The sequence below is a fragment of the Lepisma saccharinum genome, chromosome 11, assembly GCF_977018435.1.
Source record: "Lepisma saccharinum chromosome 11, izLepSacc3.1, whole genome shotgun sequence".
Lineage (NCBI taxonomy): Eukaryota > Metazoa > Arthropoda > Insecta > Zygentoma > Lepismatidae > Lepisma > Lepisma saccharinum.
The window spans coordinates 71,695,731-71,767,819 of NC_139239.1; the positions used below are offsets into that span (position 1 = coordinate 71,695,731).

General features: G+C 37.9%; 1 protein-coding gene across 1 annotated transcript; it reads left to right on the plus strand.

The window, feature by feature from the left end:
* Nucleotides 1-414: 414 nt before the first annotated feature.
* Nucleotides 415-49,670, plus strand: LOC145994915 (hypoxia-inducible factor 1-alpha inhibitor-like). Its single transcript, XM_083131396.1, has 6 exons — nucleotides 415-571; nucleotides 8,378-8,628; nucleotides 29,816-29,964; nucleotides 38,765-38,910; nucleotides 40,968-41,138; nucleotides 43,568-49,670. Exons 1-6 carry the CDS (start codon nucleotides 452-454, stop codon nucleotides 43,721-43,723), a joined length of 993 nt encoding a protein of 330 aa, XP_082987522.1. The 5' UTR covers nucleotides 415-451; the 3' UTR covers nucleotides 43,724-49,670.
* Nucleotides 49,671-72,089: the final 22,419 nt, after the last annotated feature.

Below are 72,089 nucleotides of genomic sequence, written 5' to 3' on the forward strand. Positions count from 1 at the left end.
TTGTCATAATTTGAGTTGTTTTAAATGTTTATTTTTTTTAGTTACAAATTTTAAATACAGCTGAGTTCACCCAAGTGAACAAAGGGCACCCCCACCTAAATGGCGCTGTCACTGAATGAATACTGTCTGAGAAAATTTAAAAAAAAAAAACTGAATGATGCACTGACTTTTGAAACACACTGTATTTGTGGGTGAGTGCATCTGGAGCCAGGTAACTTGAACCCCCTCCCCTCACTTAAAATTCTTCCAAGGCACCTTGCCTTTATGGTTTCGTTTATTACTCAAAGGTGCCACGTCACTTTCGTTCCTCCCACTTTATTGCACACTTCCAGGTGTTCTTGTCCTGCGCCTGAAGTAAACACACAGCTGTGCATGGTTGTCTACGTGACTTTTTTGAGTTATTAGTTGCCCAAATTTCCGCATGTGGCAGTAGTGTCTCAAAACAACAAACATGGCGGAGAAGAAGAAAGGATGGGATCCTGGCCAGCTACGCAAATATGATATAAAACTTGACCAGATCCCAAGACTGAGCTGTGGAGACCCAAAAATTGATGAATTAATTGCAGCAAACGTAAGTAAGCTATAGCTATAAGTGGACATCAGAAATTATGATATTGTAGTCAATAAAGCATGATGTGCTAAAGATGTAGCACTCTTTTTATGAAATGTTTTGTCTGCAGAATATTCACTATTTTACCATGAGCTACGTAGGGAAAAAATTCGGTATGTCAGAATATGCACATGTCAAATTTGGCTTACAAAATTCATACGATATATTGAAATTCAGTAATCGTGTTGTATTTTTTTCTTCTCGTTTTCGACATTGCTAAAATGAATGGAAAGGAAAAAAATCAGAAAATATAGTAGGATATGGTCTATTTACATCTACTAATTTGTAGAACCTATTATTTGGAAAGTAGTTTTTTAAAACGAAATTACACAATTTCTTCATTGTTATGCTTGAACTAATCGCACTTCATTGAAATATTTCATTATGATTTCGAAAATCAGTCCAATGTTGTCAAGAATTTCGAAAATAAACAAATTTTGTCGTGAAAGTGTACCAGTGTTTCTTATGAGCAAAATGAAACCTAGATTTACGCGAGTACAAGGCAGAAAGTCAAGCCAACGTCATATATGTCACTGACACTAATTGTGACTTGAAAGTGGCTCACTTTATATTGCACATACTGTTGCAAACAGTGCTCAGACTGGAGTGGGATGCAGGGTGATAGTATCTCCCAGCTAGGAAAAAATTATACCAGGCATCTCCTCTGTTAGTCCAAGGCTCAAGCGAATATCCTCCCACCTAAAATTTCCATTTCAAGCACTGGCTACAGAGGTTTATTACAGAAATTTACAAAAATGTTCTCTCTCAGATTTCCTTTGAGATGAAGTGACCTGTATATGATGATGTGCCTGTGTTTGTTTAATACAGTATGTAACATTCTTATTCGTACACACGGATTTTCAAAGAAAATGCTTTAATATCTGAAAGGAAACACACACTATTGAAATTGTTTCTTTACAATTCAATAACTAGGTAAATGTTTACTATCCTTCGGACACCTGTGGGGCTATGCGAGAATGGTGTGTGGGGCTATGTACGAAATCTGTCCGAAGGATAGTAAACAAGTACCCCAATTTTTAACTATTGTAACCTATTGTGACCCTACCTAACCTAACCTTACCGGAAATGGTTCGTGGGGCTATGTATGAATGGTTCGTGGGGCTATGTATGAATGGTTCGTGGGGCTATGCGTCAATTGTTGAATTTACGCTACAAAACATTCCCACATCACACAAAACACCTTCCAGATGTTAGACAATACTACAGGAGCTTATTACGGTAAGTAGTTTCTTCTGTAGAAATGAAGAAATCTGTCCAAAGGATAGTAAACTAGTACCGAAACTGAAAGAGAAACATGCCATTTTTTGTACAACTTTTCTATTCGTACACTTAATAATATAAAAGAAAAAAACATATTCAGAGCAAATTGACTGACAGTTCTAATACTTAGCTGCGTATCCTTTGGCTTTAATTACTGCTTGACACCTGTTCTTCATAGAATTAACCAGTTCGCGACATGTTTCAGAGCTTATTTTATTCCACTCGGCTTGCACAACACTTTTGAACTCTTGTTTGGATTTGATGCCTACTTTATGGAATCGCCTCTTCAAAATTGCCCATAAATGCTCAATGGGATTTAAGTGTGAACTTTGAGCTGGTGTTTGTAGTACTTTGGGCATATTAGATATAAGCCAATTCATGTTAACTCGCGCCTTATGCTTACTGTCATTGTCTTGTTGGAATATGTAGATAGGCGACATGTCCATATTTTGGGCACATTCCATATAAGCCAATTCATGTTAACTCTCGCCTTATGCTTACTGTCATTGTCTTGTTGGAATCTGTAGATAGGCGACATGTCCATTTCTTGGGTACTCTGCTTTATATTGTTGTTCAATATGTCCAAATAGACATATGCATCCATGATACCATCAATAAACTGGATGGTACCAACACCTTTGGACGACATACAGCCCCAAATCATTAATGACCCACCACCGTGTTTAACTGTTGGAACTGTGTTAATGTGATCATTGTCTTTATTTGATTTTCTCCAGACCCTATTTATCCCATCTGGCCCGTAGGCTATATATTAATCTTGGACTCATCTGACCATATGACACTATCCCAAAATTCCTGGTCCTTGTGGATGTGCTCTTTCGCGAATGAAAGTCTATTCCTGCGATTCATCTTATTTACATACGGCCTCTTTCGTGGTATTCTGCCATGATATCCAGTGGCGGCTCGTGGTGATCCAAAGTGGAGGGGCGATAGCTCACAAATTTGCTCTATTGATTTGCTTTATTTTACTTCGCCTTTTGTGCCACATTTGGCTAATTTGCGAAGATGGGGATGAGTGATATGATGAAATTGATGAATGGACACTCACAAAATCCATGCCCAGGCCGGGATTCGAACACGGGATCCCTGGCGTCGTAGCGTGATGTGCTAACCACTCCGCCACGGGGGCCGGCTAAAATTTGCTCTACTAGTAATGCGAGTTTAAATGATGAATTTCGTATAACAGCCAACGTGATAAGAAATTGATACGTTTGTGTTTACCGAATATCATGTTTTACACGTTTTAAATTAATAATTATTTAACATTAATGCGAAGAAGATGGAAGAAGAAATAGAATTCTAACAGATTTAGTCGTTTAACAGAGGGAAAAATTCAGAAGAAGGGATATTAATTTTTACACAACTTGGTAAGCACAATGACGAATATTTACGTGCATTGATCGTGAAAATTTCTAGTAAAATGTTACACAGAAAATGTCTCCTGTCCAACATGACTAATTGATATGTGAAATAGGGCACCAAAATAAATATCTCACTGGAAAGGTGATATCTGCTTTACCAGAAGCTCTAAAGTAAAAACTTCAAACTTACCAGAAATCTTCAGACGTGCTTGTAACTGAAATTTATCCTTCTGTCCTTCAACACAAAATTTGCGAGTGAACTCACGACCACCCTTCTTTGACACTTGTTCTAGATTCAAATTCGGACTAGATTTTTTGTTTATTTTTTCATCCAGACTTTCTGGTAGAAAAACTTCGCACCAACAATTTCTCCACACTGTTCATCACGACAAATGCACAACTACCGAAAAAGCTTCACTTCACTTTTCCATGGAAAACGAAGACTCGTTTTATTGCTTCGGGGTTGCCAGACAATTTTGCCAAATTTTAAGAAATTTGTAGTTTACAGGTTCTTGTAGCGACTCTTGGTGAGTTTAGATGACAAGTTTTTAATTTATTTAACATCCGCCTTGAAAAGAAATTCGAGAACTTTGTCACATTATCAGGATTTTTTCAAATTTGCTAATCAAAACTTGTATTTAAATCTACATGATGTACTCCACATCATTGTAATCCAAATGTACTTTTCACTAAATTCAGAAAAAATACAACGCATATAGATACACGATAATTTTGCGTGTAACAAGAATCTATAGCCAACTTCCGTGGCTAGCATACCGCATTACAAAGCCAGGGCTCCTGGGTTTGAATCCTGGCATGGGTATGTGTGTTCTTTGTGAGTGCCCCTCCATCAATTTCATTATCCTCATCCTCATCGTCGTGATTACCGAAAAGTAGCAAAAAGCGACGATAAATAACAAAAATCATGCAAGAGTCTGTACTTTTTCAGTTAGCGACATTTTCTTTCCTCGTTGGAAATTGCGTTATTTATTGCTCTACTCTTGTCATAAATGAATAAGATTATGGAATACAGAATAATTTTTTTCAACGGTTGGTAATTTTCTTTCTTACGTTAACTTTATTGCTTCTGGCAACTCTTCATTGTTTACCGTTCTCCGGAGAGAGGGCCAGTTTTGCCTAGGGGGTGGGTTTCGGACGACAAACCCTCCATCCTCCCAGCCAGAGATCCCGCGCGTGTTATTCCCTCAGTTCCCTTGCCTTTTACCCCTCGCGACCGCGCCTGAGAATGCTCTTCGTCTCGTAAAGTGGGAGGACGGCACCACGGCAGATTTCTCTCCAAGTTCCGTATTCCCCCGCACAATGGCGTGCAAACTTTGCAATTGTCGCGGAAGAATTAATACAGAAACGACTAACCAACGATCTATAAGCAACGGAATATTTGCAAGTCAGACAATGTAAAAGCTAATATATAAATGTTAATGTAATGTTTGTTCACTTGCGGTTGCACACGGCAGTGCGGCGTCCGTATCGTCCTTATGACCGGCCGCCCCTGATGATATCCATGCTTCTACAAGGCACGCCGGACAGTTTGATCGAACATCATCTTGCCAGCAACATTTTCTACTAACGGTCGTAACTGAGGAACACTTAGTCGGGGGTTTTCTCGCACTCTTTTTAAAATAAAGCGTTCATCACGTTTATTCAACCGTGTCTCTTTTGTTTTTTTCGGCACATTCTGTGTTGAACCTTCCTCTCTAAATTTGTTTACTATGTATTGAACTGTGGAGTGTGATTTATTGACTGTTCGTCCAATTTTTCTTAACGAATAACCTCTAAGGGCCAAATTTATAATATCATCCTTCAGATCGGAACTAAGTTCCTTCACCTTGCCCATTTCGAACACGCTGATAGATAGACGATAGGCCTACAACAATACCTACATCAGCATTCCCCTTGACAGGGAGCGTGCCTACATGTTCAAACTTGTTATGAAGTTGCAAACTGCACGAAATCGCCCAAATAGAGGTGGCGCTGTATGCGAGGAAGATTGAAACTCTTGCCTGTACGAATAACAATGTTGCATGAAACAGCGTATTTTTCTTTTTTCATACAAATTATATGCTCTGTTTATGCACTTTGAACATTCATTTTTATTGACATTTGTTGGTGAAACCTTCATTAACATTAATTTCCAGGTACATATGAAAATGATTATATTTACTAGTAGATATGACATTTTTTCCTCGGAAATTCTATGTGTACGAATAACAATGTTACATACTGTATGTAAACATAATCTGCATTTTTGTTTCACCTTTTACCAGGGTTGGCCTGGGTGGGCCCAGCCCAGTTTTCCCCACATGGGTTTTCAAAAAATGTTGTAAATTATTGCTTTAAATAATTGTAAGGTTCTAGAATTGTCAACATTTTCAGAAAACTTGTAAAAATAAAAGCTTAGCCAAGCTTATAATACTCAAAATAATTAATGTGGTACAAGTCACAGTGGGGGTTTTCAGGATATTTTTCTCAAATCATGCTAGAAATAGACTTTTAACAGAAATAATACGAACATATATCCAAGAAACAAAGATCAAGGGGGTCTGAAATATTTAGATAAAACATTTGAACGAACAAAGCTTATAATTTTGAAATGTGGTAGCACTTTAGATATCAGTCACTTCCGTATATACGCAAGCCACATAATTTCACCTGTGACGATCAACTTTTACAATTCCGACCTTAGATCACCCACCCCAAGATTCGAACCTGGGTCTTCTGCATGGCAGTCAGCCAGTTTGTCTACTTTTTTTTACGTAATAAAAGTAATACCGCTAAGCAGTAGTATCCCCCCCCCCCCTTTTTCTCTCTCTTTTCTCAATTTTCTGTATTTTCTCTGTATTATCATTGGGACAAACATCCACGTCTGAACCAGGATTCAAACCCGGGACCCCTGGCATTGCAGCATGCTGTGCTAACCCCTCTGCCACAGAGGTTGACTAAGCCACCACAGCTATCAAGCATTAGTATAGTATTGCAATGCGCAACCTTGGGAACATCTATTAACTGTTATGCCATCCAGCAAGAAGAATCAAACTTTTTATTAAATTTTTCAGAACATAGTATTTTAGATAATTTAATAATTTGTCCCACGCTGTGGTTGTGCGGTCATGCTTTGGGCTCTGGCTATGGGACGCGTGCAGGTTTGAGCTCCTTGGGGAAACGTAACAGCTTCTCTCCTAAGATTTCAACCTGCGTATGAGACTGGTGAACACTCACCATGATTATTAAATTGGGGAGCTATGAATGAGTAGCATAACCCGGTCATGAAAACCTACAACAATGACTGGGGGTTTGTCGTGCTGACCACATGCCACCCCGTAACTGGTTGCAAAATCTTCCACCTCAGAGTAGGATCAGGTGGGAGTGCGGCCCTCAATGGTCTGCGGCACGGGTTATGTATGCTTTTAGTTTAATCATTTCAAGGTGTGAGACCTTGATTGTCAATTCCTAACTATGTTAACAGAAAATATTAAATAGTTTTTGATTCAGTGAACTAGAACAATACAAATTGAATGTTCCAATATATTACTATCAGGGAAAAATGTATGTCACTTTTAAAATATATATATTTATAAACATAACATGAGAAAACCCAGTTTTGCCCGGGTTTAATCTGGTTTTATCTGGGAAAAAAAAAACAAAAAAACCTGGGCAAAATGCCAACCCTGCCTTTTACACAAATTTACTTCACAATTCATTGTAATTTCTTGCTTTAGTTTACAAGATACTTACATAAATATCACTGTTATTGCATGGCTGGCTACTCTGTATGCACAGTTTTCCGAGTTCAATACACACTGGAAGCACACAGTGGTTCAGAAACTACTTTAAACTGTAGTTCCAGTCACGATTAGCCTTTCTGTGCATAAAGTAGATTTTTGGAAATTTTAGCAAACGTTTATTTATAACTGTATATTGAGCAACAAATAAGCTTTATATATAAGCTCAAAACCGAATAGCTCCTGGGTTATATGAGTTGCTAGGGAGTAAAACTTGATAGCATACACTCCATTCAAAATTGAGTGGGGCTGTTGACCCACTGCACCCCCTTGAGAGTTATGTGGAATTTTTTTTAAATTGACAGATTTCAATGTTTTTACTAATAGAAAAGTGGTTCCAGAATTAGGAAGCACAAATAACGGAGATATTTGATCCCAAAATGTGGTTTTCGAAATTAAAAACATGCAATTTCGGAATACTTTTGCCCCTTTTTGTTAGTAATAACTGTTTGTATGCACATTAAAATAGCGAAAGAACACGTCGAAAATAAATATCAGTACCAAACCTAGCAATCCTAACCTAACTACGTAAAATTATAGCTGCTTTTGTGGAATGTCATTTTGGGTGCTATATTCACTTGTGTGAAGCTTTCGGGTTGTTATGCTTCACGGTAAAGTAAAACAATAGATGTTCTTTACTTCACAATAACACATTTCCGTGAGCTAAAAATAACTGAAAACGTTCATAAATAACATAATCTTCATAAACCATACAAATATTTCACTTTCTCAAGGGGGTACAGAGGGTCAAGGGTACCAATTGAGTTACCATTAGATGCAGTTGCTGTACAGTAGCCAGTGATGGTCAGAAACACAGAGGAACATCTGGGTAAGTCACAATGTAATGGGCAAACTTTCACCTGCAGTTTTCTCAGTTTAATGCTTAGTGGCTTATCAAGTTTTACTCCTGAACTGCTCATATAATCACAGTTTCAGACCTTTGCTGCTAATTAAGAAATTTGAAAAATCTGCAAAGTATTTTGTTGTTCGACTTCAACCCCAATATATACAACTTATCCAATTTTTGAGCCCTACATTAATTAGTTAAGAATTTAAAGCTAACAACACAAATAATTTTGGAAGGTTAAGATGAAAAGTTCAATAAGTTGTGACATGAAATCTAATTGTTAATGTGTCATGTAATTTTTTATTTATAACAGTTTTTAATTGATAAAAATTTAGGCGTATTTCAATTATTTTTGAACCTTCATGTGTTAATACATACATAATGTGTGTGGGTGTTCATGTATGGATGGATTCAAGTGTACCATGTACTTACTTGTTTACTCTTCTTTCCTTTCCAGAAACCTGTTATCATCACAGATTCTAACCTGGTTGCTCCAGCAACAACAAAATGGGACCTTGAATATTTAGAGCAAAACATTGGTCAAGGTGATTTCACAGTGTTTTTGTCAAGAAACCACAAATTTAAGTACTTTGATGACAAAAAACTTCAAGATCAAAGTGTTAATTTTACACCTCCGACTAGAAGAGTAGATATGAAATTCCCAGAATTCAGTAGGAAATTGAAGCAGTGGAAACGAGGTGAAGAACGGTGGGTTGCATTTTCAATTTTTTTTCCATATTCTTAAGGCGATCTCATACTCCGGCGAAAAGTGTGAGCATTTTACATGAAAGCTTATTGGGGTAACTTTGGTCACGATTATCTCTAGAACCAGTTGACAGTAAATTTTCAAATTTTAACTGAACACCGAGAAAGGATGTTTTTAGAGAACCACTAATTAATATTTTCATTTTCTGCATCAACGTCCTGAAAATTAATCAATGTATTTTTATTTCCATTTTTTTTTTTTTTTTTTTTTTTTACTTGACAGTGCAACACTGCTGCTGGCCGGCGAGGTCACTGCAGGTGCTTGCGGTCACCTAACAACCTTGTAGAAAGAGGGTTGGAACATGGTGGGTGGTTTAGAACAGCACACAACAGGTTTAGAAGTTGAACAGAAAACAACATGTCTTTTGAACTTCTAACTGGGTAGCTTTTAAATTGTACAATAGAAATGGTGGAATGAAATTGGCGGTGTTCCGAACCCACGAAAATATGAAGTTGGGATGTTATGCGAGAATATGCGTCAACTTACTGAGGATCAATTATGTTTCTAAAGCAGTGGCGTTCCCGTAACAGGGCTGATTGTGGCATTATTATTGTTAATGTAAAATACACTATTGCATGTTGTTCCATTATTAATGTAGATACGGAACATACTTTATAGGTATAAATAACTTCTTTTCTTTTTTTTTTTAAACGCACGGAAAGAATAGCCAGCCTACAGTTTAAAATGGGGTCCGAACCACAATGTGCCTCCACCGGGTATCGACCTCTGGACTCCTTGATTACAGGGCAATGACATTATACCACTATGCCAACTGGAAGGTTTGCATATAAATACATATATACTAGGGATGGCCAACAATGTAAAGTTCAGGGTAACTAGAACCGGGTACCTGGATCTGGGTCCTAGAACGGAGTGCCCATTGATTGACTGATTAATTTGGTTATTTTTCGTCGCTTTCTGCTATGTTTGGATAATAATTGCGACAATGATAGATGAAATTGTTGAACTGACACTCACAAAGAAGAACTATACTCTAGCCTGGTTTCGAACTCATGGCACCTGGAGTTTTAACACACTATGCTAACCACTTTGCTCACAGTTCGACCCAAGTGTCCGGATTTCGAGTTGTGGATGTATGAATTTTACATAATAGTCCAGGGCATATGTCAATATTTCTATAGTCCGTGGGTTTTTGAATGAAGGGAATATATGACTACCAGTAATACGTTGCTAGTGTGGTACACAATAACGTACTACCAGGTGTTTTTCCCGCAATTGTGGCAGAAGGCCTGAGTGACATCATATATCCAAAATAGCTACTGCTTCTTGCACTAACTAAGAAAATCCATCATAACTCCTTTAATAGTAGTTTTGGAAAAAAAATATAGATACATGTTTCGTTCAGAATTGAAAAAGGAACAAAATTGATTCTTAGATTTTTTTCATATCTCGCACTGTTATGGAGATGTATCTAGTGAAACCATTTTGTGCCCTTTTCTGCAAGAATTCTATGCATATTTTACACTTTACTTGACATTTTGGCATATAAAGGGGGAAAATTACTGCCTGTGATAATTTGTTGATGCCTACTATTGTGGCGTATTACCTGTGTGACATCATACGTCCAAGATGGCTGCGTCTGTAGGCATTAACAAACAAAAACGACCATATCTCCTTAACTCCTTTAGGAGTAAGTTTGACCATTTGTAAGTTTGTTGGGTTTTTACACGAAGGCAAGACATGTGTTTGGAGGATGCTTTCATTTGGAGGCATGCAATCATGTATTACAGTGTGTCAGAAAACATACATGACGTCCAAAATCGAAAATGGCCACCTTGGAGGTTCTGCACATGATATACTGTCCATATCCTGATTTAGAGTTCGATTATCAGAATTTTCCAGAGGCATTTTCTGTTAATAATTAAAATGTGAAAAGTATTGTTATAATTTTTATAACTACAGTAGTGTCCAAAAGTTAAGCATGAGTAAGATATGAGAAAAAGTTTTATTAATAAAGTGACAGAACTGCATGAAACATAGTGAAAATTAATCAAAACGTTATATGGTTTACAATAGAGTAGAATGCATGAAATTAACAATTGTTTTTTTAGTGCAAAGAATAAGAAAATAGAAGATACTTCCTTGACGAAAAAAGAGACTTGTATGGGGTGAAGTTACCCCTAACAGCTACACAACCTTGCAACGACGTAGCATGCTATTTACAAGGTGGTTCAAGAGTTCTACAGGCAGCTGGTTCCATTTTTATGGTTCCTTGTAGTTACTAGACAACATAAAACACATTATTTTTTTTTTATGGAAGACATCATGAACAAATATGCCGGTGGACCCCTTTCGGCGCCATTAGCACACAGCATCAAATTTCCTTGCTCTGTGCTGAAGACGCCGAAAGGCGCCCACTGATACTTTTGTTTTTAGCTACATTCACAACATACAATTCTGAGGGAGTTGTTAAAAATTATGATTTATTATGTTATATAATGTTATACAAATAATTGCTTTAGTTTTTAGAGATAAAAAAATTACATACTTATTACTTGTACATACAGCAAACAAAATATTGGTACATCAAAACTTCTACATATTCTTTACATGACATACAGACATTATTTTCAAATCATTACTTTACTTGTTTGTGATAATTATAAAACCATGGATGCAAACACAGTCCAGGAGTACCAGGACAGATTACACAGTTGTAAATAGTGTTGGTTCTCTTTCCATTTTTCTTGCATTCCCGACATTTCTTCCACATTGTTCTTCCCTTTGGTCCTTGCGGACACTTTGTTGGTAGATGATCTGATTTTCTTGAAGGAGTTCTAAGAACTTCCGGTCTGGCTGATTTGAAGGACAGCAAGTGTCTAATTATAACCAATCTGAAATCATATAGGTTCATTGTTTTGTTTACAGTGTATTTGTTGTGGAGGTGGAAAGCATTTAGAACCATAAGCTATACGTAGTGGACAAACAGTTTTTTATACCACCTTATTGGCTTGCGATCACTTGGGTAGTAAGCCATCATTTGGTCCTGTCTGTCTACTCCCGACATGTAGCAATTGTACTGTACAATCGGAAGTGGTTTCATGTGTTTTTTTCATATCTTTTATTTATGATCTCAACTAACTCATTTGGAAATTCTATAGATACATAAAGCACATCCCTTTTATCGTGCAACTTGCCGATCATGATGCCTCCATCAGAGTATTTCCCTGTGTTTCCCCCTTTTTGAGTTTCGCTCCTGTGACTGTGTGTGGGTTGTTTTTTCTGTTAGCCCTAAGGGTACCTGTGACAGATATATTATCCAGTTCACTAATAGTCATGCTCTCGATATCAATATGTTTAGCCCTTGATGAAGTAAGAGGCCGATTCATTTCCTCGCATCTTTCACGATTCATTTTCTGCAGTACTTCGCAACGAATGCAACAATGAACTAAATCTAAACTTCATCTACCGCCACATTCAGTACGACAATGGCTGCAGTAAAACTGGCAGGCTGATCTCCCGCCAAAATCAACTCTGCACGAAGTGAACGTGAAGCGCCAATCGGCGTCCAACGCATATCGGGAGAAATCACCCAGACGCCGATCGGCGCTTTCAGCAGTGAACGTGTTAAGACACTACAGGATTTATGTCTGGGGACCTTGGTGGCCAGTCCATGTGGTCACTTCACCTTCAAGAAAGTCATCCACCAATTGGTTTGTTGTATTATCATCTTTCCATCCTTGAAGTTGAAGTCTGAACCGACTGCGCCTCTGAAAAGTCGCACATGTTGTTGGAGTACCTCATTGCTGTGCCTCTGGACATAAGAGTACCTCCAGCAGAGACGTGTAGCTCTGTACGTCCATTGAGCATGATGTCTTCCCATACCAGTATTCCATCTCGACCAAACTGATCCCTTTCCACAATATTCCTTGGATAAAATTGTGATCGAAATTCTCTCCAGATGAATGTGTGACGGGAATCATTTTGCAAACTGAATCTGAACTGATCTGTGAAAGAGCACGTTCCTCCGTTCGTTTAGGGTTCAATTTCGATGATGCTGACTCCACAGTAAGCGGGCCCTTCTGTGCACTGGATCAAGCGCGACACACATATAAACCAGCTGTCCTGAGTCTCCGGTACACAGTTTGGCAAGAGAAACTCTAACCCCTGAGGTGGCTGCAAGCTTTTAGGACTGTTGTGGTGTTGCTACTCGTTGACAACCTTGTTCTGGCCTACCATAAACATCTACTGTGTCTTGGAACCGCCAAAACCTGGAAATGACTGTGGCACAGTCAACGCTGCCGTGACTTCAGTCTGTGTTTGACCTGCTTCCAGACGTCCGATTATTCTTTGCTGATGTCTTTGTGCCATGTTCTTACTGTACATTGAACACTTTACCAAGAGATTGTCCTCCAATGACAATGAGCTTTCGATACAGAATGAGGCACTCTTGTTCTGATATGCTGTGTTTTGTTTACCTTTCAATCACGGGTCTATTTGACACTAGCAGCACTGTTGCCTATGCGCGTAAGGTGAGTTACTTACACTCCTTGATGATTATTTATGGTGATTGTGCAGATCTCCTCCTTCCATTTTTCTACATTTTGGACACTACCGTATTATGGTAAAGGAGTATTGAAGTCGCCTGTGACTTCCTCATTCAACATTCTCTGGATCTCTAGACACTGCTAATATGACAGCAATGATCTTCTTGTCATCCTCATTTTCTCTTTTCCCCATCAACAGCCTATTGGGATGGGTAGATTTGGATGATCCTTTTCTGCTTTTATTTGACTCCAATACTTGGAAATAACTCCATCTGATAAAAGGTGTGAGGGGAACTTTGGTTGGAGCAAGACGTGAGCCTTGAACATCCCTTTTCTCGAACAGATACCATAGTAATTTGCTGAAATATTTGATTTTGGTGTCATGCAAAATCCTGTCATCATATTGTAAGACACACCCAAATATCAACCTCACTTCCATGAAGTACACCCTGGACTGCATTTTGCAGACTAACATTGCTCTGACGTCTAAGGCCTCCCCGATGGCGCAGTGGTATCGTCGTCGCCTTGTAATCAAGGGATCCCGAGTTCGTTAACTGGTGGAGGCACATATAGTGGTTCAGATCCCACTTTAAATTGTAGGTCCAGTCCCAATTAGCTTTACTGTGCATAAAGTGGACTTAAATAAAACATCAACTCAATCAATCAATGCTCTGGCGTGTGGACCCATGGGACTTGAGTTGTGTGCTGCCCATATGTGTTTGTGATTGTCCATTCATCTATTTCATCTTTGAAATTAGCCAAAAGTAGCAGAAATGAGAAGTAAAATAAAATAATTCATTCATTCATTCAGTCATCTTGTTCATCGAATCCAGAAGAACCAAGATTTGCAAGAGATTCAAGCACATCATCTTCTGCGCCATCAAATGCGTTCAACAACCACTTTTTTGCCTTCTTTGCAAGTACGAACACAAACTGGAATACCATTAACAGATAGTGTGAACGCTGCCACCAAAGTGACCCTCACACCTTTCACCAGGAGAAGTTACTTCCAAGTATTGGAGTGAAATAAAAGCAGAAAAGAAACGTCTAAATCTACCCAGCCCAATAGGCTGTTGAATGGAGAAAGAAGAAAATGAGGATGACAAAAAGATCATTCTTGTCATATTCACACTACCTAGAACTTCAGAGAAGATTGCAGTTGAAATGTGGTTGCAGAAAGAGGAAATGTTCATGCATATGCTGAGATCAGTGCCTGCAACGTACTGAATTGTGTCTTTGTAGTGCAAATGAAGAAAAGTGTGAAAACAATGACTTACAGGACAGAGACTCGGATCAGAGTGACGAGGAATTTGAATAGAGTGACTATATTGATGACATCATATTTCCCAAATTATTACAACCACTCTCAATCTTGATGACAGGTGAGTTGCTTAAATTTCAAAAGACAATGCGGAATTCACAGGCAATGTTATTACTCCTCGACTGTAATATTTATAATAATAGTAATGATATTGATAATAATATTTATTTACATAAAATGCCACTGGAAAAATCTGATAAATGAACTCTAAATCAGGTTATGGACAGTATTTCATGGGCACAACCTCCAAGGGAATTGGATTTGGGAAGGCATGTATGGTCTCTGACACATAATGTAGCAAAACACCTGTAGTAATACATGATTGTATGCTTCCAAATGATAGCATCCTCCATACACATGTCTTCCCTTCGTGTAAAAACCCAACGAACTTACAAATGGTGAAAATTACTCCTAAAGGAGTTAAGGAGATTTGGTCGTTTTTGTTTGTTAATGTATGTATGTATGTATGATGTCACACAGGCAATACAAAGGGCACAAAATGGTTTCACTAGATATATCTCCATAACAGTGAGAGATATGAAAAAAAAACTAAGAATAAATTTTGTTCCTCTTTTAATTCTGAACAAAACATGTATCTATATTTTTTTTTTCCAAAACCACTATTAAAGGAGTTATGATGGATTTTCTTAGTTAGTGCATGAAGCAGTAGCCATTTTGGATTTATGATGTCACACAAGCCTTCTGCCACAATTGTGGGCAAAACACCTGGTAGTACGTTATTGTGTACCACACCAGCAACGTATTACCGGTAGTCATATATTCCCTTCATTCAAAAACCCACGGACTATAGAAATATTGACATATGCCCTGGACTATTATGTAAAATTCATACATCCACAACCCGAAATCCGGACACTTGGGCTGAACTGTGAACAAAGTGGTTAGCATAGTGTGTTAAAATGCCAGGTCCCATGGGTTCGAAACCAGGCTAGAGTATAGGAGTTCTTTGTGAGTGTCCGTTCAACAATTTCATCTAATCCCCATTCTTTATCATTGTCGCAATTATCCAAACATAGCAGAAAGCGACGAAAAATAACTAAATTAATCAGTCAATCAATGGACACTCAGTTCTAGGACCCAGATCCAGGTACCCGGTTCTAGTTACCCTGAACTTTACATTGTTGGCCATCCCTAGTATATATGTATTTATATGCAAACCTTCCAGTTGGCGTAGTGGTATAACGTCATTGCCCTGTAATCAAGGAGTCCAGAGGTCGATACCCGGTGGAGGCACATTGTGGTTCGGACTCCACTTAAACTGTAGGCTGGCATTTCTTTCTGTGCATAAACCGAATTAAAAAAACAACAAAAAAACATATTATTTATACCTATAAAGTATGTTCCGTATGTACATTAATTACCGGTAGTCATATATTCCCTTCATTCAAAAACCCACGGGATTACAAATGCCCCTGGTGGCCGCGGGGGCTCAGTCGGTAATGCGTCTGACTACCATGCTAAAGGTCCCAGGTTCGATAACCAGCTGTTTCAGATCCGGGAACTTTTCTAACGGAAGTGGCGCCGGTGCCCACCCAGCGTCGAAAAACATGGGTACCTGGGGGAAACCCTGGGGGGTAAAGTCGGTCAAGGGCGTAATGCTGATCACATCATGCCCACTCTCGACCGGATCAAGAAAGTGTGGGGCGTTAACCCCACACCCCCTATATGACTTAATGGCATGGTGTTAAGCACAGGGGAGCACTTTACCTTTTTTATCTGGACTATAATGGGTACATTAAGAGACCAATTAACTATTAAATCAATCATTTCAATTTGAGGGTAGGGTCCCACACATTTGATCTCGGTCCTTTTGTAGGTGACGTGATCAGTACCATGCTCCGGCCACCTTTAGCCCCCCCTTCCCCCAGGTGCTAATTGATTTGTGCAATTTGATTGAGCCACAGATCCACTTTATGCGGAGACAGGCTGGGGAAATTCCAACCTTAAATCACCCACCATGAGAATCGACCCCGGATCTCTCGTGTGGCAGTCACATGCATACCACCTTTTTTTTCAAATTGAAGCCCCTAAGTGGAAGCTTTCCCACACAAACGTCATCTCAATTAATCTTAACTTGTTCATTGAGGACAGGCAATCACAATCTCCCTTTTTTTTCTTCTTCAAAATGAGATATCCCGAAAAGTGCCAAAAAGCAGAAGTTGGGTTTGCAACACACGCTAGGTGTGTTTTCAAGTAGTTAACAACATTACTAACCGCATGAAGCATGCCACACACAAGGAGGGATCTCTAAGAGCTGTCTCACAGGTGGTAGGGCCCAAGAGAGGCTGCCATCATACTACAGGTTTACTTTGTAAACCAAGTCCATTTTCGAAAGTTTAACAGTAATAAAGGTAAATGATTTAGAAATATCATACATACTACAGTTATTTTTTCTATATCTTCTAAAACATCTCTTGTAAGTGTTAATTGACTGCTACTGACATCGTCCTTTACTACACATTCCATACTGCTTTTGATGATACAGATATTAATATCATACAAGCAAAATACATAATATTCATGTTCTATGAATTCATCCTTCATTAAGTTGTGAATATCAAGATGGCTGACGACAGTGCCAAGGGGAGCTCAGCCCCCTGACCCCTGCCTGGCTGTGGACTTAGTTCAAAGTAAAGTATACCAAAATGCAAATATTCAAATAACGTTCATCATTATTGTTATTATTACGTGCAAACGTGTAAAATGCATTATTTTTAGCTTCAAGTAAAACATTGAATCATATTTGTACACACTCAGAACAGTTGATAGAGATTTCTATGAGGAACACGAACTTGACAGCAAAATCCTTTGTATTACATTGAAAACGTACAATAATTTAGGGGGCACGTATACTAACTATCAAGTAAAAACTTGACGTAAATTGTACAGTAACGTTAGATTTGCAAGCAAGAAAATTTTTCAAAATTTCCTTGCAAACTACCAATTTAATTGAAATTTTATTGAAAAACCCGACAATTAACACTAACTTACTAGTGTGAAATTAACTATTAATTGATTAAATTGGTGTTTTAACTCCACTTTATGCACAGTAAGGCTAATAGGGAATGGACCTACAGTTTAAAGTGGGATCCGAACCACTATGGGCCTCCACCGGGAATCAAACCCAGGACCCCTTGATTACAAGACGACAACGCTACCACTGTGCCATTGGAGAGGCCATGAAATTAACTATGGACATTCATTAATAAGGACAAAAAATACAGGACAAATGGAAGGGGGAAATTCCTTCCCTGGTTGGAAAGTAAATAAGATGTAGAGGTGAGGGAAGAAAATGTAGAGAGGGGGAGATTTCGTAAGTCCCCCTTCAAATCTGTTACTGCTGCCAGCCACAATATCAGTCCCGTAGCTAGAGGGAGGCAGGGGGGGGCAACTGCCCCCCCCCCCCCGAGAGCCTGCCTTGCCCCCCCTGTGAAAAATGCAGAACACATTCCTACCTAGAATTTGCACTAATCCTTACAATTATATCATGTGTTACTCTAGCAACATAACAAAGACACTTATTGATTTTGTGATTTATTAGGTTGTATATAGGCTTCCCCAATGGCACAGTGGTAGCGTCGTCACCTTGTAATCAAGGGGTCCCGGGTTCAATACCCGGGGGAGGCACATAGTGGTTCGGATCTCACTTTAAACTGTAGGTCCAGTCCCGATTAGCCTTACTGTGCATAAAGTGGACTTAAAACACCAAATCAATCACTCATTATTAGGGTGTATGGGATTCCGTATAATGTCGTATCAGGATTGGGGGGAAAATTCACTTCCAGATTCAAACTTCGGGAAATGATTTCGCAATTTTCAGTATGTAGAACAGTTGTGACATTTTGATTAGTCTTATATTAAAGGTGCCTAATGTGTTCGGAAGTTTTTCTTAGATGCGTTGCTATGAACTTGGAACTGCTTAAATTTTTGTTTCCCAAGTCTACCTTTTGGTAATAGTGATTCATATGGTAGAGAGAGGAGGGAGTGGATATTTGATTTTTGTTACTTTTCTTTGCTTTTCTGCCACGTAGCTAATCGCAACAATGAGTGATGACGTGAAATTGATGAAGATACACTTATAAACAGTGCCGCAACCACAGGGGCATTGCCCCCCCCCCCCCCCCCGACTTTGGACGGAGATCCATTCTAGGGGAAGCAAACATTGAAGTAAAACAACAAGACTAGGAGAATCTAAGAATAGCAGGACAATTGGATACTCATGATGGAATTAGTTTTTACGTGTTTCTTGCATTTTTCTTCCAGACGGCAAAGGGCACTTGCAAGGGGTACAGAGGGACAATTGCACCCCCCCCCCTCGATTTCAAATTTTATACAAATAAAAAAATACATTTCGTAAAATTTTCTTGATTGCTTCGCTCGCATTTCCTTCTATTCTTATAGTCCAAGTCCAGAGCCATAGCTATGGGGCGGCAGGAGTCGGCCCTGGGAGCCAAACGATCTATATGAAAATTAATATGAAATATTAATGATGACATTGTAATCCAAGAACTCATTGATCAATCAAGGTATTCTTATTTGTTTGTCAGGTGTCAAAACATGTATTTCAACTATAATGTAATACAATTCACACAATATTTTGCAAAATGGTTAACGTAACTAGTAGACAAAAATTGTCTGTAGTGATGCAAGAGACTCCCCTTTGAAGGAAATAGATTCCGTGGTGGACTAAGTGACTCATGTTTTAGCAAGTACAAAAAAATGTATTACAAATTTTTACACAATTCATCAAGTGTAGATAATATGCAACCATTATTATTTAATTAATTCGATTTTCCTTGCATAACACAACACAATGGTGTTGTATTCTCGTTAGATTCCTTTGTACGTAAAAATCTTGCCTACTGGAAACTAGAGGGAATCATTATGAAGGATGATTTATAAAGGGCTCCCTTAATCAGTTCTGCAGAGAGGACCAAAGCTGTTGGTACATATTAATCGTCTTTTAACATTATCGACCTGTAAATATCAAGTAGATACAGTCCCTATTAGCCTATTTATGTTAAACTTTATATTCTTTAGCAATCTGGAAAGGTCATCATCGAAATATTGCTATTTGATGGTGCTCGGAAGTTTTTTTGTTCGTTGCAGTTTCAAGATATCATCCAGTTTCTGTTACTTATCTCTTTTGGGGACGGGGCAAATGTCTCTGTGTACCCTGCTATTTCTGCCAATGTGACACAATATATTTAAAATTTGCCCCCTCTAGGATTGACTTTGCCCCTCCTGCAAAGAATTCCTGGCTACGGGCCTGCACAATATGAAATGAAAGTAAAAAATATTACTTGACATGTCCAGCAGAAGAGTAGGGAACAAGACCCTATGATATAGCTACACAAAATGCACACACCGGGCACATGCCACGGACATAAAATGGCTGTTCATTTCACTTCACACCGTAAGCTGCTTCAACCAGAGAACCAGGATGTACGGATTTTTACATTTTATGGAGCATCAATTTGGGCCAGGAATGCCAACAGGAAGGAGGAGGAAATAATGACTCAGACCGCGCAATCAAAATTCTTGGTAAGGGATATTTTTCCTTTCAGTATCATAAAATTCAATATATTTTTTCTAAAATATATGTATAAAAAGGACATCGTGCTGCAATGTGTGTGATGAGGCAGAGAGGAACATATTTGATTAGTAATTGATTCACTATAATTGGTTCCAAGTCCCTTTTGCTACTAGGTGCACCATATTTAATCCGCTAGATGAAGAAAAGTAATACTTTGGAGAAATGGAAAAAAGCTAAAAAAAATTACTTTCAGTAATAGGACAGTGTCGTAATAAAATACTTTATGGGAATTATGACATGATCTGGGGGGATGAACTATTGGCCATGGGGGGGGGGGGGAGGCTGATCTGGACAATTGTTAGAAATTCATTATCCAGATGTTCATGAACTATTTAACCTGTGGTTTATTTGATTTTCTTAAAATTTCGGGAGGGGCTCTAGCCCTTCAGCTCCCCCTCTGCTTACGGCAGTGATAAGACAGATATTTTACTTTTTTGTCATCACAGAATATCAATATTTTATTCCATTGCCAAAATATTTTTTGAAATGGACATTATGTAATTCATTTCTCTTCTTGACATCTGAGATACTGGGGAATATGCCACCCTCAACCCCACCTTGAGAACAACAATGCTTTACAGCATACTTTCACCATTTCGGTTCTTCCAGAAATTTCATACCCCAGACAAAGTGAATATACGAGTATATCTGTGCTGATACTATTCGCATTTCTGAACACTTCTTTCTTCTGTCCATTTTCAATCTAGTTCTATAATTTCAAAAATAACCAGTTCGATCTTCCCAGAGCTTTTCTTTCCGGATATTATACCCGAAGCCGGTTTCTGCAGCTCTAAAACTTCTGGTGAGCTCGCCTCGGGTCTCCCTCCTCCCAGCTCATTAGTCATGAACACGGTTCTGTTGCTCTGTCAAGAAAACTAAAAAAAAAAAGAGTCAAATTAATTAATTAATTTTTGGGACGTTGATGCAGAAAATGAAAATGTTTATCAGTGGTTCTCTAGAAACATCTGTTCTCAGTGTTCAGTTAAAATTTGAAATTTTTTTTGTCTGCTGGTTCTCGAGATAATCGTGACCGAAAATCCCATTAGCTTACATGGAAAATGCTCAGACCTTCGCCGGGGCAGGAGATCACCTTAATCATCTTTGCAATCTTGGTGAACTGATGATTGGTAAAGAATTGTATATTGCATATTGCTCTGATTATTCATTGGTGTAGAAACTATGAAACATGTACTAAATAATTTCAAATCAACAAAGTGATCATTTTGGGTTGAAATAAAAGAATATGTATGTTTTAAGAGCTTAAGCATAAAACTACAAGGGAAGACCCTTTTTAAAATGTAAAATGTCACAAATCTATGAGTGTAAAATTGGCACAGTGGTATTCATTATTTTTCATTTGTGTACACTTACCACAGTTTTACTACTGTGGACGTTTAAAAAAATGAAATAGCTAGGCTAAATATTCTGTGGAGAAAAGTTCAGAAGCAATGCAGCATAGCGACAGCTGATGACCTATAAATGCAGCACAGTGGAGAACCAAAGGAGATATAGCTAGTGGGAAGACAAGGGGGAGTTAGCGGCCTCCTGTTGACGGACTGTCAACAACAGAAGAGTGCACTCTTTTTGTTTTTGAGGTCACAAACTGAAAGAGAAGAGTGTTTGTTGGTGCACAGTTTCTTCTTCAGGATGTAGAAAACTGGAGATTTGATTTTTGTATGAGCATAGAACGTTTGTAACATTTGCTGTTTTTGTGCTGCATACCATAGGCTCCCATCAAGACAAGTATGGTAGTACAAGATGGTCAGGATACCCGGTTTGTCACAAAGGAATATGGATGTGAAAGTGCATACTAGAGAGCTGCAGTGAGAAGATTTTGTTTGAGTGTCAAATAGTTCATACAGACGATGCTAGATAGCGTACGGAGCTGCTTCACTCAAGTGAATAATGCTTGTACGGGAAAAACAAGCAGTATATGCTTGAAGCCCAGTAGTACACATTTAACCGTCATTTGTCTGTGATAGTAAACTTGAGTGAACATAGTCATTATCTCCATGTTAAAATGTAGTTTGTTTAGTCTATCTTACTAGTGCATTGGTGTATGAAAATGAAATAGATGATTGTTGGCTGAAACTGTCAGGACGGATATTTTACGTAGGATTTGTGTCACATTAAAATTATATTCCATTGTAAACACTCGAACATGGGAGACTTGGACGACTTCGAGTGAGCGAAAGTGGCCTCATGCAGTACTCTACTGCGTACATTGGAGATGGATTCAGACAGGAGTGACCAGGGACGTAGATTAGGTTGATCAGTTCGGGGGGGCCTAAAACTTAAGATTTTTTTTTCTATCAAACCACATTAAAAACTAACAAACTATTAATAATAATAATAAAATTGCCTTTATTGGAGCGGGCATGTTTCGGCCTCTAGGGCCGTTCTTACAACAGACCATATAAGCAATATACCATATAGGCCTACATAAGTATATGTACAGTATTTGTGTGTGTATATATAAATATATATAAAATTTTGTTCGAAGAGAACATTATTTTCTCCTGTAGCCCCCAAAAATTTCTAGACAGTCTTTAAAAATCCATGTATTTTCTCTTATGTCAAATTTTTTAGACACCAAGAACAATTTCATTAGTCCTTACTCCTTAGATTTGTAAATTTGCTCGAAGAAAATTGAGAAGTACAGAAAACCCTCTTCCATCAGTTTAGATATAAAAAGGTACTGGAATCAAGTGCTCAAGTATGACAACGGTGCGAAAATGAAATGTTTGTGTAATGAGTTCAAGATAGGCATCCCATGTATATTGTTTATACCAGAATAGAATCCGGCAGCCTTTAGTGCAAGCTGACACCCTTAACCACTATTCTATGGGACATGCACGAGTCTTTTGTGGCGTCGTACTGTACACATTGGAGAATGATGAAGATATATATGAAATTTTATGCACACATCTAGTTTCTTAAAAGTAATCTTCTTTGCACGTGCAAAACTGAATATATGATGGCAATAGAAACAACAAAATTTCCTCGCGCTCAAATTATTGCGCTCTAGTCTTTCCGTGAAGACAATTGAGAAGCTACTTGAAATCAATATGTAAGCGAATTCCACTCTCAAAACTAGATGGGACTCGATGTGATAACCACGCGTCACCGAATGGAAAAACACTTCGGAGGCTTTGTCCTTCAAAATTAATTTTACTGAATAACTGTAGTTTTCTTTAGAGGACCTAAAGATGGCTTTTTTGCACAGTACAATGTGTTTTCTTTCACCCTACTTTTATAGTTTTTCATTCAAAGGATTCCACTCCTGAAACATGAGCATGACGCACTACGAAACCAGAGGTCCAAGGTTTGGACCTTGGGCAGGTGTGGTTGCATCATGTCTCGCATCGCTATTCCTTCGGATCATCATTCAATCTCATCGTCGCATTTTACCCAAGAGGTGAAAAAAACGGCGTAAAATAACGAAATAGAAATTATTGATTGACTTGGTTCATTTTACTTCACTTTTCTGACACTTTTTGGCTAATCGTGAAGATGAGAATGAGTTAAGATTAACTTGATGAAAGGACCATCACAAAGAAGACACATTCTCAGGCCGGGATTCGAACACAGGACATTAGCGTAACCTGCTAACCACTCCACCACAGAGTTGTCGGCCCAAATAGAAATGAAAATTAGAAAATGCCGTCTTGAATTTGCAGGAACCGAGTTCACCACCAAGAGCAAAAGATTTTCGCTCCCACTAGGATAGGCAAATAACAGAAAATGCTTGATAAGTAATTTGGCTCATATTTCATGATATTATTATGTAAGTAACTATTATTCGCTATATAACGTTGGATTAATTTTATTTGTATGTCTAGTCAACTTTCCCGCAAGCAGCAGCCACAGCGTCTGCATATGCGGGTGGAGGCCAGAGTTGCTAAAGGTCCAGGAATTTTAAATAAATTCAATTCCCATCCAGGAGAGAAAATCAGCAAGCGTAAATGGGTTCTGGACCGTAAGGAACCTCTTCATCTGTAACGTTTTCAATTCGGTCCATGAATTTTTTTCAAATGAATTTAATTTCGGTCCAGGAACCTTATTTCCTGAATAATTTAAATACGGTCAACGAACATTTTTTTCTGGATCAGTTTAAATAGGGTCAAAGTTCAATATTGAAATGAAACAATTCACAACTTGGTACGAATTTAGATTGTGTGAAAGAAAAGGTTCCGGTCCTATAACGGAATCCTATAGAACAAATTAGAATGTATGCGTTCCCTAATCTTTAACAATCCCAGGGTTGTTAATGGTTTAGGTATTGTAAATAAATTCGTTTCACATCCGGGAGAGAAAATCAGCAAGTGTAAATGGGTTCTAGGCCTCAATTCGGTCAAGGAACATTTTTTCCGTATGAATTTAAATACGGTGCAGGAACTCTTTTTTCGGTAAAATTTAAATACGGTCCAGGAACCTTGTTTTACGGCTGAATTTAAACACTGTCCAAGAACCTTTTTTCCAAGATCTATTTAAATTCGGTGCAGGAATATTTTCCGGATCAATTTAAATACGATCCAGTAACCTTTGTTTAATGAAACAATACACTACTAAGACCAAATTGAAAATTATGCGAGAAGAAAGGTTCCGGTCCTGCAACAGAACCCAATAAAACCCATAGAAGTTATGGGTAGATGAACCTTTGACAACCCTGGTGGAGGCTAAATGAAGAAAAATCACGAAATATGCAGAATTTTGAAACGTATTATTTCTAGAGCATGCACACTACTATATAAAGTTGACTACATACCTCGTTTCCTTCCTTAATCGAAATGTGACTTATTCTTCATCACATGTGAGATCAACCGCCCTGGGAGTCAAACCCGGTCTCCTGTGTGGCACCAGTTTAGAAAGTCAATGTGTTGGACATTTGGTCGATCAGTCGATCCTACTTCAATTTTTTCGAGAGGGAAACGAGCTGGCAGCTTCACACTCGAAATTTCACTTCGCCTAACCCCGTGGCAGAGTGGTTAGGACATCGTGCTACGATGCCAGGTGTGCCGGGTTCGAATTCCGGACTGAGCATGGGTGTTTGTTGTGTCCATTGATCAATTTAATCATATCATCACTCATCCCCATCTTCGCAATTAGCCAAATGTGGCAGATGAGCAAAGTAAAATGAACCAAATCAATCGAAATTTCACTCGCAATGCATGAAAATGAGATCTCAAACACTCCATGATCCTACCGGAATCTCACGTTTACAGAAGCTAACTATGAAACCACTTCTTGGATCAAACTGTTCTTCGAACTAACTGACAGTCATCAATTGTCGACCAATCAACACAGTAGGGCAAAAAGAAGCAGATGTTTCCTTGAAACTGAGTGGAAAGTTACCAAGAAAGGATATAAAGTCCCTTCCTTGCAGGTTATGAGCACAAGGGTTGAGTGTGGGAAACTGAAGGAACCACGACATCTTTGTCATTCATCTCCCGCCAGAAAAGAGACAAACAGTAGAATTTTGTCTCTTGCAATTTGAAAAGCCTATGTCCATGCTGAACCATAAAGTAATTAACCCAGAAAGTCCTAGCTACCTGCAGTGCGTTTCGGCGTGGCCGATAACCAGAGCCAGATGAAGAGAAGATTTTGTGGGAAGGGGTGACCTGGCTTGGGCCCCCTGGTGTGAATGAAGGGCAAGTGTGTTTTCAAAAGGTCCCCGACTTCCCAGAAAGGGACAGCCCATAAAATCACTGCATTTCCTACCAATGCATCCGTTTGTGTTAAACCAAAGCGTATGTCACCGTAGGATCCGAGCGCTTCGAGTTCTGTCGGTTGCGGGACTTCTTGAGTCTTTTGTCAACATGGTGCCAATTAAGAGTTTCTTTCTGCCAAGGTCGTTGCACCTATGAATCAGCTTTTCAGCTTGAGTGGCAAAAGACATGTTGTACGGAGGAAAGTTGCACCGGAAAAATTACCTTCTTAAATACGATGAAACCTGTAAAACATCCACAGATATTTATTCGGGGGTGGTCCCTTTGACAAAACATCAATATTCTCAAAATTCTTCGAATGGTACTCCAAAAACTGAACCTGCTCTGCAACACAAGGAAAATGCCTCATTTAGCAATCAATGTTCCATTGTTAAGTTGGTAAGTTCAGTATGGCACTACATTTTAAATAATGCTGATGGAATAAATCAATAAAGTTTTTTAAATGACAACGACTCCTTACCACAAGAATATAATTATTCTTTAAGAATATCCCCTATAACGGTTGGGGGTTCGACGTGCTGACCCCACGTCACCCCATTACTGGTTAAAGATCTCCACACCTCTAGGTAGGATTGTGGGAGGGACTGGCAGTCGGGAGATAGACCAAGGCTCTTCCAGGGCTGTCGAACCACGGGTTATTATTTATTTATAGATGCTTAAATATATGTGCAACCTCACATGTATTTCCAGTGACTTATTGCAAGGGTTTGTTAATGTACTTGACTCAACAAAATAACCTTACTGTGTGAGGCTGATTCATACAAACCAAAAATACCCAAAATAATAACAATAATAATAATAAGTTACTTCAAAATTACAAAAATGTATTTACTTGTTCTTGTTTAAATTTTCGATTCTTCGAAAAGTTTGTTAAGGAGTTGAGTTGGTGTTTTTAAGTCCACTTTATGCACAGTAAGGCTAATCGGGACTGAACCTACAGTTTAAAGTAAGATCCGGACCACTGTGTACCTCCACCCATGTATCGAACCCGGGACCCCTCGATTACAAGGCAACAACGCTATTATCACTGCGCAATCAGGGAGGCATCGTTAGTTAAGGACGATTCTCAAAATCGGTCTTCACGATATCGAGAAAAATATGCGACTCGAGAAATCGTACAGTTTGTGAAGATAATTACTTTTAACACGTTGCATGTTTTAGACTGTTTTAATAGTAGAATAGATATTTGGTGTGAATAATACTACTTACCCGGAGATATGCGGCATCCTGACACCATTATACTTATTTAGCGTGTATTGCGCTCTGATTTGGGACCAGTTGTAACTGTTTGCATATATGTGGTTTACCGCTGCACAAGCGGTCGTTCTTCAATCTACTCAAGCTCAAAACATTGTTTGGACGCAACGGCAACACTCAACTCCCAACCCTGCCTGTTGTTGACCTGCGACTGATAGGGGTGGAAAGACCGCTCCCTCAAAATTTCAAGAAACAACGAAGTTCTAGGTTTGTACACTGACCCACTATAGCTAGAACCAGGAAAACGAGAAAGAAATGCGGTTTTGTCTTCGTGCCACTCAAATTGAGAACAGTGTTTCTAACTGAAAGAAAAAACAATTCTGAAAAACTATTTTGCAATATTTGTCATGAAAGTAAAATTTTCAGCAAATGTAGAACAGTTTGCCGGGGCCATGTGAACGTTTCGGGGGGCCGGTGCCCCCTGGACCCCCCCCCCTAACGACGTCCCTGGGAGTGACAAAGGCATCAACAAAGTGTGTAGTGTAGGGTGACAGTGCTGCCAAGGACATATATGGTGGACTTTCAAATTATCACACTGACAGACAGTGATGACTAGGGCTCAAAAGTTGATAACCAAAAAAATCTAAAAAAAAAAAATGGCCCACTTTAAAATATGACCTAAAAATAATTTTCACTCTTAAAAGGATAACTTTATTTATTTATTTATTTAATTTTTCATAAATTACAAGATTTGTTAACATCAACTTCCAAACCCTAGTGTAACTTTGATTCTTTTGCTTTAGTTTGGAAAACATTTGTTCACTCTGAAAGTTTTAACAACAGTGCATAATTTTTGTAAGCATAGTAACACACATGTAAAACAGTGGGTAATTTTCAACCCTTGCATCATGGTGTTGCTTTCACGAGGTACGGCTAAAGAAATCTTTTTTTTACTAAAAAAAAGCAAAATTGTTTTTTATTAATAATAATAATAATCCTTTGCGCAACAGCTCTGAAGGGCCTTGGCTTACCTACCGACTGCCGGTCTCCCTCCCACACTTTTTTTCGTCATCTCTAAGCGTGGAGATCTGCAACCAGTATTGGAATAGTCGGGGGATCAGCCCGACGTATCCCCAGCCATTATAGTAGGTTTCCGGGACCGGATTACGCTTACTCATTTGAAGCTCCCCAATTTCCTCATGATGGTGGGTTGCCACTGGCCCTATATATAGGCCTAATAAATTCCAACCAGAGCCGGATTCGAACCTACGCCATCCCGCAGCGAACGATCTCAAGACGAGTGAAGCCTTAACCTGCTTGGTAAGATCAGATTTTTAGCCTAATGTGTACTGAACGTAACTCCCATTCATAGTTTCCAAGATATTAAATTTTATTCAATGTCGTTTAGAATTTCAAATTTCTCACTGATAACGTGCTGGGCATTGGCACAAATACAGGAAAAACCAACACCTAAGGTTTTGATATTTACCTGCTGTTATGTCCAGTGTCAACAAACACTTAGCAGAGTGGCACTATTGAAGAATGCATATGGGTGTGGATGACAAAAGCCCTTCACTGATTAAAATAAGGTGGAACAACTTCTTTCTCTCTCCGTCTTGCTCAATCCTGACGGTGAGTCCGAGATGGAGTCGAAAGCTTGGGTAGACTTTTACAGTGTATTTGCATTGTGTTTAACTAAAATGCTGCTGTGTCACATAGCAATATCATTCTTTAATGTGCAAACATTTTTCCAAGAACAATGTCAGAGCTATTTTCACTGCCCTTGACCATATGATTTCCATACTAAATAACAAAACTCACCTCCACTACAACTAATTATGAAAATAGCCTGCAGCAATAACTAAGCATAAAGTCAATTTGCCATTCCAAATTATTGTCTCTACTGAGCCTAAGTCCAAATATGACCTTGGTTGTTAAGGCATATTTTTTTATACTTGAACATATTTATCAAAATTTTAGGTGAACATTTTTAAAATAATTTTTGCATGATTTTCAGGTTACACAATTTCTAACCTTGACATATGATCCCTTTCCGGAGGAGTGACTGCATAGCACATCATAAATTAAAACATTAAAATGCTGCCCACGGCAAAATTTATTGTATAAAATATCTTCATCTGAAGAAGACCCTGTTGGAGGGTGTAAACGTTACATTTTTAGTGTATATTTTTATACAATATAACATGAAAACAAGGCTAAACAGTGTTATCATAAATTACTGTCCAATAACATAAGCTACAGGCATAGCCCATTGTTCATATAAAATTCCATTGTGAAAGAATAACGGGCTCTAATCACACTGCGTCTCTTGTGCACATGTGTTGTAATCTTTCACATTTCAACTTCTAGATGTCACGTATTTGGTATGCTGTATTTTGCTAAGTTCACTTGGCTTCATCAGTATGCTGTTAATGAACAGGTGTCCATAGAAAGATTAAAAAAACTGCTGTGGTACCACATTTAAAATGTATGGTTTGAAATGTGATGTTCCTGTGGAGGTTCATACTGGTCCACAATACATGTTTTAACCTCCATAGGAATGTTACATTTTAACATGTGCCTTTTATGCATAAATATATAGTACTACTGCAGTGTTTACCTTAGCATTATTCCTGATGAAGCCAAAGAAAGTTGATGAAATAAGTATACTGTACCAAATCTTATGATATGCCAAGGTGAATGTACTGTATTAAGTTCTGCATGAGCTATGTTCTAATACAATATATGATTTTTCAGGATGTACCTGCAACAAGCACTTAATAATACAGTGGGTCCAGCAATTGTCCAGGACTTCCTAAATTTCCATTGGGACTGGATCAACCAAAAGCAGAAAATACATTCCTGGGGTCCTCTCACTTCTAATTTGCTTCTAATTTCAATGGAAGGTACGTTTGTTCTTTTGGTATAGGTCAACATGAGAATACAATTTTTTATCGGTAAGTTACACACTTAAGCTTTCTATACAATTAAATTCTTATGTTCTAACATATACAGAGGCTGATACGCTTCCGTATAGACGATATGGCAAGGGTACGGTACGGAGCAGGTGCAGCGCAGACACGTGAAAGTTTCACCACTGAGGCAGTAGTATGTGTCGTGTCAGCTAGCAAAGTAGTCATGTTGGTCGAAGTGTAATGGCGCTGAAAGTGAATCTCTTCTGGAAAGGCTACATTGTAGCACTTTCCGATGCACACTTCATTTGTTCCAGCATTGTTAATCAGTGCCACGAACACGGATTTGCTGTTGGACGCATGCAAATTATAACCAAGTTATAGTGTGTGTGGGTTACCTGGGCAACAGGATTTTTGTTTATTGATGGGGATGAATATAAAGTATTTGTATAAATGAGTTGTTTATATTGTGGTATATTATGAGTTAATTTTAATGCAATTAAACTGGTGTCATCATCATTTGGAGTTGTGTATAAGGACTTTTATTTAACTAGGAGTAAGTCTAAACAACGGGGAACAAGATGTCATCAATAATTTATGGCGCAGTTGGCAGGATGTGTAAGGGTACTGTTTAAGTCAGAATGACATTATTTTACTATGCATTATGAGGTACAACTGTTGTTGATATTCATGTGAGTAGCTATTTTTATTAAGTCTCATTATGTCGACTCCTATAACATTTGTAGAGTTTCGGACTGAAACGGAGGACGTCAATGACTATTTACTTCGTTTTGAAGAATTATGTGTTGTTCAAAAGTTGCCTGAGAAACGCAAAGTGCCGTTATTGATTTCGGTGATTGGAGCTACCACGTTTAAAGTATTGAAAAATTTGCTGGCTCCTGTGCAAGTACAGTTACAGCCTTATTCAGTGCTGAAAGATAAGTTGTTGTCTAATTTTAAGCCTAAGACCAATAAGTATGTCGAAAGATTTAAGTTTAGGTAATGCATGCAAGAGATTGGTGAATCAGTAGCAGAATTCATGGTTAGAGTTAAACAACAGGCTCTAAAATGTATGCACAAGCAATATTTAGAAGCCTTAGTTGAACAGTTGATAGTGGGAATTAATTCCGAGGCTACTAGAAAGAAGTTATTATCTGACACTCATCGACGTTTAAAAAAGTCAGGATATTGCTGTACAAATTTAAGCATTAGAAAAGGAAGCTAAAATGTACGTCCACAATAAAATTACGAAAGCTGTCTCTTATGTTAGCAGGACAGACGGGAAACATAAATGCAATGTGACAAGCAATAGACCGACTACAGTTCCATTTCAGAATCAGTCTGCCGGGGCAAGTTCTTCATCTAAAGTACTCGCCTCACCGGATTATAGTAAGCAGTTTCACTCTTGTACTAAATGTACATGGAGTCATGGAATAGGTTCATGTCCGGCAAATAATTCTATGTGTACATATTGTGGGATAAAAGGTCACTGGCGTCAACGTTGTAGGAAGAAACAGCGATTCAAAGATTCTACGGTGAATAAGTCTCAACCATTACAAAAGGATAATGCTTGTAATGATAAGTCGTTATTAGACAAAATGCAACACAACCTAGATGTCTTATCATTATACGAGGGTCACTATTTATATTTTGAGCCTAACAATGAAAAAACAGGAATTTGGCATTGAAAACTGCTTTATTGTTTTTCGAAGTATTCTCCTTTATGGTCAATACACTTTTGCATTCGTTCGAACCATTTGTCAAAGCAGTTTTTCCAATCTTCTTGAGACACCTCCATAATATGTTTTTTGAACGCATCAACGGCGTCTTCCGCCGACGAAAACCGTTGTCCACGCAATTTATTCTTGACATTCGGGAACAAGAAGAAGTCATTGGGTGCCAAATCAGGACTGTACGGCAGTTGACCCATCAATTCGATTTTTTGACTGTTCATAAAGTCGGTTGTTAGACAAGATGTGTGACAGCTGGCATTGTGTTGATGAAGAATGATCGGACAAGGTTTTTTTTTTTTTTTTTTTTTTTTGACCGAAGACCTCTGGCAAACAAATTGTTGTGTACCATTCAGAGTTGACCGTTCTACGTTCCTCTAAAGGCACAGTTGCCACATGACCAGTTTTCCCGAAAAAACAGGCGACCATTTGTTTCGATGTGCTTCGAGCGTGAACAACTTTTGTTGGATTGGGTTCATCTTGAAACACCCATACAGTCGACTGCTGTTTACGTTCCGGCTCATATGCATATATCCAGGATTACAATCTTATATACGTCTTTTGAAGCCCCACGATTGTATTTATTGAGCATTTGTTTGCACCAATTGATGCGAGCGTCTTTTTGAGTTTTTGTCAAATTGTGTGGGATCCAACGAGAACATACCTTTCTCACAGCTAAATGATCATGTAATATTTTATATATGCTGGTGGAACTAATGCCTATGGTTGCCTAAATCTCACAGCATGTCACATGACGATCTTGCAGTATTAGGTTTTGCACAGCATCAATGTTTTCTTGAACAACAACTGATTTTGGACGACCTTCTCGAATCTCGTCGGTGAGCGAATGGCGGCCATGATTAAATTCGTTATACCAGCGTTTCACAGTGGTAAAGGATGGGGCTTCATCGCCAAATGTGGAAGTAAGTTGATCGATGCACTCTTGTCTTGATAATCCAAGTCGAAAATCGTAAAAAATCATCGCACGAAAATGTTCACGAGTTAATTCCATTTTTTGTTGTCGCGCAATCTCCAAGGCAACATAAACAACACAAATGAAGCTATTGACAAAACATTTGAAGTATGTTATGGTCAATAATGCCAGACGATTCCGTGCAAACGTCAAATCGCACCTAACTTCAATCAGTGTTGCCAAGGCTCAAAATATAAATAGTGACCCTCGTATCATTTAGTTCCAGTTAGGCCTAGTCATAACAATCGTAACTCATCTGCCAACACTGTACATGTACTTACAGCAAAGCCTCACTTGTAAATTTGAATATTAATGGTTATATTATACAATGTGAAGTGGATACAGGATCGACTGTTACGCTTTTTAATTCAGATTTGTAGAACAAATGTTTTCTAAATATACCTATTCATGCTCCTAATATTGTGATTAAAGGTGTAGGCAATAATATGTTATCTGTTTGTGGCCAAGCATTCCTAGATGTCGAGTATGGTGGCAGCACTTAACGCCTACCGATTATCATTTGTTCAGAAGAACTACAAAATCCTTTAATCGTACGATCGTGGTTGAATGTAATTAATCCTTTGTGGAGAAATCAATTAGTATTAGTAGTTATCAGAGTTATAAGACGAACTCTACAAAGTTACCTAAGCCAGATGAATTACACATACAAATCAAACAAGATTTTAGTTCAGTATTTGACAGAGATATGTCCAAGCCTATAACACCATTCAAAGTGGCTATATCATTGAAACCAGGAGCTGTTCCTGTCTTAAGAAAAGCTTACTATATTTCATATTGTTTACGGTCCAAAATCGAAGCTGAGATTGGTGAATTAGTTAAATCATGATTGTGGGAACTAATTGCTTACTCAGATTGGGCTTCACCACTAGTTACAGTAATGAAGAAGGACGGTTCGCTGAGATTATGTGTTGACTTCTCCTTTATGATTAATAAAATGACAGAGAATGTAAAGTTTATTTGCAGCACACCTGATGACATTTTCATTAAACTTGTCGGATGTACATATTTTTCAGTTATTTATTTGAAGATGGCTTATCTTCAGTTACTGTTATCAGACGCAGCGCAGAAACTTACGATTGTCATCACACATATTGGTTTATATAGAATCAAAAGGTTATGCTTTGGAATCTCTATAAGTGGAGATATTTTTCAAATGACATTGGCAAAGATCCTTGGAGAAACACCAGGAGTTGCTTTCTACTTCGACGATGTCATAATTGGTGGAAAAACGAAGAATGAATGTTATGAGAGAACTTGTTTAGTGCTCTCTAGACTACAAGCACACAATGTGAAAGCTAATTTGGAGAAATGTACCTTTCTTTCTCAACATGTTGAATATTTGGAATATTTAATTAGTGATAAAGGAATCGGTCCCTCTCCTAAGAACATAGAAGCTTTAGTATGCTGTCCAGAACCATCGAGTTAATGGTAAACTGCATACTATTGCATGCGCATCTTCTAGCTTTAATGAAACAGAGAAGAAATACGCTCAAGTTGAAGGTGAGGCAATGAGTGTGGTATTTGGTATCAAGAAGTTTTATAAATTTCTACTGGGTCAGAAGTTTGACATAATATCTGATGACACTGCAATAAAATACATATTTTCTCCAGACAAAGCTGTGTCAAAACATACATCGAATAGACTTGTTCGTTGGTCTCTATTGTTGTCAGCATTCAAGTACAACATCATATCCTCCTCTAAAGTTCCAGTAGCGGACATGTTAAGTAGATTACCATTACCGGGAGACTCTTCAATTGATATTGATGCTGTTCAATGTTGTCAAGTATACGAGAGAAGAGGACCAATATCAGTAGAGAAAAAGCAAAACACACGAGTAAAGATCCTCTACTCAACCAAGTAATTACATTTATTCAGAATGGGTGGCCTCAACGCTTAATGTTAGGACTGACACAGGATGGTTTGGCACCCTTTTATGAAAGATGACAGTTTCTTTCCTATGAATCCAATCGTGTGATGTGGATGGGCAAACCAGTAATTCCATGTTCTCTTAGAAATACTATATTACTGTTATTCCACAAACATCATCCTGGAATAAATGCAATAAAAGAGATGCTCATCCCACAGTTTTGGTGGCCAAAAATGTCCAAAGATTTATTTATTTTCATGCAGAAATGTGATATCTGCCAGGCTTGCAAACCTAAGGTTCGGAAGGGACCGAACAATAAATGGCAAAATGCATCTTTTGTAGGAGAAGGACTTCATGTGGATAATTTCTTCTTAGCAGGTCGTAAATTCTTAATTATTGTTGACGTTTTAGTTGTTGATTGGATGTTTGGCCCGTGCATTCTCTCGATTCTTCTGAAACTATAAGGTGGATACTACAGTCTTGTTCAGTAATTGGCTTACCTAAAACATTGACGTCCGACAATGGACCTGCATTTAATAGTCTTAAGTTCCAGACGTTCTGTCAACTGTACGGAATGCAACATTTGACTAGTCCCCCGTACCACAGTCCAAGTAATGGGTTGGCAGAGAGATACGTTAGAACGGTCAAGGATCATCTTTACAAGATAATTCAGCAACATCCTCACTTAACACCCTTGCAGCTTGATATAAAAATTTCGGAACTGTTGCTGCTGTTACGTAATTCAAGATTAGGTGAAGATAGAACGATTCCTTCAACCTCTGTACTAGCTTTTACACCTAGAACTTGGTGGACAATGGATGATAGTTGCGGTGACATTATAGGAAGTGATAAAGCTCCATTTCTGAAGGCTCGGAAGCCAGGAAGGTGACCAGAAGAAGAGTGCCTTTTCACCAGGAGTGGTACACCGCAGAATTGGTTGTACTTGTCTCTACGAAGTTCAGATGTTGGATGGAACTCTGAAAATTGTGCACATTCGATGGATGTGTCGTAGATGGGACAACACTGCCAAAGAAGACATAAGTTGAAGTGATGGTTTATCTTCCCCGGATTTTCAACAACACTCTCCACCTATTGTACGGCCGGACCCTGTGGCTGAGTGGTTAGCACATTATGCTGTGACAACAAGGGTCCTGGGTTCGAATCCTGTTCGGGCTTGGTTGTTTGTGAATGTCCATTCATCAATGTCATCATCACTCATCACCATCTTCGCAAATTAGCAAAGAAGCACAAAATGCGAAGTAAAATAAACAATCAAATCAAATCAAAATCCACCTATTGTACAGACAGAATGCAGGAACACTACTTCTGCTCCGTCTAACAATGGTATGGCTACACCCAGAGCGCTTAGGAGGTCTACTAGACATCGAAAATCTCCAGATAGATATCTATGTAATTAAATATGCCTGTGGTATGTTAATTTTTTTCTTTTTCTTGATTTCTTTTTTTTAGTCCGGGAGAAAGATGATAGATGCAAATTATAACCAAGTTTGTGTGTTACCTGGACGACAGGATTTTTGTTTATCGATGGGGATGAATATAAAGTATTTGTATAAATGAGGTGTTTATATTGTGCTATATTATGAGTTAATTTTAATGCAATTAAACCAGTGTCATCATCGTTTGGAGTTGTGTATAAGGACTTTTATTTAACTAGAAGTAAGTCTAAACAACGGGGAACGAGGTGTCATCAATCATTTATGTCAATCAACGATATGCAGCACGACTGCCCCTGGACTCTGTTTCACCGACGAAGCTACATCCGAAACGGACGCCAGTAAAGCTGACACCACCTGTGTTGCACGGTATTAAGACATTGACGTGCTATGGCTAGCAGGTTCCCTTCTATCCCCGTGAAGAGTCCCGATGGCATCCCCATGGACTACTGTGCATTTGCCTTCTGAAACACCGCCTTTCTTCTCGTAAGATGCACACGATTTCCATCCTCTGGAAAGCAGCCCAACAAGAGTGGAATAATATACCTCTTGTACACCTGCAACGAGGTCTTCTCCAGTGGCAACTGTTTTGTTCCCACATCGAACACAACTGGTGGTGGAAAGGGGGTCTGTCATAGGTGCGTGAACACTTCAAAGTCGTATATATGGAAGCGTATCAGCCTCTGTATAGCTATTCTGAACAAATTTAAATTTGGTACCTGTGTTTAAGTATATTAATTGCATTAACTCAGAAAACTGACAATAGCCAAAAGTGAGCTTATGGATTAAGAACAGAAAGGTGGAGTGTTAGTAGTACATTACTTATTGCATGCTTCTCTATGCATGGTGAAGATTTCATTTTTCATCTTGGTCTGATCCATAATGTTGTTTGATTTTTGGTAGCCTTAAAGTTTTATGACATCATCAATATGGCAAAAGCTAAATTAATAACCTTTTCTACTCTGAATAAAAATACCGACCTTGGAAATATTTTTGTGTAATTTAAAATTAGTGGTGAGTAGAATTTGGATAAATAAAAATACACTTTGCCTTCAGTATATTTTTTTGTTTTATTATATATTCCAGATAAATAAACATGTTTTTTGACCTTTGATATATTTTGTAATTTAGCATGGTATGGTATCTTTAAAAACATTCAACAGGATACAGTCCAGATTTTTTGGAAGAAGTGTGAAAAAACAGGTACATTTTTGTTACTACAAACACCACAGTTATAATTTATCCACAGTTCACCTTTGGTGTGAGTGGCCTTGTTTTGATCCTCTGTGGAAGCTCCAGAAATTATGGGGTTGGCCCAGCATCATGAGGACAATGGGGGAACTACTTGAAAGCAATAGTAGTGGACTCTGGTCTAAAAAGAAAAATGATAATAATAATAGTATCAGCGGTGATGCCACATCTCAACCAGCAGAGAGCTGCTTTACAGGGCTTGGCCTCAACAGGCTGTTTGTGTCACGTCATTTGTTCGATTTGCAAGATGGTAAGAAAGGAATTGTTCATGCCTTTAAGAATGTTGTTGTTTCATATGATAGTTAAAGAATATACAGAGATGAATACAGACCAAACGTGTAGTTTTATGCAACCAACCCCACCAAGCTTTGAGACAAAGAATATTTGTATAGGGCCTGGGAAATTTGAAGGTGTGGACTATGGATTTGAACTGAAGGGTGCAGAAGCTCCCTCCTCCTTGCCCTGGCCATTGAATGAAATCGTGGCAAGAATATCTGTTCTGTACATTGCTTGGAACATGCACCAACTTGTCAAGGAGGTGCAAACCATTATGTCACTCAAGCTACAAAGTTTCCTTTAACGAAGAACCTTTCAGGATGTACTAGTCCACACTTGGGCAAAACAGCTAGTCTGTGGCACATATAGAGGCCTCTCATTCGACCCACCAGGTTACTAATTATAATTAATATTTCTGCCAGTTTTTCTGTGAAACCGGTGTTTTTCAGAATAGAATCATTCAGTATGATATTTCCTGAAGTTGGCAAAACTGTTTTATATGAAGACTGCAGTAGTCTAAGTCTCCCCCACAACCAATGTTCCCAAAGCTGAAGATGGATCATGGCAATAAGGTTCAATTTTGTTTGTATTTCCCAATTGCTGAGAGTTGAAACTTGATGGAAGAAATGCATTCACCCTTCCTGTTGGCATGAAAGCAAGAAACTGCATTGACAAACTTTTGTGTGAATAGGTCCAAAGTAGAGTGAAAACATTAGTTAGCTAGCTGGCACAAAATTAAGGAATGTCACCAGTACAAAGAAATGTCCTGGAACTTAATCTTACTCCCGCCCACCAACGTGAATGAAGGGTTGACAGGAGAAAATGTGTTTGATGACATCGAAAATCACGTGTGTGACAACACCACTCTCCTTTGATATGACATGCTTAGGTCTCTTCTTGCCCAGATAATAGATTAGCACTAGTTGTCACCTTATTGTCATGTTTATCCGCGTTTTCATTTTTACCCCACATTTGTTGGGAGTTTAGCATCACAAGAAGAGTAAAGGAGACTGTGACTTCTGCTAGTTTGATTAAATCGTAAAACCCACAAGTGACAAGAAATAGTAGAATCCAGCAGCATCATTGAAATCCTTGCAGATGATAGAGAGCTCCTCATTTTGGGGGTCACTGTAGGAATATATCAGCTTAGTTGTAAGTTGAAATTGGATGTTGTTTTTTTTTTTAATTATATATTTATATAATATAGGTATCTCATTGTAGGAAATGTGACCCCAGTTCACTACGATGAACAGCAGAACTTCTTTGCCCAAGTCAGAGGATACAAGAGGTGCATTCTCTTCCCGCCTGAGCAGTTTGAATGCTTATATCCCTACCCAGTGTTTCATCCGCATGACAGGCAAAGTCAGGTAAGCATCGGAATAAAGTAAATCTCCAAGGTAAAGTGACATCAATAAAATAGAGATAGAAATGTACCTGTGGTGGTTAAAAATTAGATAAAATCCTACAGTTTGACCTTGAAAACTAAGATCTTCATCAGGAAAAACTGAAAGATTAGTAGTACATTTTTATTTCTACTTTATTAATATGAATCCAGTTACACAGACAATGATATCATTTGCACTTGGTACATTTACAGTTAATTTTCAAACTGCATATTGCAGTTCTATGTTTCCCATATTTCTTTCATTTTCCACACCACGGGATACATACAAGCCCCCAAACAGAAGCGAAGGAGGAAGAATGCACTCCACTATCACTGAACAACCCCTTACTCAGAAGCCAAACACACCATCTGCCCAGTCTTGCCTCAATCTGATTATACGATTTACCTTCTCTAGGTGCAAAATTTCCCTTTCACTTGAATTATTGTTGCTGTTGGCATCATCAATGACTCATGTCATTAATTAATTAGCATGGGAAGCCTGAAATAAACATAGGACTGCATATGCAGTTTGAGAAATGCGAATTATGATGGAATAATAGAAAATGAGTATCATCATATGCAGAAGGAAAATTTTCAAGCAAAGAGTTAACATCACGTTTTACTGGCTGTTTTATCACCAGTTATAATAATAGCTTTTATTAGAACAGGCATGTTTTACTTCCAAGGGCCACTTTTGAGACAGACCAACATTGAAACAAGTTTTAATAGGTAATGATGTTGGAGAGAAAAATACAAAAATTGACTGTTTCCAATCTAATTTAAAATGCTTATTTTTTAAATAAATTTGAGAGAAATATAAAATATTTTGTACTTGAAAAATGTGGACTTAATACAGGAGCCGAACAACTTCAAATTTGCCGGCAATTTTGATAGTTTTCATAAAATTTTCCTTTTCCCTTTCTACCTAAACATTGCCTGAAATTCCCTGCACCAAGGATAATTTCCCTTCATGCAGCAACACTGCCTCTGCCAAGCACAGTACTGAAAACAGGAAACACAGAACAAGCAATTTCTCCCATCAACATTGTTTGCAATGTTGGAACTGAGGACGTTGGCTGCATGTTTTCTTTAAATAGCCATTCGCACACTTTCCCTTCAGCTCCCTTGCACATCCTATATACAACTTGGAAGGTGATCTGTATTGTAGAACAGATCATTGGCATATGTAAAGCAGTCTGTAATTTCTTTAAATAGTTTCCTAAAATTATGGTTTAAAGCTTGTTTTAATAGTTTGCAAAACATATAATTTTAAATATATTAAAGGTAGATGTGTTAAAAAGATATGAGAAAAGTTTGTTTACCAGGGGTAAACATGGTAACATGGAGAATGCACCACTGATGCTACTGTAGGAAAGGTAATAGGTTTGGATGAACATGGTTGTGTGTGTGATGTGCACTGTTTGTGAATAAGTAATTACAAAAAGTATTAATGGTTAGTCTCTTTTGTAATGCACAATCATGAGAAATAGTGCATAGATTTTTTCTGATTTCTTATTTTAAATGTAGGAATTCGGAAAAAGAAAAAAAAATCATGCAGAGTCGCCCATTCTAAGATATTTAATTTTACAACTCAAAGCTCAAATGTAATAACTTGCGTCATTTTGTGTGTACAACCCACTTGCATCTGACTGTTCATTTTGCAGACGCTAATACCTAAAAATCTTCATTATGTAGCCTTTTTTGTAAGAATTTTAGCATAATATTTCATATGTAAGAAAGCTGTAGTCATAGTTGAGAAGTGAGAGACGCGGTAGTACATAAATACAGAGAAACTAGTACTCACTTTATCCACAAAACTGTTCTTTCTATTTTCTATTTATTTCACCAACAGTACAACAAGTTATGATTATTGTGGCAGTGGCCACTGAAATTAATAGAACAAAAAAGAACAGTTTCGCGGATAAAGTGAGTACTAGTTCCTCTGTATTTATTTAAAGCTGTAGTCATTGTGTTGATTCAGTTAAAGTGTTTGCATATCTCACCATTCCTTTAAGGCTGTTCATTTCTTGTTAATTTTAGGTGGATTTTGAAAGACCCGACTATACAAAGTTTCCTAAACTAAGTGAAGCTCATGGCTTTGAAGCCGTTGTGGGACCTGGTGATATTCTTTATATACCAATTTACTGGTGGCACCACATAGAATCACTTATGAGAGGAGGCTACACTGTTTCCATCAACTTCTGGTACAAGGTAAGTTTTAAGATAGACTCTTCTGTTTTTGACGGGAAATGCAGCATGCAAAAGAGAAAGATACATATCGCCTGCACGATATATATCATGGAGACTATATGTATCGCCGGCTTGATATGTATCATGGGGACGATATATATCGCCGGCATGATATGTATCGTGGGGACGATATATATCGCTGGCATGATATGTATCGTGGGGACGATATATATCGCTGAGATGATATGTATCGTGGAGACAATATATATCGCCGACACAATATATATCATCTCCACGATATATCGCCGATATCACGATACGGAAAAAATATCATCGTATCGTCTGTGACGATATATCGCAATACCTAATTTCCGATATCGTCCATCCCTACTTAGTACTACGTTTAGCTGTTGGAACGCAAACATAATGGTGCCTGTAAGAGCAAGGATTTGATACTTCACAGTTCTAAGTTATACATGTAACTCCACTTCCACCAAAACTGGAGTTATGGTACTTGTGCTCTGAACCCCTCATATTAGAAACACTAGCAGGGACAACAGTCCCAATAACATTATTCATGATAACATAATCAAGAGCATCTCTTGGGAAGAATTTCAACTTCCCAACTGCATTCTGTGTCTGCATAACCAATGCTATCATATTTTACTATTAGTACAGTTTTAATAAAAATGTAAACAGGCCATCTCGTTTCCAATTGTTGAATGGTACTGAATGGAAATTGAATGAAAAAAAATAGATTAGATATATCCTATTCACTCATAATTATAAGACTGAGCCAATTCCAGTGTCCATAGAATTCAAGAAATTTTGCCTTTTGCATACTTAACAGGATACCGTATGTACGCGTGTATAATGCGCAGTACAATCCAGGTTCAAGAAATGACTTTCTTAGTTGTTGGTCATAAAGCTGTTGCTATGTGGACCAAGAGGAGAATATCCTCTTGTGTAAACAATAAGTCATCAACCCACGTCATCTCCCCCTAAAGCATCCTAAAGTTTTCACTCTTTAATCACCTTATTTATTCTGTAATAGTAGAAAGCAAGATCAAAATTATGGTATTGCTTTGCATTACTCGGGAAGTTATTTTCTATTATTTCTAGCCCAACAAATACCACTGATATACATCATGTGTGACGGGAGGTGCATGTTCGAATTCCACCAGAACTGCGACACTGCTTTGCTTAGTGTCTCAGAACATTTGAAAGTGAAAAATCGTGGGAAATAGCCTTTAAACTTTTATATGTGGTTTTACTGATACTTTCTTTACTTTTTCTAAAAATAATTCAAAATACATATCTTTTCCATGACTAATGTAACAGTTACGAGGCACATTTAGGACCCTCAAACTAACAGTTAGCAGCACAAGGTTTCTTCCATTAAAGCATTTACACACTCCATATATATCATATTTTTTGGCCAGTAATACATTTTAATTATTATGTTCTTTTCCTTATCTTTTCTTTCATCCAAAGTACCATAAAAATCAGAATGTTCCTTCATTTTGTGATTAGCTTATTTCAACCACATTGCACATTAGTGTTGCATCTTGAATGGAATACTGTTGCCACATTCAGAAACTGCAGAATATAAGCTTTGCAACAATATGTAACATGATAGGGTTCCATAAACATGAAAAATCAGTGCAAGTGTCACAAAATCATGGAATGGCCCTGTATGGTTTCATGTTGGCTGTCTGAATTATTCTGTGCATAATACACACCACAGTTGTTGGGGACAAAAATTTTGGAAAAAGTGCACATTATACATGAGTAAATATGTTATTTAGTCTATTTTTAAGTATTGGTTGCTATTTTGCATATTCTGCACGATACACAGCCTATGAGTTTTTTCTTCCTTATTCTCTTTTCATATATTTTCTGCCATAATTTAAATTATATAGGTACCTTCTCTTTGTAGTGATTAAATTTTTTTATTATTCAATGTTTGACACAATTCCACATGTTTTTTGAAGAGTTTTGTAAAGAATGAAATACAATATCAATTACAACTAAAAAGTAACAAAGGATTCAATACCAAATTTAATTTTCAAATTGTCAGTGAACAGTAAATGTTCAAAAACTTACATTGTTACATTTGAAGTATTTCTATTTTTATGGGATGGAAAATTTTTTGAGTGCCCCCCCCCCCCCCCCAAAAAAAAAGTAGGCCCTAAGTTCCGCCTATGACTGAAATACTGTGTAACCATTTGGTGTTCCAAGTTGAGTACTTTTATTGTAATATAAAAACTTTCATTAGAATAAATACTATAATGTATGTGGAATAATACTAGCAATTCACCATAAAATGAGGTTCCATAAATCAAAGTACACCTGCAGAATAAATATAGTAACTGATGAAACTATTAGCTAACTGTACTCTACCTTTCTGAAAACACTCGCATAAAATGAATGTTATACTTCCGCTTCAGGCTGGTCCAACTGGGCAGATTGTGTACCCACTCAAAGGCCATCAGAAGATAGCTATAATGCGTAATGTGGAGAAAATGTTGGTGGAAGCGTTACAAGATCCAAGGGAAGTGGGACCTTTACTCAGAGCTTTAGTACTTGGTAGATACACGGAGTGAACGTGATCTTTGTTGTGATAGGTGCAGCTGTTATTGTAACGAAAGTGAAATTCGATTTTTCTTGAGGAACAGTATTAAATCTGTTTCTCCCAAATACTAAAGTGATCCATTTTTAATCGTGATAGTCATAGTATAATGAAAAAGAAGTTCGTAATGAGTTGTGTATATCATGTTTTGATGCGTGTGTGTGTGTGTGTGTGTGCTGTCATCTTCTGAAATACAAAGTGAAACATGGTGTGTGTCACATTTGTTGTGCTGCTGCTTGAATGTTATCAATTATTCATGTAAGTGAATTAAAACTGTTGATTTTTTTGTTGTTTTTTTAAAATAATGTTTACTCTGCAATATAAATTACTGTCAAAAATTAAGAAATGGGATTCTTGTTTATCCTTGAATGTTCCTGTTAGTTTACGTGGGAAGGAAGTGAGGTGTTATATGTTACCTGTATTCTGGATACAGTATAAAAATTAATTTATGTAAAAATATAGTGATATCGATCTGTGTAAGAGGACAAAGTTTATGAAATTTATCTAACACGTAATATAAACAGGTATCCCAGTCATACTACAGCAGTAGATCCAATTTATTGTTACAATAGTCTGGAAGGTGCAGGGTGTTAAAGCAAATTTGCTTTGTTAAAAGTATGTTGAATCGGAAATTAATGATGGTGGAATGTTGTGATGGCCGTAAGCAGTGTATGCATAACATTTGTAGCAACAAATTTTCTGCTCGTGTATTAGAGTATTATAATCAGGTAGATTGACATGGAATGTAATTCTGAGTGAATATTACTGTACTTGATAATAGCAGTTATGTAATTGACCTTAGGTACTTGAATGAGCACGAAGTAGCTGGATAATTGGATTCTGGCAGCTTTAATAGTAAGATAATGGATTGTAAACTTGCTACGAGTTGTGGTTTTATTCTGAGCTTGGAAAGTGCGGTATTGCAGTCAATTTTCAAGTACGCAAGGCTTGATTCTCTTTTCATGAAATGTACTTTTTTAAGTACGAAATTACTTGTGGTTTGAATGAAACTACAGTATCATGCAAAATAACATTCTTACTGTGGGGTGTTCCATATAGGATGCCGAATTAGAAAATTAAATAAAAAAAGTGAAAATATCATGAAAATGTAAGCAGTAACATCTCCCATTTACATATGAAAGACAATGTTAGGCATGTGTCCCTATTGAGTCTGCATGCATTTATACACTCCACAAAATTATTGATAACCCTCTCGCAGATGTCTGCCCCGATGGCTCCAATCACCCGTATGATTTCACAAATCCCCATAAGAAGAAATCACAGGGTGTAAGATGACATGACCTTGCTGGCCATTCCTGGTCACCATGCAAAGAGATCACTCGTTGCGGGAATTTTTCATGGAGTTCCATATCGTAACCACAAAAAAGGAGTCAAAACAATTGAGGCTACATTAATCTGCATGACAACAGATACCAACATTGGTAAGAACAGGTCTGCCAACCTCGAAACAAAACAATAGCACTCGATTCAAATTCTGCATCCTATACGGAAAATATAATGTTTTGCAAGACCCATAGTTTATATATACTAGAACAGTGTTTTTTTTATTATTATTATTATTAGGAGTCAACCAGTAGGTAGTTTTTTTTAAAATCTTTACTGATAAAATTTGAATATAAAATTTATAATGAACTTGTAAAGAGATCTGATGTAAGAATGACAAACATGTAGTGTGGATTCTGAACTTAAATCTTGACAAACTGTCCATGTAGTGCCTCCGTGTCTTACAAATAATATTATAAACGAGAATGTTGAGCAGAATAGAGAATTGTAGCCACTGAAGGAAATTCTTATTTATAATATTATATGTACGTAGTAGTGGTCCAGTCTGTAAGGCAACTGACTATCATGCAGGAGACCCAGGTTTGATTCCCAGAGTGGGTGATCTTGTGTGAGAATGTTTCAGACCATGTCCATAAGGTGGTTGACCCAACCTGTAATAAGAGGAGCACCTGAGGCCATTCCCGGGGAGGAAAGGCAGCTGCAGCATGGTGCTGTTCACATCACCTTCAAATGGCCGAGATCATGAATGTGTGTGGAACCCATATCTCCACACTCTTAATGACCCTTCTTGGCTTGTTGCAATTTAGGTTGCTTTGCCTTTTTACAGTGTTGACAATGTCTGTCATATTTCCTTGCTCCTCCAAATGAATGTGTGTGATGACATATCCATAAAGAACTTACTTTTATTGATATTTCTGTTACACATTCAGTTTTAACAGTTTAAATAGTGCAAAAACGAAACTGATATTCACAAGTCCCGCATCGTGGCGTACCCCAGTCATCGAATCACACAAAAACCACATGGGTATGCCATGCTGACCACACCACCCCGTAACTGGTTGGATGATCTTCCACCTCTGCTGAGGCATGTGGGAGTGAGGCTGGCAGTCGGTAGGTAGGTCGGTCCCGGCCCTTAAGGGTTTATTATTATCTTATTAACAAAAGATAACAAAAAAATGTGCAAAGAGATTGTATCCAAAACGGCAATTGTTTTTATTAGAAAAAGCACAGGAGAACTTCACTACTTCAACCTGAAACTTAATAAATAATAAAGTGGTAGTATTTTATTTCCAAATGTTATTAAACATACAAAAAATGTATGTATAACATTAAGGATTTTACATTAAAAAGCAGGCGGGGAAGAAACGAAGGGCAAGAACCCAAACCAACCTGTGTACAGCCCAAAACCAAATTTATTATTCGTCTTGTTACTCCATTTTCCTGACATGTTAGCAGTTGGATGTGCCTCTCATTCCACCCCTCCCAGAAGCGATCTATCCCAAGATCACTTGTTCTAAAGAAGAGAGCGCCAACTATATATGCGGGAACTCCTTAAGGCAGCTTTCAGACTGCGGTTACAAGTGACACTTGAATTCCACACCAAAGTGACAAATGACAACAAACAAACAGAGGTGACAAGATGCACACTATTGAGAAAATTGCTCAGTCTGAGCATCAAGCAGCTTGCGCTGCTTTAGTGCGAAAGGCTGCATTTATTTCTGAGGATTTGTTACACGTCATGTGTTGTTTGTCGCTTCAGTCTGAGGCTCCCTAAGACAGGTTGAACAAGTTAATTTTTGCAAACTTAACCACATTTTTATTTTTTAAAATATTGAATAGAAGTATGTAAGATCATCTTGAAGTTGAACAAGATTTTCAGAAAGCAAGAAATTGAACTAATACATTCTTGCAATAAAAATAATAATTATATTAATTTTTTGAGCATATGCAATCACTTTTGTGCGCTGTCATTGTCGGGTGAATATAAAGATAGATATGAATTCAAAATATTGTGTACAAAACTTATATTTGTCAGAACTAAAACACTAAGGGATTCATATAATTATTATTGTTTATTACAAATCATATTGGCACAAGGCATTTGTCATGATTTAAGCAATTCATTTTTTGCAGAAACTTTCCAAGCTCTAAATAAGATATTATTGTTCTACTTACTGAAGTGTAAAATAAAATGTAGAAGGATTAATAAGACTGTACAAATTTGAAAATTCTATGATCTGCATGTTGTGTATTAAATTATTCTCTCCCTTTTTGTAACCTGCCTTGACTAGGTAGTACATGGTATATTACATAATATACATCATATTGTATACTATTGTGTAAAGTTTCTTGTCAGCACTTATACCTGCATCAAGAATTGTATTTGTTATATTGTACTTCAACATAACAGCATGCTCTACCCAACAAGATACTGAAAAATTTCATGTCCCAGGCATTTTGAGAGGGGGGAGGTGATATAAAGATGATATGGTTTTCTTTTTTGTAGCAGTTGGTGCTAATTTTTTACCATATTTTCATTAAATTTTTGGAGCCATTGACACACTGTATCCCCCTTGAGAATTTCATTGAGTTTTATGTAATGGTCAGATTGATGTTTTACGTAATATAAGATTGGATCCCAAAGTATGGCCCGTGTAAATAATAACCTGCCATCTCAGAGTACTTTTTGCCTCTTTTTATTAGTAAAGAACATGTGCAAAAGATCATACCATCAAACTTAGCAGTACTAACTTAACAAAATGTCAAGAATTGCTAACAATCCTAACCTAATGATGTAAAATTATAAACACCAATAAATATAACAGTCCTAACGATAATTTCAGTTCTGTTTTCATAAGTTTTCAGTCATTTGTGTTTGATTTCTTTTATAATACATTTATGAAACTAGGCACAACTCCTGCTGTTGTGGAATATCATGTTGGGTGTTATATTCACTTGCATAAAGCCCTTACGCTGTTCTGCTTCACACTAAGGTAATAAATGTACTTTACTTTACAATAACACATTTCTGCAAGCTGAAAACAACTGAAAACGTTCATAAACAACGTAATCTTTCACTTTCTCAAGAGGTACAGAGGGTCAAGGGTACAGAATATTTTATAGGTGGGCCAAAGGAGGTTGGGGGTTATAACACTAATCAACTTACCTTCTCGACACGGGACAACATATATTTAATTTTCTCAGATGTATAGCACACCACCTAGTATCATCATTTGGGGATGTGGTAGAATTTTATAGAAGTTAGTAATACATTATGATATGCGACCCTTTTTTCCTGTGGAAAGAAAAGTTCTTGATCTCTTCGTAAGTCAGATTGCAATGGTGACACAAGCTCAATAGTGCAAAATCTTTCATTAATGCAAACAATTACATGGTCCAATGTGGATTACTGACTTTAAATTGAGGACTGTTTCTGAATGCTGTTTTTCCTCCCTGAATTTGAAAATACAATATATTTTCTTCCAACACACCAGATTTCTTTTTATGTCATTTGGTATATATGTGTCCTCATATTTTTGGTGTATTTATAGAGATATGGCAACACTAGGTCAACATGGTGACTAGCACACACACATGCTATTCACCTCTGAGTTATATTATCTTCACCATCACAGACTTTTCCATTGATGAAAAATCACCAATTTCACTCATGAATTGTTTGTTATTATGCAGCATAATTCTCAGCAGCCCCCCCCCCCACTTTTGCCCTCTTACTATGCAAAAACTTATCTACAAATGGAAATAAAGCACCCCCCCCCCCTCCCGGTTTTGGAACCCAATCGCCGCCACTGATTCTCAGGTTTGAAAATAGGTGCTGGCAGGACACACAACCAGGGGGAAAGGGACTGGTTCTATCAATGTGAATTAGGGACAATTTTTTATATATATATCTTTGTATTAACAACTTCAGAATTTTACCCACTTCCAGAAAAGATGGACACTATAAAAAAATGAAAATATTCAAGGAAAGAAAATTTGGACTCTCAGTAGAAGTATGTTTGCAACATGTAGGGTGATATATTATATTTTCATAACGTACTTTTGGTTACCAAATACATTGTAATCATACAACGTTTTTTAAAAAAAAATTATGAGAAAAAATTATTTGTGAAAAATAAATATAAAATTTAATTTCCAGTGAATGAGAAAACTTGAGTGCTTGTAATACATGCGTACATGTTAAAAAGAATTATGTGTGAAGTTTGATAGAAATTATGTTACGTCTAATTTTCATGTATTATATGAATCTTTATTCTTATGATGTAATTTTGATTAAATTTGTCTGTCTGCATCAATTTTTTTATATAAATTATTTTCTGTTGTCAGAAAGATGCTTATGTTGTGATGTGAAAAATGAATGTGCTTGTTTTAGTGGAAAGCGTGCAAGGTACATTGAAACTAGTTTCTTGTGTATACAAGAGCTGGTTGCACCTTTCTAGTCACTGATGGAATTTACTGATTTTTCTTTTTGAACCAGAAGCTGAGCTTCTGTATTGGAAGATGTACGACTGTGTTGTTTGTAAAATATGTATGTTGCCAATCCATATGATAGCTGCATGCAAAGCATTGGTGTGTGTGAACGAATGCATAATAAACAGAGATACAGAAGCCTTTTTTTATTTTTAAGCAAATTTTTCATAGCTTGGAATTTTTGCTTTACTATTTGGTGTGCTATTAATTTAAAAAATGTAAGTTTCAACTTCAAACCTCTCAAATTATATGAATTTCGCTTAAAAAAACCCACCACCTCTCATGCAAAGTAAGTGAAAACTAATTTCATTAAAAATAAACATTTACGTTTGTGTGAAAAATATTAAAAGTTATACTGTGCCATAGGATCTCAAACTTAATGCAGTCATGACATCTTTATTTTCACTTCCTTTTAGTTAGGGCACAAATTTATCAGCGACTGAGCACATTGAGTTGTTGACTCACAGTCTCAGTACAGAATGTTCCAGGTTCAAATACCAACATAGAGATGTGTCTTCCTTTTGTTAGTTTTTATTCATAAATGTTATCTAATTGTCATTCAGTGCCTCTCGGATGCCGCAGTGATATCGCCGCCACCTTGTAATCTAGGGGTACCAGGTTCGATACCCGGTGGAGGCACATACTGGTTCGGATCCCACTTTAAACTGTAGGCCCAGTCCCAATTAGCCTTACTGTGCACAAAGTAGCCTCAAAACACCAACTCAATCAATCAATCGTGGTCAGTCTTAAGAGGCAGAAAAGTGACTACTTCAGCCGATATTCGTTAAATGAGTGAAAAAAGAAGTAGACTAATTAGTCGTCTTGACTAACGACTACAGTGCTCAAAATAAGGGTGAATGGTATCCACCACCCAGCTAGCAAATTTTTCACAGTGTATCTCCCCAGTTTTCATAGTCACCATGCTAAAACATACGAGATCTCCCCAAGGCTCAACGAAACAACCACCCAGCTAACATTTCCCCACTTGAGGTGCTGAACGACTAATTATTCAGTGTTGGAAATCAGTCGATGGTGCCCATCACTAGTGTAGAGTGGAAAAGCATGGAATTTTAGAGCAAAAAGTATTCTGGGAGGAGAAAATGGAAGAAACATTTAAAAATGTGCAACAAATGAGGAAATTAGACTTCATGCATTAATACTAGCGCTGAGCCGATACCCACCGATACCGATACTTGTATAATTCCAATTTAAAATATCAAAGGCTAGTTATTACTAATTACATATATACAAATGTGTATATATATTTATATACAGGGTGGCTCAAAAAGTCACTTAACACCCTCGGTACAAGGCCACTGCAGCACGCAACATGGAAATGGTGATGACCAATCGTTGCCAGGCCAAGGGGGAACCACATTGATGCCACCCGCATGGTCGGTGGCCATCTTGAATTCAACTTCAGAATTTTAAATGGGAAGGGGGTGATATGATATATCAAATCAGGCTAGAATTTCAAGAGAAATGCAATGGTGAAGGTTTTTTCTATGTATCTTTAACCAGTAAAAAGTTATGACTGAATTCTTGTACCAATTTGCTCCTTTTCGAAGTGTTAGAAAAATGCCTTAAAATTTGTTTAGCGCATCGGTAATACATCGAGATCAAAATGATGTCTAGGGAGAGAAGTTCGCATGCCATTGCACAAGATTTTAATCAGATACATCCATGAAGAGCTGCACATTATGAATGGTTGTCGCGAACAATTACAGTGTAAAGCTTCCATTAAATGAAAAGTCCTTCACAGTGACAAGGCTAATGTTTATGTTCATAAGGAAGTTCATAAACAGAATATTCGATGCTTTTTATCTGATAACCCATTTTTGACAGATCAAAGCTGAATGGTTGAATGGTTAGTGCTAGTAAGTTAATTGTGTGGCGTGCTGTGTGGAACACGATTGGTTAGTCAATTTTCCATCAACGGAATCTTAAATGCTTAGCGCTACTTGGTTTTGTTAAATAAACAGGTTTTTTCATCCTTGCTTGTGGAAGAAGGTACTTTTTACAGAGTTTTTTTTTTCAATAGGGAGGAACACCAGAACACTATGGGAACGTTGTGAAGCAGTTTCTGTCCAAAGTTAGTTATGTGTGCAATGGCATGCGAACTTCTCTCCCTAGACATCACTTTGATCTCGATGCATTACCGATGTGCTAAACAAATTTTAAGGCATTTTTCTAACACCTCGAAAAGGAGCAAATTGGTACAATAATTCAGTCATAACTTTTTACTGGTTAAAGATACGTCGAAAAAATCTTCACCATTACATTTCTCGTGAAATTCTAGCCTGATTTGATATATCACCCCCTTCCCAATTAAAATTCTGAAGTTGAATTCAAGATGGCGGTCATCAAGATGGCCACCGACCACGTGGGTGGCGTCAATGTGGTTCCCCCTTGGCCTGATAACGATTGGTCATCACCATTTCCATGTTGCACGCTGCAGTGGCCTTGTACTGGGGGTGTTAAGTGACTTTTTGAGCCACCCTGTATATCATCTGCCAAACCTGCAGCAACTTCTACCTGGGCGAAACCTCCACCCCCTTGAACCTTAGGATCAATAACCACCCTTCCTCCACCGAAAACTCAGATTTCACAGTAGCCATCCGTACCAACAGCCATAATACCACCTTCAACAACTGTTTCCATGTGGCCATCATCCATCTTTTACCCCCCCCCCCCCCCACCTCAGACACATCTTTCTGCAGGCGATGGGAAAGGCCCTATATTATTAGACATGCATGCCACTATACCCCCTGGACTTAACCTAGCCAACCAATAACCCTTTCTCCTCCTCCCCGAAACCACACACCAAGCAGTAAACACTGGTGAAAGTACATTTGTTAACTATCAACTGTTTCTGGCAACACTGACTGTACAGACGCTACAGTCAGTATTCTGTGCCCCTACACTACGTAACATAGTCTACTTCTTTCTTCTCCAATGACAATGCGGTAACCCCACAAAATACACTGGTCTACGTCCATTTTGCTGACTGAAGGCTGATGGTTGTTCTTTAGTAATTGGAGGGTGGTAAATCCAAAACCGAAATCCGTTTTTTTCTATCACGTCAGGTTTAGGAGGAAAATAGAAAATTATCTAATAATAGGGATGTATATTTAGAGCAATGAAACAATGTAGACCATAAAGAGGTCACAAGATGGCAGCACATGGAATATTATAATGATTATTATTTAAATCAGTTATTCGAACATTGTCAACACCAAAACAAAGGACAAATATTACTGATTTTGTAAGGAAAGCATATAGTGCATATTTCAGAATTAAATTGGGTGACCAAGATAAATCCTGGGCACCTCATAAAGTATGCAGGACCTGTGTAGACTAAAGGAAAGAAATATGTTAGCGTCTGGAACAACCTTCATGTATCGGGACAAAGAGAGGCATCTATTAAGATATTTTCAAAGGGACGAAGAACTTGTCTATTGTACAGATGTGAAGGGACTATTTGAAGCTATGAGATGTACGTAAAATGCAGAAGAATGGAGGGTTTTTATTGATAGCTCGAAGAGGAGTTTGAAGTGTGTGTTGCTGCATAATGGCAATAAGTTAGCATCCATTCCTGTTGGCCACTCCGTACATTTGAAGAAAAGCTATGAAACAATGAAAGAACTGCTTCGATAGAAAAAGTATGCAAATGACAGTTGGCTTGTGTGCGGAGATTTCAAGGTCATTTCAATGTTACTTGGTCAGTAAGCAGGTTTCACGAAATATCCATGCTTTTTGTATTTATGGGACAGTCGAGCAAGGAACGAACATTGGGTACGAAGACTGTGGCCTGCCAGGAAAAGCTTTGAAGTCGGGGCGAAAAACATCCAGAACAAGCCGCTTGTTGATCTTAAGGAAGTGTTACTTCCTCCACTGCACATTAAGTTGGGATGAATGAAGCAGTATGTAAAAGCTCTGGATAAGAATGGGGCTTGCTTTAAATACATTTGCTCAAAATTTCCTGCATTGACCCAAGAGAAAGTAAAAACAGGTATTTTTGATGGTCCTCAGGTAAGGATGCTAATGAAAGATGAAGAATTCTTACAAACAATTAACCGCACAGAGAAAGTTGCATGGTGTGCCTTTTCTGATGTCAATACAAACTTTCTTGGAAACTTCAGGACGCACAACTACGAGGTTCTAGTTGAAAATTTGTTGGCGACGTTTCAAAAGTTAGGAGTAAATATGAGTGTCAAGCTTCACTTCCTGCACAGCCACTTAGATGTATTTCCGTCCAATCTTGGTGCCAAAAGTGAAGAACAGGGCGAACGCTTCCACCAAGACATAAAAACCATGGAGCACCGATATCAGGGGAGATGGAATGAAAACATGATGGCCGACTATTGCTGGTGCTTGCAGCGTGACGTTCCTGAGGCTACCTACTCCAGAAAATCAAAGTAACGAAAATTTTTGCCTAAGTAGGTATGCATGTTGTGCTATTCTGTGGTGTATGTTAAGTTTAACATAAGTACAGGCATCAGGTTATGTATGTGCTCGTGAAACAAATTGATTAATTTGCCGGAATTGACTAAACTTTTTGTCCATTTAGAACTCCCTATTGAGAAAATAGAAACGTATGTTTGTTAAACAACGTGACATGATACTCTGCATGGACATCTGACTACGTCGCATTCTCTTTGCAAGTGCTGTTGGAATGTAGCCGGATATAATTTTCTGAAAATTTTGTAATGTGACTTGTCAAACAATGCAACTTAATTCCTGTTATCAGCTCCGCCACCTATGTATAGTCCTATAATTTCATTATGTGCAGATATCTATATGGAAAATTGTTGGAGTTTAGCCCAGTATTATAATATTGTGAAAATTTTCAAATGTGATTTGTGAAAAATTGTGACGTGATACACTTTTTCTGACTACATATTTCGAATCAGCGACCTCAAATTATATATAATCAGTTAAAATATCTAAGTCAGCAGAAAAAGAAATTTCATTATGTGCAGATATCTATATATGGAAAATTGTTGGAGTTTATCCCAGTATTTTAATATTGTGAAAATTTTCAAATGTGATTTGTGAAAAATTGTGACGTGATACACATTTTCTGACTACATATTTGAAATCAGTGACCTCAAATTATATAGAATCAGTTAAAATATGTAAGTCAGCAGAATTTTTTTTTCATATGTAGACCAGTGATATCAACGTTTTTCTTTTCGTGTGGTAAGTGTTTACTGTCTCCATCATTTGTGTGTGTGTGTGTATACACACACACACACACTATCTACCAAAAAGTAATTGGGCACCTATGATGGTGGTTAATGTAGTATCTAATTTGAATCATTTAGTATCAAATTTGATTTGTGTGCCCTTCATGTTGTTCCGTGAGCAAGGGAACCACTTGTGAAAGAGATGGCACGTAGTGCAGAGCTATCAGACTTTGATAAGGGCATAATTGTGGGCTGCCACCTCAGTGGGCTGTCTAGCCGGGCCATAGCCGCAAAGTTAAACAGGGCCAAATCAACAATAGCATTTGTGCTTCGTAAGTGGAAGGTGCATGGACATTGTGACAATGGTGAACGTTCCGGGCGACCAAAAAAACTGACTAACAGAGATCGGAGAACCCTAAAATGTGAAATTGTCAAAAACAGGACACAGCCGATGGCTACCATCAGACAGGAGTTTACGGCAGCAACAGGGTCGTTAGTTTCCATCGGAACATTGCGAACAGAGGCCCACCAACTCGGATATTCCGGAAGAGCAGCGGCACATAAGCCACATATCACCAAGGTGAATAAAGCTCAGCATCTCAAGTGGTGTTTGGACCGTCACAACTGGACACTGGAGCAGTGGAAAGCGGTTCTGTGGAGTGACGAGTCGAGATTCACATTGTTTCGGTCTGATGGACGTGTATGGGTGTGGCGGCTACCCGGTGAACAGCTTCTACCTGGTAGTGCCTACCAGGAAATTTGGTGGTGGTGGAGTAATGGTGTGGGGTTGTTTCTCGTACTACGGTGTGAGACCACTGGTGGTTGTTCGTGGCACAATGAACTCACAGGCATACTGTGCAATACTAGACAATGAGATGCTCCCAACCTTGTGGCGTTTTTACGGAATGGACCCCTGTTACTTCCAGGATGACAATGCTAGGTGCCATGTTTCGGAGGCTACTATGCAGTGATATGCCGACAACAATGTTTACCGATTGTTCTGGCCTGCACAGAGTCCTGATCTCAATCCCATAGAACACCTTTGGGATGCATTGGACCGGCGGGTGAGGTCTCGGGAGATGCAGCCAAATTCCATTGTCCGTCCTCCACAAACTAGTCGAGAGCATGCCTGACAGGGTGGCTGCTGTTATAGCAGCAAGAGGTGACTCCACGAGGTTCTAACAGGGTTCGCACCACCAGACAACCATTTTGTACAGGTGCCCAATTACTTTTTGGTAGATAGTGTATATAAAATGTAGGAGTATAATTATTATTATTATTATTATTACATTTTATAGATATGTATTCCTGACAAGCTGCGATGAATAAATTAACCTACAAAACGATGCTCTGTTGCAACGATGCATCTCTACTTTACAGTTTTTTTTTTTAGATCAGTGACAATCGATCAGATGTTTCAAATATGAGAGAAATATTATGAGAAGCTAAGAGCGATCATCGCCCCCCCCTCCCCCCCCCCCCCAATGTTGAAAAATGAGATCATGCCCCTTCAACTTCCTCTAAAACTAAGGGATCACTCTTCTCAAACTAATATTAAATCATCCGTGGATACATGAATAATTGGCAATTTACCAGCACTGGGCACGTCGTCTGAAAGTAACAGTAAAACTGCAATGTAAAACCTACCTCTTCTCTTTTATGTAATTTAACGAAGAGAATAAAAAATAATGAATGAAATGTAAGGAGAGAATGAAAGCTTACCAGTCTCTTGCTTCTATATCAGGCGATTAACTTCCGTACACTGATGTTCCGAGGTTACTTCATTTTCGACATATATACTTTCGGCAAATCATTTCTAAAAAAAAAAGAAAATGCAAAGTTCTATCTTTTGGCGTGGAAGGAAATCCAAACCCATCACTACACTTTCCAGAAAGTAAGTGCAATCAACTGTTGTTCAAAGAAAGTCATTTCCTTGCCACATTCCCTGTATCGAAACATGCCTGTTGAGACCCAGGTATACAGGTCAGTTGGAAAGGAAAAGGGGGATTAGGCCAGGTGTTTGAATTTCCAGGAATATGCTATATGTACTATGTCTGAGACACATCCACCGCTTACATGGCCAATGACTGTTTTGACTGCGGGGGATCTTAAAGAGAAAGAGAGATGTCTACAATACACCAGGTGCCTCGTTGGCTGCAGGGACCTCATTAGGATTGTTGTTACACAAGGCCACATCTGTAGGATCAAAGCCTGGTAGACTTTGAAGGAACTCCTATGGAGATAATTTCACTTTACTCTTGATTTGCAAGATACTTGACTGCGAGTCTTATCTGCATATGGATCTTTGTCACGTACTTGCTGTTCACAGAACTTGAGTCCACATTCAATTAACAAATGCACAAATGTTTTTTTTCCACCTTTCTTCAAAGCCAAAAGTAAGTTGGAAAAGTGAATGAACCTTTGAAAAGAAACAACTGTTGGTTTTGAATGCGCTTCTAGCCACTCAAAAACAATGGTATCGGTGGAAAAATTTCAACCGATGCCGATACATTGGTATCGGTATCGGATCAGACCTAATTAATACAGTATAAAGTGCATATTTTTCCTCACTCTTGCTGCTTTCGTTTCTTCTTTTAGTGAAATATAAATACCTGAAATATTGTTTCAATTCAAACTGCCTGTAATTGAGCTAAAAATCAGTAAGAAAGACTAAAGTTAAAACAAGTTTTGTAAATTTAATGTAAAATAAATAAATTAAGCACATAGAAATATATCCACCCCAACCAAAAAGCCGATCAAATTTGTCACTACACGCCCACATAAAATTACTAATTTGTTGCTAAATTTGCCTTTACACCACCTAGATTAAAATTATTTGTTTTTCACAAGTTTCAATATTAAATCTGGAAATTTTGTGCAAGAATTGGGAAATTTTCCTTTCGGGCAGAAACACCACTGCTGTTAAATATCTCTGGAAAGAAGTTACTCTCGTCATGGCCATAGAATTAACATACGTTTGTACTTGAGGAGCATTGTTTCCTTTCTCTGCAATAAGGGATTTGAAATGAAGCCAGGCTCAGACTTTGGAAATTTGATCTAATCATAATTCATCCATGTTGTCACAATTAATACTAGAAAAGATAGAAAAGGAGTAAAATAATACGAGGTGGTATCAAAATGTTTCGAGACTAGCTTGGTTTATAAGAAAGTACTTCATGTATCTACGTTTACACACTATCACCTTCAAAATAGTCTCCTTGCACAGCAATACAGTGTTCCTGCCACTTCTGGAATGTGTCCTGGAAGTTTTCTTTTCGAAGTGTCAAGCATCTTCTGCGATTCGAGCTGGATCTCCGCAATGGAGTCAAAACAGTAACCTTTGAGCTGGATGATCATCTTCGGGAAGAGGGCAAAGTCTGCAGGAGCCAAATCTGGATACGTATGACACACTGACTTTAACATCAATGTTGTGGATTGTTCTACTACGAATCCCATGCACAACTTGCCGAATGGTTTCAATATTTTCAGGGGTTGCGCTCGTTGTAGGTCTTCCTGATCTCTCGTCGTCTTCCAGTGATGTTCTTCCACTCTTGAAGCGCGTGTGCTTCAAAACACCTTGAACGACTCATTGCAACATCACCGTAAATTTGCCAAATCATGTCCACAGTCTCTGTGGCAGATTTGCCCAGTTTCACACAGAACTTCACATTCACTCTTTGTTCTAATTTGCTGTCCATGATGAAATTGCAGACGTGGTAATGCACATGGTAAGAAAGCACCAGTTGAACAGCTCCCAATGTATACAGGACAATGTCTCTTGGCACACTGACTCATGAAGGTCTGTGCTCCCTGTGACTGTACATGCAGCCTTGTCTTGAAACTTTTTGATAGTACCTCATAAGTATAGTAAAACTGATTTCCAATGCACATTAATTACATCCTTACATTGATGAGGAAACAGAAGGGGGAGAGAGAGAGGGATAGTGCAAACTAGAGAAAGATGATCATCCAGAGAAGTCAAAAGAGACTGGAAAAGTGATGATGATAAATAACCTGTGGTGCAACAGCCTGCGAGGCCCAGGGTTTGCTAGCTTCACTCCCAAATGACTTCCTGCACGGTTGCATGCCCTGATGTTCTAGCTGCAAAACAAATGCTACCGGAAGTAGATTGCTCAAATAGTCTCAGAGAGATAACGTTTTTCTGAAATAAGTGTAAAATTTAAAAATCGTGCGCAAAGGCGGCAGCCAGAGAGAGGCTACTCTCAAAAACCTGCTCGGCAGTCTAAAGGTTAAAATAATGCAAATTCAAGAACTTAGTTTCATTTGATGCACCAAACACACTCTCCAAAGATAAGGTTAGTAAAGTTCCCCATGGCATATAGCACCATGCCATGACGGCATGGAGGTGATGATGTGATGTGATGGCACCATGCTTTGGCCACATTTATGCTCCCCCCATACCCATTGATATGAGGCTAGGTGAACCCCAGAGCTACTTTATGGGAGGACAAGGTCGGAAAAATTCAGACCTAAGATCATCCAACCTGGGAATAGAACCTGGGTCTCCCACATGGTAGTCAGACACGCTACTGACTAGACTGGCTCCACGCTCTCCAAAACAATGTGATATTGTTCACTATAATAATCAGAAATCATGCAGTTAAGATGATTGTTACTTCATGTGTCAAAGCTGGAATTCTTACCATTTCAAATGGTATGTAACACATTGTATTAACTACCAAGTAACCAGGTACAATATTGTATTATGAAGTAATGCACAACAGAAAACTTGGAAAAACTGAACCCACAGATTTTTTTAATGAGTGATTCAGCTGATATTTTCTGTCAACATATAACCTTACATTTTATTACTTTTGTCAGATTGGGTTACTCTGTATCAATATTGATTTTCAATTGTTTACTTTCATTATTTAAATAGTATAAATACTGATGAATAAATTATCTCTGGCTATTGACTAGGTTAATTCTGGAAAAGTTTCTGAGCTTCAGAGAGCTAATGTCACTCATCTTGTACCCTGAATATGAGAGTGACGTTAGCTCTCGAAAGCTCTGAAACTTTTCTAGAATTGACCTGGTCAATAGCCAGAGAGAATTTATTCATCATTCGTCGCCAGGAAAGCTTCAAGACTTACTTCTGTATAAATATTGTCACAATAATAGGAAAACTTGTGCTAAAGTGATAACTAATAAAGATTGCAATATTAAAATGTTATCCTCATGTACCTAATAGTTTCTGTGCAAGGGAACATGAAATTACGACAATTGGGCTAACATTGTTCAGATAGGCAATTGAAACTCCCTTTAAGTCTCTCCCTAATAAATTAGTCTGCACATGCCTATGGTTGAGATACATATTTTATGCATCAAAATCAGAATGTACAATATCTCTGCATGTATAGTTTCTATGTAACAACACAACAGCAGCAGTTAAAAACAGAATGCACAGAAAGCAACAGTGCAGCAAATTCCAATGAGGATGGTGGCAGTGGGCACAAAAATTAATAGAACAAAATTATAGCGTTAGCTAGGGACGAGTCAATACTCTTGTTGATCTGACCCAGAACGATACTTCTGTTCAAATTACTTCAGGATGTTTATTAATTTCAACGTGTAAATTAGGGATGGGACAGAATAATATGTACTCTATCGATATCAGTCAAGATAGGCATATTCTTATATCACTTTATTGGTAAAATTAATGATAACTGTACCGATCCAATATATCTATAAAAATCTTACAAACTAGAGCGATGTTGTGCCATTTTGTTAAGCATATAAACATGTATTACCAAACTATTTTTCTTTTATAAAAAAAGATGTTTAAATACACAGTTTCCATTGTATTGCAAAAGCTTGATTCATCTGGTATACAGCGACTACAAGGAAAGAAACCTTGAACGAAAAGTCCCCGTGCAGCTTTCTCTTCCTTCCTTCAGCTCAGGCCATAAGGAAGCATGGTCAACTCTCCCCCTCCCTTCCACGTGGAAGTACGGTGCACAGGAGTCACGGGTCTGCGCAGGTTTCTTTCCTTCTGGTTCCACTATAACATGCACATATTACAGAGGTCAATGAACCACTGGGAATTTTGTAACAGATCAGTAGAATATCAGTTATGGGTAAATTTTATATCTGCTTTATCAGTATCTGCCAAAATTTCATCAGTCCATCTCTAATGTAAATATTCCAATATAACTACATCATTGCTTTAAAATATGATTCATAAGAGATAATTTAACAAGCACTTATTTTCTCTCTACAATGCTGCCACAAAAATAAAAGTTATGAATTTTACATTAATTTCCAGGATACTCAGAATTTGCAAAAGTGCACATGACATTTTTTCAGACTATGCAAAACATCCAAGTTCCAGAAAAATTGGTAATGGCATCAGCAATTAAATTCCAACCAATACTTAATTGGTACTGACAATCAAAATAAACATTATTCAAATCAAAGAGGAATTCATTCCAAAACCACGCTGCTCTTAGTGTAGTAACAGTTATGATGCTGTAGAGTGTACTGAAGGATGGTTAAACTCCTCAATATCCAATTCAGAAATATTCAATAATTGATTTAGACCATTACAGACATTAAAATATCTAGTGAGGAGTGTAGTCTTAATTGGCGTAAAGAACAAGTTTACCCTGTAATAGTTGATGCTTCCTTGGCTGAACAAAACAATCAAAAATTTAAAACAAAACACTCATGACTGCTACATAATCAGCTAGCATCCCCAATAGTATAACATGAAACCACCTTTGATTTTTTTTTTTACTTAGAATTGCTTTTCTGCCACTTTTGACTAATTGCGATGATGAGAATGAGTGGTATGATTAAACTGATGAAGGGACACACAGAAACCCCAGGCTGGGATTCGAAGCCAGAACCCCTGGAATTGCAGCATGCAGGCAAAACCCCACTACAAGGTATGTGAAACCTTGTGACATCATTGCCAATTGTCCTCTGGGGAACCAATTTTTCTTTCTTGAAGACAAACATGCCTGAAATTACTGGCATCAGTAGTGATAAACTTGCCTTCACATTTTCGTGAACTGAAATATTTCCTCAACTTCAATGATCAGCAAAAAGCAAAAGATCTATCAGCCTATCAATGATAGAACACTAGGTCTATTATTAATATTGAATACTATTATATAGTGCCTTGCCTAATCCAAAGTAATATTAAATCCTATAATTTGAAGAAAGAAAAAAAAAAGCAGACACTGTTGGAATTATTCATAAATTTCAACAAGCTGGCTGGCTGGGACCAAATAACATTCACAGATACTGATGTCACTGTTTCCAAATTCTATGAAATAACTGGACATAATTAATGAATGTGTCCAGTGCATTTTTATCACTTAAAAATCCTTATCCATGACATCATCAAGGATTTGAATGAAGGCTGTCATGTCACCATAAAAAATTAGACAAAAATGTACGGAATGTGGTATATCACAAAACTAAATTCAAAAAATGAAATTAATAGTTTACTAAAAGCATATTCCCACTTCCAAAGCGGATCTCGTTCATGATACAAATACATTTTGGTCATCAAGAGAGCCAGTAAAGATTCCAACAAGGTAACCAACCAAACACAGTGACAAAATTTTGACAACAAAACCATCCAAGATCTTTTTGCAAACTAATTTGAATCTGTGAAGTCTTTTTAAACCAAATGTTTCATAAATCACACCAAACTGAGCAAAGCCATCAAGAACATACACCAAAACAGGCATGGAGTTGACTTAATGTCACTTATGTAATTAAAGGATGTTCCGAAGCAATAATGTTTCCACTTCACACCCTTTTCAACTTGGCCTTTCAAACCACATATTTAGGAGTGGGAAAATGCTGATGAGACATGTGCATACAGACAGGTCTATTGCAAAAGCACACAATATAGGGATGGGATAGATTAATCTGTACACTATCGGTATAAGCCGATATAGGCATATCAGTGTGTGAGTAAAATTACCGATTCAATATATCTGTAAATATCTCATGATTTAATGCAAAATTCTGCCATTTTGTTATAATTTTTATGGAGAATTCATATGGATAATCCTCATGCTCTATCTTTTTAAAAAGTAAATGTTTAAATATGTCGCTTCTTTTGCATTGCAGTCATCTAGAAACAGTTTTATTTAGGTCAATGCGTATCAATCCATTCCGGTTCTTCCCGACGAAGATTTGCAGAATTGTGGAAATGATTATTACAGTGAATTCCAATGTTGGTGAAAGTAATTACCACTGTTTGGAGTTCCCAAAAAGTTCAATTTATTGGCGAAAAAAGACGTTTAACTACCTTACTCAAGCATCCACGCTTCCCATTGACAAGGTATTTTTGTTCATAGAAGATAGGAAAAAAGTATCACAGAATAGTGAAAGAAATTAGCACTGTTTATACTTCCCAAAAACCTATTTATTGAAGAAGGAGGTAATTTATGCAAACATTCCAGTTTCTCTTTGACAAGGCATTCCACAGACTACTCCCGTTTTTACTCGCTCCTTGCTCTCCATTTGAAGCCCAAAGGGGTGTCATCCTTGAGACCATCATAATCTAACTACGAAGCATTTAGAGATGTTTTGGCAATTCGAAACTACACAATAAGTCACTACATGGTAAACAGACCAATTCAGAAAACCCCTTCACGCATCACACATATGACCTAGATGGCAGCATCAGTTCATAACTAAGACTACAAACGAATGATTCGTGTGAAGAAAAATATTATACAGTAGTATATGGAAGTGAAAAACCACCCTAGAAAATACGCAGCAAGTTATCACTAAAACTCGGAAGTATGTGTTAAAAAGGAACTCTGGCCAATTGTTACTACTAACATGAAAAATTATGATACCTTAATAAAAGTTAAATGGGAATTGTGTGAAATGCATGAAGATCCCCCCATAAAAATAAAAAAAGCTCCAAATCTAATTCTGTCGCAAGAGTTACTGGAAAATTCACGAACTAGTACAAAATTTTACAAATAAATATCATGGGGGAAAATGGAATAGCTAGTCACATCAGTTGCAAGAACCAACTATGAGACGTATCCGCCAGTGGAGGGGTCTTCCCTACATTCCACCGCGTGACAAGAACCTCCAACTCAAATTTCAACCTTGCCCGAAACTCCCAACTAAATTCCTAAACCATTCAATCTGTTCTTGTTCGTCTCGCCAGTAGCGCTAGAAGCTATGACTGGAGGGCCACAAGTTAAACTTATGTTCATAAAATGTGATTCCAAATAAATTTAATAAACTTCCCACGGAAACCACCTTTCGTTGTCGAATAAACGCTCGCTATAGGTAAAGTGGAGCCTAACTTCCACAATGAATCACAAAGTCTTTCATTTATTAATTAACAAACTATACCTTTCCTTTAGGTACACCCTGTACGTTAAGTTAAGCCACACCTGATTAAGTCTTCAAGTTGTTAGTTAACAAATTTCATAACACTATCCGACTTTCTCATTTAACTAAAATGTACCCCCTTTTTAGGCACACCCTATATGCTGAATTAGACCAAACTCAAATAATCCCCTGATTATTCATACGAATGTCGTGCTTCGAAATTTCATTTCTCAAAGTGACAGGTTATACTAAACTGGTATGCCACCTGGGATCAAAACCACTGACAATTCCCGCGAGAGATGAAACTAGAACTTTACTTAAGGCCTATGCCACCATACTAGATTCCCTTGAAATTACCATGGAACTATCATTCCGATGATTAAGAACACCATTTCAAGGTAGTACTGGTTAACAACTTAACAGTAATGTATGCCCCTAGATATCCTCATAATTCAATTATTACTGACAAATCTCAGGATGAAAAGTGGGAGGTGGGCTTCCCCCCTTCTGGAAATAAACTGGTATTAGTACACAAAATGCTAATATGTTCTACACACTGAGGTACCCTTTGGGTTAAATTGCAACACCGCGAGTTAACAATAGGAACTTTATTCACCAATTAACATGATAAAGAATTCGTATATTAAGGTTCACAATTATTAATTAACGCTGAACAAAGGCCATATGTTAATAACAACTACTACATTTTTACTCGTGTCGGTATGAAACAATTAAATTGACCCTGCTCAAAACTTTCTAGAAGTACACCGATCTGTGACAGACAACACTTTAATATCACTCAAAGGATGGCGGTGTACCTTTTATTCAATCTTTCCCGACTCTATGCATCTCTTACAGATATGGATGCGTAATAAAAATAATAAACATCAGCCGGAATTCAAAATGAACTTATCATTAGACTTTTGTTTTTAAATGAGACGTTGGTCACATAAACAACGAATTTTACTGAGATTTCAACATCTACTTTGATAAGAGCTAAATCATATATGATATCATGCGTCACGTGACCTTGACCTAATTACGCCTTTGCGCTACATACAAGCCAATGAATGAGAAATCAATACTCTTTACAGACAATATGAATAGATTACCTATGTTGTTCATAAATGTTTATTATGACTAGTCAACGATATTTTTTCACATAGCTATTCTTAGAATCCTTTGTTACCGACCACGTTTTGCGGTATTGCGTTAACGCGAATATGTTATGGCCATAACCCTTTGCACACGAATGCTAGCATAATACAGAATGCGATGATTGGTGGTTTTCTCAATTATCCTTACATCAGCATCTGGTAGTCACTTAGATAAAAGAATTTTACGTACTTACATAGTCACTGTGCATATCAACCATCAATTCCTGTAAGCCGAAAAGAAAATTCACTTATCCTTCGTAAAAGCGTCCATCGGCTTCATATTATCATCAAATCGGCAAACATCATCTTTCGTGCTCCAATCTTTCTATTTAGATCAACTCGTACGTTTATGATTGAGCGGATATCCCTCGATTTCCATCATAATGTCCAATTTACTCGTCCATTTTTTTCTCCTCTTTCCACCAGAATCCTTTCGTTCCGTCCTTTTTTTCCGGGTTTTCCAAACACTCCCATCCTGCCGTACTCTCCACCTCAGATCATATGCACATTCATTCTTCCCAAGATGAATGCATAAATCCCAGATGATTTCGTATTAATAGTACAATTTGCATAATGTCATTACTTAATTAAATTATAATTTACAAGAGTATTTATATAACTCAACGAATAAAAAAAAAATAAGAAAGAAGACTATTTCTTTACAAAGTGTCAACCGAGGACATCTATTGAGTACCAGTGGTATTACAAAAGAACTTCAAATGTATTGCCGCCTAGTGATGCCATCTCACGTGCAAACAATAAATTAGGTAACTTGTTACGCTAAATAAGCCATTTGAGGTTGGCAGTCCTGAATCAAATATCTTACAAATACTCACTTGAGTAAATGGCAAATTAATTCACAGCAGAATGTCGCTTATGACAAAGTTTGTCATAAATGGCGCCCAACAAGGGCTGAACCCAGTACACTAACATCTCTTCTTGAAATTCAACACCTTACAAACATCTCACTTCAAAGTACACACATAGACATTAGACATACTGCACAAGATTTACATAATAGCTAATTATGAATTATAATATACATTATTTACACGAATCTGATCTTGCTACAAGATAAAGTTGCATGCCTTCTACCAAAGAGTAAGAAGCCCAAGCTCGCACTTGTCACCCTTTCCTGAAGTACCTCAATATAGATACTGACTCCTGAATAACCCCTTCAGTCATATGTTGACCTGTCGTAAGATTATGCCCACTTGACAAGACTGTCCGCCGCTGGCATAAACTCACATGGCCGTCGCAATCACGAACCTTCCTTCGCCACTAACCCTTACAACTGAACTACATCTTTATTAGAATGATCAGTTTTGCACAAGTCTAAAAGATTAGGCTTAATATCTGTAATAATATCCAATCCCATAGCCATAACCTTCTGCAACCAAAATCTTAATTTCTCCTCAGTGCAACTCCACACTTTACAATTTTCAATGGAATGATTTTCTAATATATCTCCAGTTAAGCAATCTACCAAATTCAACGTAGAATCATTGGTGTTTTTTATACATAAGTACGGTCCTAAGTAAAGTTCACAATACTTTTTTATAACCTTGTCACTTAAGTTGCCAAGTTGATGGTTTTTAACAAAGACTAAATTCCCCATTTTAATAACTGGTCTGTTGAATCTTCTCTCATTGATTTGATTCAGCTTATTTCGTCTTTTAGAAGAACTCGACCAACTTGCCATCAGCAATTTTGAATCCCAAGTGCCATTCCCAACATCGTTAAGTATAGAATGGAAGTCTACAAGTTTTCTACTCACATTCAGTCTCAGTTCAGCAGGAGTGAAACCTGTTTGCGACGATACTGAATTATTCAAAAGGAAGAGAGCTTGCTCAATTCTCTCAGGCCATTTCGCATGATTATCGAAACATAAGACCCTCATAAGCCTATTTAGTTCACTATGGTAACGTTCTACCATATTTGAGGAAGGATGATATGTTGGAGTATATGCAACCTTTACTCCCCGCTTCTCCATCGCCTCCTGAAACAACTTTGACCTAAATTGTGGTCCGTTATCTGTAAACACCTGCATAGGTATGCTAAGATGAACAAAATAAATTTTTATCAATTTCGCGAGGACAGTTTGAGCATTACTATTTACAACTGGATAAGCAACTAAGTATCTGGATGCGGCATCCAAAACCGTGAACAAGAATCTTTCCTTTTTAGGCCCCGACGCGAACGGTCCTTGTAAGTCCAAAAACAAAGTTCCACCTGGTCTATCAATTATATGAGACCTTGAAACAAATTTTGACGGATGCTTATTGGGTTTCGTTCTTTCGCAAACATCACAGTCCCTGACAAAATCTTTGATGTCATTCTTCATGTTCTTCCAATGAAAACGTTTGAAAATCAGAGCGAGAGTTTTAGCTACGCCGAAATGTCCCGAGTTATCATGACAATGTATTAAGATCCTACCGATCAAATTTATTGGTACACAAATCCTCAATTTACTCGGATCATGAAAATCCTTGATATATAAAATTTCGTCCTCTACAACATAAGTTTGGCCCCAAGACCTTGAGCGAGACACACTGGACTGTACCTCTCCCAATACGTGACAGATAATTTCTTTCAGGTAGGGATCTTCCCTTTGCGCCGAAACCAATTCCTCCTTGGTTAAGTTTAAGCTACCTAAGGACTGAGCACCTGAACAATTAACGTTAAACTCTGAGAGGGTCACACCAGGAAAACTACGACTAAGAGTATCAGCCACAACGTTTTCTGATCCCTTACAGTACTGCACCACAAAAGAATATTCTTGTATCTGTATAAACCATCGGGTGAGTCTGGCGTTCCAGGTATGAGCGGTCTCGAGCCAGGTAAGTGCCTTGTGGTCAGTGATTACTATAAACTGCCTTCCTTTGAGAAAGGAGGAGAATTTTGATATCGTAAAGAGTATGGCCAAAACTTCTATCTCAGTCGAAGTATAAGATTTTTCGTACGATTTCAGCAACCTGCTTACAAACCCCAAGGGTCTGATATGTTCGTCTACCATCTGATAGCAGAAACCGCCTATGCCCACCAAAGACGCATCGGTCTGAATGTAAAAATTTTTCTCAAAGTCCGGATAAAACAAAGTAACCTCCCTTTTGACTACCTCTTTTAATTCTTTAAAAGCAACATCTGCTTCAATACTCCATTTCCACTTACTTTTCTGTTTGAGAAGTTCATAAAGGGGGTGTGCCAACATTGAATAGTTACGAATATACTTGCTCAACCAATTGAAGCAACCCAGAACCTTCTGTAGTTGTTTTAGGTTCTCCGGTTTTGGTAATTGTTCTATGCTTACAACATAGGCTGGATCTTTATGATAGCCTTGAGTGGATATGACATGGCCAAGAAACTTTAACTCTTGTACCACAAATTTGCACTTTTCCACTTTCAATGTAAATCCTGCACGTTTCAACCTGGACAGCACTAACCTTACATGTTCAAGATGGGACTCGAAATCTTGGGATTTAATGATTATGTCATCGACATATACAACAGTGAAGTCGCTAAAGGATCCAAGAACACGGTTCATCACATCGACAAACACTGAAGTACCATTAACTGACCCAAATACCACTCTCTTGAACTGGTATAATATCCCATCAAACGAAAAGGCCGTATATTTTCTACTGTCTGGATCGAGAGGAACTTGCCAGTAGGCATTCCCCATATCAAGGGATGTGAAGTATTTGCACCCCTGGAATGATGTAAGTAACTCATTAATCTTCAGCGGTGCAAGTTGCTTGAGTTTGACATGCTGATTGATCTTTTTTAGATCAACACATAACCTGATAGCACCATCGGGTTTTGGAACAACCAGCAAAGGTGAATGGTATTCTGAATCAGAAAGTTCTATTACGTTCCATTCAAGCATCTGATTCAGCTGTTCCTTCACCTTTGCACGATACGCATATGGAATGGGATAGTTTTTTCGTACAATGGGTTCGTTCGTGTCTAGCTCCATCCTATGCACATATTCCTTGCATAAACCCGGTACTTCGGTAAACATGTCTTGAAACTCTTGTAACATTGCTATTAATTGCGAAGAATGAGATTCGTCTATAACTAAGGATCGTTTAATTTGGTCGCCGAATTCAGAAAAACATTTGCTCGAGGAGTCTTGTGAACAACAAACTTCTCTTATACTTAAATCTTGAGGACTTGGATCGACCTGTTCTAGTGGAGTAAACCTCAGGAAAACCTTACCATTGGGTGTATTATAAAAAAAGGCATTTAAATCAAAATTTAGTTCACCGTGAATTTTGTAGATAACATCTAAACCCAACAACAATGGTACACTTAAACTCCTTACTACCACTAATTGAACAAATACGTCATGCCCACCTAAACTAATCATTAACTTAGTGATTCCATCTACTGCTTTTGATTTAGTTCCAGTATAATCAAACAACCTGATGTGTGAAGCAGGCTCCAATCTTGGCCTAGAAATCATGGAAGACAATTCTTTCCACGCATCATAAGACAGCAAGCTCAGTTCAGCCCCACTATCACAGAGCGCGTTAAATTCCCTATCAAGAATTTTTACTTTTATCAGGGCAGAACCTTTATCATGAAAATCTACATTAATCGGTATTTTTTTAGAACTAATCTGATCACAAAAATCTGAATCAGAATCACTATTGTACATATTTACAAATCGAATGGCAGGAATGGTTACTGTACTCCCGCCCCCTGCGCATGGACGAAAGTTCCCTTAACGTTTTCCGAACCTCTACTAACAACTGACTCCCGGGATTGCACACCCTCATACTGAACACCTGACTCCACTACGCGTTGAGCTTCACGATTAGGTTGACTCCTACCTAAATTCTGTAAGACCCCTACTTGTCTCAAATACTCCAGCGCTAGTAACATGCCATATCGGTTCCAGTGCACTTTGTCTATTCTCCTATGAGAAGGATTGCCTAAGAAACTTTCAAACAGCTCCTCACGAATATTAGTATTATCTATCAGAAACAACGAACTCAGGTCATGTACCTTGACAATATCACCCTCCTTAAGAGAGCGAATGAACTCGTTAATTTCGTGCCATTTACGCCAGACAATACTATCTTTGGATTTCATAACTTTCGGAATGGGTGGAAGGCAAAGAAGTGTAATATCCTTAACTCTTTCCTTTAAAAGATCAACAATCTCCTTCAAATTCCTTTTAATTTCATCACCAGGCCTAAATTTTAATATATCATTTGTGCCTACCATGAGCACAACAGAATCAGCCAATCTAGGAGCAGACCTTATACGTGCTATTAATTGTTCGGAAGTTTGACCACTCACTGACAAACCGATTCGACGGTTACCGTCCTCATCAATACTGACTTGATGGTCACCAAACTTTTGTGCTAATCTGACAAACATGCTGTCACCAATGAACTGTTTGTCTTCCAACATGGGTCCAGACAAGTCAATCCCAGAACCCCTCGCACCCCTATTTACGGACGAGCTGGTTTTTACAGGAGGATTACTTTTATGATCACCCACATCACCCCCTACGATGTGAGATCTGCTTCGTTTCCCTGCCACGAGTTCTCAGGAATGAAGGTGGTACTAGATCGAAACATTTTTGACTTTGGACTAGCCCTCCCATCTTTCCTGACCGCCAACGGTGACCTTTTCTGAATTTGAGATTCACACTTAAGAGAAGCATCAGCATCCTGAGAATTTATAGACACCTTATTTACCCCTACCTTGTTGCTCTTTGGCTTGGAGAAAGGATTCAGCTCCCTTTTCAAATTTACCTCTTTTAAGGATTCGAAGTTCTCGATTGCATGGATCGCATCAGAGAATGAAGAAAGGTCAGCCATTACAAAGTGTTCTCTCAATTTGTACGGTAATAACGTACTGAGCTGAGCAATGATTTGTGTCTCTTCTGCATTAGGTTGGATAGATCTAAGTAATTTATAGTTCTTAGAGAAGAATTGCAAGACACTCTCCTCTGAAGAACGAACATAAGGGGAATTCAAGATCTTAGCTAGGCAAGAGCTACGCCATCTCGAACTTTCATAATGGCCAATAAACTCCTCCTTAAAGTGCTTGTATGAAAGAAGGTCAGCCTTTCTTCCATTGTACCATACTTTAGCACTATCTAGCAATAATTTTGGGACATAATTGAGATACTCATTTTCGTCTAAATTGTACAAACTCAAAAGTTCCTCGACCTTTTCTAAGAACTCGGTTGGAGTGACATCTGTGATAATACCATTGAATTTAGGAAACTTCAGTAAGTCTTGCGGCTTAACCTGAACTACATTCCTGGGTGACGAACGACGAACCTCTCGAACACCTGAATTATCCTGATCACCACCCTCTCCTAGGTCTACCTTATCCTTATGCTTCAAATATTTTCTGTAGCGGGATTTCATGGATCTCCTTTTACTACTAGAAGAAGCCCCTTCCCCTATTTCCACGTTACTACTCGAAGAATCTCTACTTGTTGCCCCCCTCGCTTGGTGAGAGCCAAGTTTGAACATAACATGGTTAACCTCAGCATCCGAATCCTCCGTCGAAGTTGCCTTATCAACCCCACGTTTTCGGGAGATCAAACCCCCTTTCAAAAAACACCTTTCATTTTCCACTCTATCATGATTCGTCCCCAAAGAACGTCTATCTTCTAAACAAGTGATCATGTGATTGAATTTTCCCATCAACATATCTAATGATTTGAGGGTAGAAAGTATTTCTGTTGACACCATGTCACCACCCAGATTACTTTTCACCCCACACTGGGTTGCAGCTTCCTGAACAAGCAATTGAGATGAAGAAGGTTCGACCCTCTCAGACTTCACGCGATCTACTAGCTTTTCAACCTCTTCCCGCGTTTGCAGCGCCA

Excerpts from the sequence above, each read along its gene's own strand:
- LOC145994915 (XM_083131396.1), top strand. The coding sequence starts at position 452 with ATGGCGGAGAAGAAGAAAGGATGGGATCCTGGCCAGCTACGCAAATAT. Across the intron at positions 572-8,377 it reads ATGAATTAATTGCAGCAAAC|AAACCTGTTATCATCACAGA; the intron begins GTAAGTAAGCTA and ends TTTCCTTTCCAG. Across the intron at positions 38,911-40,967 it reads CGCATGACAGGCAAAGTCAG|GTGGATTTTGAAAGACCCGA; the intron begins GTAAGCATCGGA and ends TGTTAATTTTAG.